A 63,480-nucleotide genomic window follows, 5' to 3' on the forward strand; every position below is an offset into this window, starting at 1 on the left:
CTATATTTTAATTATATGTAACACTGAATCGGATTCTTTTTACTTCTTGTTATTTATCACCTATCGTTTATGTTCTTGTTATTTATCACAGAGGGTATCCGCCTATAACATCGCGGCAAAAACGTCGTGGAGAAAACAACGCAAGACGAAAACATCGTGCTACAAAACATTGTAGGAGAAAACATCGCAAAGAGAAAACATCGCAGTCCTAAAACATCGTGGTACAAAACATCGTCGTCGAAAATAAAGCGGTTCAAAAACTTCGCAGTTTAAAAACATCGTCGTCGAAAATATCGTGGTAAAAAATAAAGTATCTACAAATCATCGCATGACGATAACATCGCAGACATGCTTTAATAACTGTAAATGAATATTCCCATAAAGATTTGTGAGCGCAAAATGTAAAGAAGGATAATTTTTACTTTCACATTTTTTATTAACTAATAAATTTTTTCTGAAAAAGTAAGAAGGAAACTTAAGCATAGAAAATTAAATGCAACTTATAGATTATACTTTTCATGAAAAATTACCAGTAAAAACTTTATAAAAATTGATTTATTAATGGCCTTTGTTAGTTAACTATGTCAGTTTAAAATTCTATTAATTGCTATAAGTTGCATTAATTTGCTATGCTTAAGTTTCCTTCTTACTTTTTCAGAAAAAATTTATTAGTTAATAAAAAATGTGAAAGTAAAAATTATCCTTCTTTCCATTTTGCGCTCACAAATCATTATGCGAATATCCATTTACAGTTATTAACGCATGTTTGCGAAAAGCATGTCTGCGATGTTATCGTCATGCGATGATTTGTAGATACTTTATTTTTTACCACGATATTTTCGACGACGATGTTTTTAAATTGCGAAGTTTTTGAACCGCTTTATTTTCGACGACGATGTTTTGTACCACGATGTTTTAGGACTGCGATGTTTTCTCTTTGCGATGTTCTCTCCCACGATGTTTTGTAGCACGACGTTTTCGCCTTGCGTTGTTTTCTCCGCGACGTTTTCGTCCGCGATGTTTTTGCCGCGATGTTTTCGGCTGTAACCATCACAGAGCCCGTGCAGACTTTTGTGATACTTGAGTATACCTTTGAGGTTCTCATGCCTAAAAGGATGAAGGCATCCCTCCTCTTAGGCATATAGCCTTAGTATGCTTTGCCATTATAAAATAAACCAAACCAAACCTAAGTGGTAATTCCACAACAGTTGAGCAGCAGGCTATAATAAAATATCTATCTATCAGCATGCAGAATAATCTTTTCACCCTAAACCGGTTACTGGTCACTTCCACTTGCTACGAAACGATTCACTCACTTAGGAAAGAACAAGAAATAATTTCAGCTTTATTCACGTAAAGGAATTTAAAAAAAAAAAAAAAAAAAAAATGTTTACTAAAGATGTGTGCGTGTCGTGAAAATTCGCGGTCAAAGATTTCGACTAAAACGTGCATACCAAATACGAAGCAGTATTGCATATGATTAGGAAGTGTGAAAAGATTTTATTTAGAACTCTATGAATTTGAACGGCTCTTGGATAGAAAAGAGTTTATTCAGAACCTTTTCTTTTTAAGAGCAGATCCACCAGCGGCCGAGCGGTAAAATCGCTGAACACTGGTAGTTTGGTCCGAGGTTCGAATACCGCGAACGGGCTGGCTGCATGGCCGTTTTCGTGGTTTTCCCCATGTGTAACGTGTATACGAGCCAGTTTCCCTTAGAAAGTCCTCCACGAAGGCATCCCTTCCCTTAGGCAGATATCCCTAGTGTGCTTTGCCGTATCCTCAATACACACTTTCTAAGAGCAGAGAAATGCGTTGTGATAATTTGCTTATATTATAAAACAATTGAAATCATCATATAGCTTTATTTATCAGACGTCCGGAAAAAAAAACTATTTTTTTTTTAATTTAATTTATTTTAATCAACGCAGCGTGGTAAGTCACGAAAGTGATTAAAATGAAATGGTAACTGCTGTGGTATAAAGTTAAATAGTATGAAATTAATTGAGGCGAAACAGTTAACGTTCTGAAACGCGATCTTTTGTAAAGATGTTTTTAATTACTACCGTAACGAGGACCTCGTGCGTATCGGGTTACCGTAATGACTTTAATTGCAGTCTGTTCGCTCAGATCGTAGCTTTAATGGCAAAAGGATAATGAATTTCAGGCTTGCTGTGTTCTTCGTTTACCATAATATTCCAGGGGGTGATGAAGCAGAAGCGAATTTCCAGCGTTCGCAAACGTATTTTTGAGAAAACGTCTGTTGATGACACAGATTTTCATGCAAATCATCATGAATGTTGTTATTCTTTTAAATGCAGTTAGGAATTCTAGAAAAAAGTCGGACTTAATTTTCTAGTGTTATTTTGGCATTTTTTTCTTTTTTTAAATATTGTTTTCATAGTATGGTTACTGGCAAATTTACCTGTACAGCTATGATTCTGTGAAATAAAACAGGTATAGTTCGACCGCCTAATCCGCGACCATGAACGCATGCGCGATTCGGACCGAAATTATTCTCAAATTAGTGTGGGACTGTCCTTCCCTCGAGCATATAATTTTTTTTTTTTTTTTTTTCCGGGAGACGAGAGGTTAGGTTAGGCTAAGTTAGGTTATTAACTATGGCAAAGCCTAGAGGGCTATCTGCGTAAGGGAAGAGATGCCTTCGTGGAGAACTTTGAAGGAAACTGGCTCGTATACACGTTACACATGGGGAAACCAAGAAAACACCCATGCAGCCAGCTCGTTTGCGGGATTCGAACCTCGGACCGAACTACCAGTGTTCAGCTACTTTACCACTCGACGCTGGTGAGCCTTTCGGAGAAGAGAAGACTTTCACGTCGCAGCAAGTAATAACGCCCCTTTTGGACCAGTCTATGTGTTTTGGCAGAATGCCAGGCAAAGTTGCGTTAAGACGGTCGAACTATAGCAAGCTGAAGCAAGGCTGCCACCTGTCAGTTCCCAAGGTGTATTAAACATTCTAGCCCTTCCTAACTGTTAGCCCTTTGACTACGACTTATTTTTTTACCCCGTTTTATATCCAAATGAACTAAATATGTCATAAATAAGGTAACTACCGTCCCAGGGGTAGTTTATGATGGGATACCATGTCCCACACGTAGCGATCGACTTACTATAAGCACACCTATTATTCTGGAAAACTTTGTTATATGAAATAGATTTTACGTCGTATGGTACAGGGTAAAGCATTCTTTGCATTACTCGACACTATACATTGGGCAACCCATATTTGTTCTTTTCCCCATGTTCATTTGTGTATAGCGAGCACAGAGGAGGAGGGTTCTTTTAACCCAGCAGTCATTTTTAAACTTTTAGTGGGATGTATAAGTCCCGTTAGTAGTCAGAGGGTTGAAGATGAAGTTTTGATCCCAGTTTTTATGAAGCGGTTCGAGGCTCTTCCATCTCTATTATCCTATTTCCAATCTCTCGAAAGGACTTTCGGCTCGTTATGTATTTTAAGTGCCCTCTTGTTACATAGACGCTATATGGCAAATATCCATGCTTTCTCTAGTATTCGAAACCGGTTCGTTGGTACACCAGTCAGCGTTAGCTTAAGACAGGCATATATGCAATACTTCTTGAGGGTAAAAGAAAAAAAAAAAAAAAAAGAAAAAAAAGAAATGGTGCTTCTCGGCCAATTCCAAAGACGTTTTCTTGCATGTATCGCTGTCAAGTAATATTTTTATACGTTATGCTATGCCAGTAATTTCATGAGACCGAAATTCCAGTGGGTTCGTGCACATATTGGGTTTTTCGGTAGTGCAAGAACCGGTGAAATAGCAAACCAGGTAGCTTCGGACTCGAACAAACATGTTTTTCTACGTCATCGGGTGACTTCATCACCTAGCAACTCATTGTGTTAGTATCGATAACAGAAAATTCGATAACAGCTGGCAAACTCATTGTATAAGCTTCCATATGAAAGCCAAATTGTCAGTTCATATAACAGGGACAGTATAATGAGTCTTAACTAAAATGAGGACTTAAAAGGCAGAAGAGTGTTCAGATACATCTCTAGAGCTACCGTGAAGCTGAACGGCGGAATAGCAGAATTAACACTGTTTCTCAATTTTGACATAAATTATTCAAACCGCTTCGGTCTTTATGGTAGTGATCAATGTTTATACGGGCCTCATATCACTATATCTTTGATTGAGCCTCCGGTAGAGGGGTTAGCGTCGCTGATTGCTATACACAGTCTCGCGCGTTGGAGGTAATAATGTTTTTCCTCTGTACAGTGTTGCCATTTCTGGCTTTGAAATTATTGAGTTTTACAGAATTTTAAATATATAATAAAACAAATTCGAAAATCAAAATTTGGACTTCCCAGTGCCCATGTTCGGTTCCAGGACTTCGTTGTTCAAAATCTGATGGTTGTAGGTACTGTTGTTTCTTCACAATGCGAGAAACATTCATGCAGATTCTTCATTATTTAGTTTCTTTAACTATAATACATGACGATAATATTTGGTGACAACAGTTTAAAACGTGAATCGACGCAAAATGCCGTTTTGAAATTAATAGCCCTTCTGGGCTAACCCCCTTTGGGCTAAAAAATAATGCATGGCAGCTTTTGATATAATTGTAACGCATGTTTAAATGTACTTGCTATTCTATTATAACAATTCTTGTTATTTTCTGTTGCGTAGAGTTAATTTTTTGTAAAAAGTAAAGCTATTAACTGGAATTTTATACATTGTTTTCATAAGATGACAACTCTTTGCTAAAATTTCCGTAGCTCACCAATGGTTATGAGAGTTTTGAAAGGGGAGAGCAAAAACTATAACTGAAAAAAGCTGTTTCTTATTCTTCTAGGAAAGTCTACTTTGGAATGTTTTCTTAACTCCTGGCTACGTTGAAAATTTCAGAGCCGAGAGAAGGGAAATGTGACATAAATTGCGCTAAGAAAAATATGAAATCTGACCTCTTGCTGACTAACTCCCAATGCTAGGTGACGTCACCAGTCAGGTGGCTACATGACCACGCCTTAGAGGGGTCTCGTGACCTTCGGCGACGCTGTTGCCACACGCAGCCTCTGTAATATTTCAAGCGACGCGTCGCACCGAAGAAAGAAAATAGAAAGGAAAGTGCCGGGAAAAATAATAAAAGATTAGAAATATGGAATCTTAAAAAAAGAGCGCGAACAACTAATGTCGGTTATTTGTTCGAGAGTGCACGTGTTTTCTGTCAACTTTTGGCGGCGCCTCGCTGGTAGTCGCTGGCGCCTTCAAATATCCAAGTAATCGTTCCCGTATTCAAAACAAATGAAATCTATAACAAAATCGATGGATTGTACATTCGTTATGATTCGTGTTTACATTTGCCCGAGTGCAGAGCCGTAGCGTGTATCATGTTCTCATCGGTGCTACTGAGCCGACCGATGCTTTTCGGCGGGGTTCGGTTATCTCGGCTTCGTTATCAGTCGGACTGAAGTGCAAAAATTGTTGGTACTTTAGCGTTCAGTTTAACTTATCTGAGGTAAACTATATATTCCTGAGGGATAATGTTTGTGTAAGAAAGTGAGATATATTTGTGTAGATTTTTTTTTCAGCGTTTCCAGAACATACTATTAACCCACAATCAGATATGATTAAAGTATACTTCACACTTTGCATTAAATGGGAAGGCTTTTGAGTGAAGTTAAGTTGATCTTTATATTTCTGTAAATTTAGAATTAATCTAGCGGAACAAAGAAAAGTATCTTTGATCCTTTTACGTTGCTCTACTAAAATAGCTTTCAGTTCAGCCTTTTTTTTTTTTTTTTTAGTCCAAAGGGGCAGAAGACCACTGACCAGGCATCCGGCCTAAGGTGCAACCAAACGGATTTTTGCCTGATCAACGGAGAAATCCACTAACCAGTAGCCACCCCAGCAATTGGAGAAGGGGCTTTTATTGATACTGAATCAATAAAAAAATATATTGGTCATAGCAAAATAGTGTGGCGCAGATTTTGGAGCTAACGCTGCGAAGGTACTAGGTTATTGTTACATTATTATCATTATTATTGCAAGCATAAAGCAAGGAAGTTGCTTATTACAGTGAAGCATAGGTTGTAAATACGTGATGCTATACGCTATGGAAGTTACACATTTGTGCATTAGATACACTGAGTCCTACAAATATACTAAATACACAGAGTCAAACAAATATATTAACTAAATCATGTTACTCGCATATAAAAGTTATAATATTTGCCTTATAAGAGTTGCTATGTAGACAAGTATAAATTACAAAACAATACGAATCACAGATTACGAGTTCAAATAATGCAGATATAACTATAATAGATTACGATACGGTTGATAATTACAATTATAGAAAAAAACAGCTAAATTAACCAGTTATTGTTATTACGTGATTATTAATGCAATATTGTGACTAGCGTACTTATAAGAGTTACTACAAAGATAAAAGCAAATTGGAAAACAATACAAATTGCAAAATAATATATACAGATTGCAAAAACAGGTGTTACAAATAAAATGACAAATAACTTGATAGGGTCCAAAGGGGCAATTTGCCCACAAGGACTATTAATTTCGTTTTCGCATTTTGCGTTGGTTCGCTATAAATTTCGTTTGGGCGTTTTCGTAGTTTTCCCCATGTTGGACGTATATATGAGCCATTTCCCTTCGAAAGTTCTCTACGAAGGCACCCCTCCCCTTACGCAGATAGCTCTGGAGTGCTTTGTCATAGCCAAAATGATAAAACTTACCATCAATTTATATATAAAAACCATGAAAAGGTTTATATATACAAATTAAATTTCACTAGGCCGTTTGCATTTGACGCTTACAAGTATTTCTTGCAAGTGACAAGACCTTCTATATAGCTAAGGCCGAAATCCATCCATTCAATTCCATTTTCTACTATATACTTACTTGTCGTAGCCTGCGTGGAATTGCAGGCTTTTTGCCAGTTGTCAGTTAGGGTGATCCTGAAAATAAAAGCATTTTTTGAAGAAGTCTAGAGGACAGAATATGAATTGACGATTGAACCTGTAACGTAGAGTCCAAAGTAAGGTCATTCATTGACTTATACCGCTCGTCTACCGAGCACTTTAAAATATATACAAATCCTTTGCATTTTAGTGTGCGGCAGCCCGAAATCCAACAACTGATAGGAAGTTCGGCTCTAAGTATCGGATGAGGTGTCCTTCGAGGTATTTAAAAGAAGTCCGTTAAAAACTGTACCAACCTGATACACCAGATCTGTTTCCAAAGCGACCTGATTAATAAACTGAGCGAACAATGGCAACACTGTACGAAAACGAAACAAAAAACATATTTATCTCCAGCGCGCGAGACTGTGTATCGGAAATTCTAAAGATAGGCTCATTTTAAAATTATTTTGTGACATTGCTGTTGAACTGAATTTTATGGTTTAAGTGCAAAGAACATTTAATAAATAAAGGTAACTCACGAAACGTTAAAAAACGCTCCTTTGGGCATAATGTAAAATCTGAAAGCTCTCAGATTTTTTTTATTTTACTTTTTATTAAATAACATTTCTTTGCACTTAAACCATAAAATTCAATTCAACAGCAATATACACAATCTCGCGCTGGAAATAATTTTTTTAACTATTTCTTGATCGGGACAAAGCATCTGTGGATTTTCAACAGATAAATTCATTCCTGCTTGAAAGATTGAAGATTTCTTGCTTTATAAGCAATTCAGCAATGATTAGTATTTTAAGATATATAATTATTTCTTACTAAATGCTCTTACATTAAAACTTCCCGAACCATGGAAGTGACTATTCACGGTTCAAAAGTATTTTGGTCGTCGATGGAATGGATAGTTTTGAAAAGATGACGTTTACATTTATTCTCACAGAAATATTGATCGCTTCCTGAAATAGTCAGAACTGAGAAGATTCACGGTATTAATTAATAATGATGTATTCTGTTGGTCATAAATTTGATTGCTTATAAGAACACTGTGTAATATTCTTCGTAGATCTTATTTAGATAGCTGTGATTTGAAATTATTCTTAATGTTGAATTTCCCGTTAAGTAGTAAAAGGAACTTGATGCCCGTAATATGGCTCTGAGATGAGAGAAAACAGTCATTTAAGCTTCGCGGCTGAACATTAATTGCCCATTGTTCATGCAATCTTTTAAGTGTATTCAATGGGAAAAAAATGGCATACGATATTCGTGAAACAGGAAGGGGAAAAAAAGGCGGACTATTTGAGATTTTTTTATGAAAAATCTTCAAGCAAACGTTAGGGAATGAAAAAATGTTGTAATTGGATAGCACTTTTAAGCGGCTTTCTTAGATAACAATCAGGCGGCGATATGTCGAAAACGAAAAATATTCCATAGGTTAGTAACTGCAGTGGAATTTTTTCTTTGTAAAAGTTCTTAATGATTTTTTGGTTACTTCTTATTAAGTAAATATACACAATAATAATAATGAAAAAAATAAAAAAAGACAAAAATCTGAAAGGTTTCAGATTTTAAATTACGTCCACATTGGCGTTTTTTTAACATTTTGTGTGTTACATTTATTTATTAAATATCATATTTTTCGCACTTAAACCATAAAGTTTTAAATGTATTAAAATGAGCATATTTTTAGAATTTCCGATACAGACACTCACGTGCTGGAGATAAAAATGTTTTTTCTGTACAACGTTGCCATGACTCGCTTTGAAATCTTTAATAAAAAATTCGTTAAAGTTTTACAAAATTTGAAGTCGATAATAAAACAAATTCCAAATTTGGTCTCCCACATGCCCATATTCGCAGTAGGATGACGTCATTTAAAATTCGATGGCTCTATGTACCGCTGTTTTATCACAATGCGAAAAGTTTACATACGTTTATGCACATTTATCATTATTTAATTTCATGAAATATAATGCATGACACTAACATTCAGTGGCAACAGATAGAAAAGTAAAACTGATGTTTATAGTAGTGAACAACGCAAAATCGCAAAACGAAAACAATAGTCTTTCAGGGACAAAGCCCTTTTGGACTAATAATAATGATAATATTAATAAAAAAATCTGAAAGTTTTCAGAATTTGTGTTACGCCCGAAGGGGCGGTTTTTTTTTTTTTTTTTTTTTTTTTTTTTTTTTTATGTTTTGTGTGTTACCTTTCTTTATTAAATATTATGTTCTTCGCACTTAAACCATAAAATGAAATTTAACAGCAATATGGCAAAAAAATTTTAAAATGAGCATATCTTTAGAATTTCCGATAGACAGTCTTCGCGCGTTGGACATAATTCCCCCTCCCCTGAACAGTGTTGCCATTTCTCGCTTTGATATCACTAAGTTTGTTAATCGAAAACTCATAAATGCTTCACAAAATACGAAATGGATAACAAAACAAATTCCAAATTTTGGACTTGCAGATGCGCATATATAGTGGAGGATTACATTAATCAAAATTTGATGGCTGTAGGTTGTTTTATCAAAACGCGAGAAACATATATACATATATGCAGATTCTACCTTGTTTAATTTCTTTAAATATAATACAGGATTCTAACATTTTGTGAGAACAATCTGAAAAGTGATACGTCGTTTATAGTGAAACACCACAAAATGCCAAAACGAAATTAATACCCCTTCTGAGCTAAAAGAACTTTATTTTGTGTTCGCATTTTAAAAAATATTATTTCATTTAAGGAGATACTTAAAATATGCATACTGTTAACGCTGTGTTCTACGTTCAGGCTTGAAAATGCTACTGTGGGAACATTTTTCAAGCAGAATGAGGGTATTTAATAAAGAAAATACTAAAAAATGTTTTTTTTAAACGAACTTAGGCATAAAACTATTACGGTCTGCAATCAACCCTATTTGCTGTACTTCATGAGGCTGACTCAGTCCACATTGCTTAATCCCATTTTGCATTGAAAACTTTAAATGTCGTTTCACTTTTCAAACTGTTGCCACCCAATATTATCACCCTGTGTTCTATTTAAAGATATTAAATAATGAACAAGCTTCATAAACGTATCTGTTTCTCGCAATGTGATGAAACAGCGGGACCTAGAGACATCCAATTTTGAATAACGTAATAAATTTTGCGATATTGCTGTTGAATTGAATTTTATGGTTTAAGTGCGAAGAACATGATATTTAATATAAATAAAGGTAACACACAAAAGATTAAAAAACAGCTTCTCCGGTCGTAATGTAAAATCTGAAACCTTTGGGATTTTTTGTGGAATATTTTTTTTAATTGTGCACCGAAAGTGTTTGCTGATCCAAATAACCAAATATTTAATTTAACCGTGGTAAAGTAATTCTACGGAATGATATACATTTTAAAAACAAGTTGAAAGAAATAATTAAAAATCATGCGTGTTTTTATGTGTCTCTTATTCCTTGTTGCATGCCAGATAAATAAGTGATCAGATTTTACGAGATTGTATGCCCCAATCATCGGATATCTTCACAGCCCCAGGCCCCGTTTCTGTGGACCCTTTATAAGCTTGCAGACACCTTCGCTTTCACAAAGCCAGCATCCTGATAGTAATTATTTTTTAATTTTCTTTTCGAGCATATCGGGTAAATGAGACCGGCTAATGATCTCCGAGAGTGGCGAAACAAAAAAGGATCCCCGGGTGAACAATGCCCCTCCTTCATATCAGCAATTTTTGAGCCTTACGGTGACCTCGGCGGGTCCCGGGTAGACGAATTCGATATGTTGCACCAGGATGCTGCTAGGATTTCGATCCTGTATTGTGGTGACCACGATGAACCACTTGCAAATAATTTGGCTTTTAAACGCAGTTTTAAGTGGAAAGTTCATTGCATGACGATTATGCCATCCGACTGCAAATACGAAAGACTGGTTTTCCACGCATGTGTCAGGAAGTACTTAAGTGCGGTAACTAGGAAAACCGCGTTTTCGTAGGAAAAACGTAGCTTAATTTTGAAGCAATGACAAATAAGTACTTATATGCATCTCCTTTTATTAGTTTAAAAAAAAAAAAAACTTGATAATGATGTTTGTACATTTGCCTATTAAATAAGCGAAATTTAATAAATAGCTTAAAAAAAATAAAGGTATTTAACCATTTTTCCGTTATGATTACAGCTTTCCTGTCTCACCTCTCGCTCAATCCAAAGAAAAAAGTTAGTATTTCTTGAATTACGTCCAAAGGGGAGTTTTTTTTTAGCATTTTGTCTGTTACCTTTATTTATTAAATATCACGTTCTTTGCACTTAAACAATAAAAATCAGTTCAAGAGCAATATCGCAAAATAGTTTTAAATTGAGCGTATGGTTAAGAATTTCCGTTACACAGTCTCGCGCGCTGGAGATGAAAATGTATTTTCTGTACAACGTTTGCCATGGCTCGCTTTGAAATCCTTGAGTTTGTTAATCAACAATTCGTTAAAGATTTACAAAATATGAAATCGATCATAAAACAGATTCTAAATTTCCAATTTGGGCCATATTCGCAGTAGGATTACGTCATTCAAAATTCGATGGCTCTAAGTACCGTTGTATTATTACAATGCGAGAAATATACATACATTTATGCAGATTTTTCATTATTTAATTTCTTCAAATATAACGCAGGACTTTAACATTGGGTGGTAATAGTCTGAAAAGTGAAGCGGGCATTTATAGTAAACCAACGCAAAATAGCAAAACGGAAACAAAAGTCCTTCAGGGACAAAGCCCCTTGGACTAAAAATCTGAAAGAAATCTGAAAGGCTTCAGATTTTAAATTACGTCCAAACGGGCATTTATTTAAGGTTTTGTGGGTTACCTTTATTTATTAAATATCGTGTTCTTCGCACTTAAACCATAAAATTCAATTCAACAACAATATTGCAAAATAATTTTAAAATAAGCGTATTTTTAGACTTTTCAATACACAGTCTGACGCCCAGGAAATAATTTTTTCCCCGATACAGTTTTGCCATAGCTCGCTTTGAAATCGTTTTGTTAATCAAAAACTCAATAAAACAAATTCCAGAGCCATCCAATTTTGAATAGCGTAGTCCTCTACCCAAATATGGACACCTGGGAAGCCTGAATTTTGAATTTGTTTTATTATACATTTCACTTTTTTTAAAACTTTATAACGAATTTGTGATTAACAAACTCAACGATTTCCAAGCGAGCAGTGGCAACACTGTACGGGAAAAAAACATTTTGATCGCCAGCACGCGAAACTGTGTAACGAAGATAGCCTGTTTTTATATATTTTTGGCTCAAAGGAATATTAGTACAAATGTTCTCGAAACATGTGAGCGTAATATAAAATCGGAGAGCTTGAAACTGCATCTTTTTATTTATTATTTACTAGCCGTTACGCGGCCATCTTTTGTTTGGCTTTTAAATGTACCGCGAAAATGCCTAAAGGGAACACAGAACATTAAATTTAAGAACTTAACAGAATTTTACTTTCTCTTTATTAAAAAAAAAAAAAAAAAAAAAAAATATCAATAAAAATGTATTACGTATAAAAAATTACAAATTGAAATAAGCAATATCTCTTTATACAAATGTTAATTAGCCTCATAAATAAATTACCCAACTTTCCGTTGCTTTCTCTCGATAAACGTTCAGTATCCAAGAGAAACATTAAATTAAAAACCTGAAAAATGAATATCTTAAAATACAGCGCAATTTCTGCGATAATGCTATTAGAGAATGTGGCGAAGAAGAAAAAGGTATCATGGAAGAAGAAAGAGAAGAAGGAAGATGGATGGACAAAACTGGTTTTCTCAATGATCCTCCAGATGGATTTGAAATCTGAGATCATTGTGAAAGCTGATTTTGTTGTGCCTTCACCTCGATTGTAGCGGCTAGAAACTACACGAAGAGTCATTGCGGAATATTTACAGTTAATTGAAGCAAGCTATCAAAAGTGTGCAAGAGTTAGTGCAAGGAAGGAAAATGGATTACCGTGAATTCTTACAATAAAATACAGAATTTCTACAATTACAGTATTACTTGGATTTAAAGGTTAGTATTTACACTTTTAAATATAGAAAGTTGTTTCTTCTTGTAATGTAATGTGAATAGTAAATTCAAATCCCTTTCTGAAATATAATCTTCGGAAATACATTATTTTAAGCACTAAAAGAAGACTAAAATTATTCATGATAAATGACAGAATTACGATTAGTAAATTATGTAGGGGGCTGGAGTTACAGTTGGGGATCTTACCATGATGATTAAAGATTACAGTTCATGATTTCACATGAACTACACTCATATATGCGTAATAGTGAAATAAGTGTTGGTTTTAACTTTTTCATTTGTCCTGCATACATCATCGTTTACGGTTTAAAGTTGTAACATCGTAAAATGTGCTAAAAAGGGTAAAGCAAAAGTAAATACAAATTTAGTACTTTTTCTTCAGAATTAGTATTTTTTCTCATGTAAGCTAGTTCAAATATTTATTAGATGATCATCCTGTCCTATACATTTTTTTAAATAAGCGTCTTGAATCACGTTTTACAATCGCAAGTTGCTAAGCCTATATACTGAATGCATGTTTTGTTCAAAGCAAGGGAAGACGATAAAAGTGCTTGATACAAAACATGTATTAAACATTAAATATGTTGTTGACACTAAGGTATTCTCCCCCTTTTCTTCATGCCTTCGTGGTGTAATGGTAGCACACTCGGCGCGTATTCGAGAGGTACAGGGTTCGAGTTCCGGCGAGGGCATTGCGGATTTCTTCGATTTCCTTGTTTCGAAAAATTCTAAAATGATTCTACAGTGGCGCCCGAACTAAAAAGTTGGTGGATGATGATTCTTCACCACCAGGATTTGGCAACTGGTTCCCCTAATCCCCAGTCGCCGTTTAAAGGGGAGAGTATATAAAGTATTTTCTCCCTCTTTCCAGTATGCCTTCGTCGTGTAACGGTTATCACACTCGGCGCGTATTCGAGAGATCCAAGTTCTACTCCCGGAGAGACCATTGTTCAATTTTCATGTCCTGCTTCAAAATAACCTAATGACTGTACAACACAATTGCCTTTTTAACAGATATTTAATATTCTTTCTAGAAAAAGTGTAGTTTTTTGTGTAAAAACTATAAGCAGCGAAGATAATTAGGAATGAAAATTTACGTCTAGGTATTACGTCTAGTATTCATGCGCAGTTTTACTACATTTTGCATTAAACTAAATAAATGCCATTGAGTTATTTTCTTTTTTTATTACTTAAACTCTTCATTTAACCGGCTTAACTGATAATGAGCTTCGCTTCAAAATTTTTCCATCTGCTGACCACCATGTGAGTTTGACTGTTATGAAAGACTTCTCAGCTCAGTCAATCTTAGCATGATTTTTCGGCAGAAAGAAACTGTGTCTATTTAAATTTAACAAACATTCGCTATTCGTAAAAAGCAAATTTAAAGTTAATAAATTGAGATTAAATTTAATGCAAACAAATAAATGATTATTGTTGCGAAGTATCATTTAAATTCTGAGAGCATATGTAAATAAAGTGCAAGTATCAATATCCGTGAACAAATATCAAATTCCAAAAATAATTTAATCCTAAAAAATTTATTTATAAAAATGCATAAGTGAATGATGGTTGAGCAGGCAGGAGACGGACTTATCAAGGGAAAGTTGCCTCCAAACCTAACTCTTCAATCATTCAATTCGTGTTTGGTCATCCAAGTAGACAAGGGTAAAAGTCAAAACCAAAAGTAATACCAAATGTGGTGAATTACTAAAAAGAAATTTAAACAAGTGAAATTTTGAGAAAGTAGCAATTAAAAGACTAGAATTAAAATTTAAAAAATTAATAAATAAGAGTAGAAAACCAAATTTTTAGAAAACCAAAGTAATTTAGAAACTCTTGCTTATAGAAACTTCCCCGACATGAATTATGTATATAAATCAAAAAGAAACTAGACATTATCTATAAAAATAATGCAAAAGCCAAGTAAATAGTAAGTTTTAAATGTAACTTACCAACTAATTTTGTTTTTGGGGAGTGGAGAAGCATTGCCAAACTAAGTGATGTTACGTAGTGTGTTCTGCAAACTTTAAATAGAGGGCGCTAATGTAAGGTTGAGTGTAAAGCTGCTATCTGTGATATTTATTCATGGATATTGATACTTGCACTCTATTCACATATGCTGTCAGAATTTAAATGATATTGTAGATTAGTTCGCAACAATATTCATTTATTTGTTTGCATTAAATTTCATTTAAATTTATTAACTTTAAATTTGCTTTTTACGAATAGAGAATGTTTGTTAAATTCAAATTTCATTCCTTGCAGCAATGGCGTAAGAGAATTATTTAAAATTAATTGTGTCTATTTAAAGATGTTTTTCAACCTTTACAACTGAGCTAAAATTTACAGATTGACAATGCAATTTTATGAACTGGATAGTTTTGTCCAGTGTAACAGTTACTATATCCAATTAATTTAACGAAACTGTTCACTTAATGAACATTTTTTGATCATTATTACTTAATCAATTACCAAATTGTTGACATCTCAATTCAATCTATCATAAAATTTTCTTATTTTTGTTAAATATTTCCCCTTCTGTCCAAAACAAAAATAGCCCGTAATAATATCAGTTCCAAACAAATTCAAAATGGCACATAGTAATAGAGTAAATCGTAAAGTAAAAAATATAGGTACTGTTCCTGTTATCGGGACCGGAGTCGTCGCCAAATGTTTCGCTAAACTTACCAAGAAATTGGTTCATATGAAGTCGTCAGTGTTTACTTCTAAAGTCGTTACATTGTGAACTTTTTAAAGAAAAAGTTAAAAGAATGCTTTTTGAAAATTGGCTACGAGAATGCAAATTCCAAAGATGTAACGGTCACTTGTGTTTTTAGTATTATTATTATTGTATTTACTATGGATTTGAAAATTTGGACTTGCCTAAAGATGAAATATCTTCCATACTATTTTTTCAAGAACGAGGAATTATTCAGTCTAAAAAATAGTGCACGAAAAACCACAAAATGAATCCCCCTGCTTTCTTTGGCAGGTTGTTTAATTTACGGTAAAAATTTCCAGTTTTACGAATATCTGTTGCTATTTTTTCCCTTGGAATTTTTTTCAACTTAAAACCGTATCGTATTTTATTTATCGTAATTTAAATATCTTGGCGATTATTTTTATTAGTTTTTCGCCAGATCATCAGCTTTTGGTGATATCTGAATCTGGTCCCGATAACAGAACAGTACCAGAATATACCAACAAAAACATTGGATTAAAATCTACGATCGCTATTCAAATCTGCATTTGTAAAGAGTACGATAAAACCCTTCGATAACTCTTCTGGTGGTTTTAATTCGGTAGATGGCATTCGTTTTTAATCATTTTATTTTTCACTTAACATACTCATTCCCTAATATAATTATTTGTGAAATCTTTGAGAAAAAGTATAGGTTAACGATGATAAAAATGGTTTAGAAAAATCTGATTATTATAGTAATTTTTGCTGCTGCTGTGTTATCAGGACCAGATTCAGATATCGCCAAAAGCTGACGATGTGGCAAAAAATTCGAAGCATAAAAATAATCGCCAAAATATTTAAATTACGATAAATAAAATGCGATACGGTTAAGTTGAAGAAAAGTTCAAGGGAGAGAATAACAACAGATGTTCTTAAAATTTGAAATTTTTAATGTAAATTAAACAACTTGCCAAAGAAAGCAGAGAAAAAATTCATTTTATAGTTTCTCGTGCACTTTGTTTCAAACTGAATAATTCTTCGTTCCTGGGGAAATTGTGTGAAAGATATTTCATCATTAGGCAAGTCCAAATTTTCAAAGCCATAGTAAATATAGCAAGTTGGTGTTAAAGTTAAGCGATTTACATATGAAAAAGAATTCAAAGAAATCTTAAAGGTTTCAGATTTGAAATTACGTCCAAAGGGACTTTTTTTAACATTTTATGTGTTTGTTACCTTTATTTATTAAGTTATCATGTTTTTCACATTTACCATAAAATTCAGTTCAAGAGAAATATCGCAAAATAATTTTAAAATGAGCATATCTTTAGAATTTTCTATACACAGTCTCACGCGCTGGAGATAATGTTCTTTTTCTGTACAACGTTGCCATTGCTCGCTGTAAAATCGAGTTTGTTAATCAAAAAATCGTTAAAGTTTTATAAAATATGAAATCGAAAATAAAACAAATTCCAAATTTCAAATGTGGGCTTCAACATGCCCATTTTAAGTATAAATGTTCAGTATTTAAAATTTGATGGCTCTGAGTACAGTTGTTATATCACAATGCGAGAAACATACATACATTCATGCATATTCTTCATTATTTAATTTCTTTAAATATAATACAGGGCGATAATATTTGGTGGTAACAATTTGAAAAGTGAAATCTTACTAGCAAGTAGAAATAATTTACCTGTTTCTAATCCTACTGTTAACAATCAAGAAAAATAATAATAATAATAATAATAATAATAATAATAATAATGGGTAAAAGTTTACAATTGGGTGCCCCTTGTTTTTTGGCGATTCTTTTTTGACGCCAAGATCGGCGCCAGGAAGGCACAATTTCAAGATGGCCGCTACACAAAACCAAAATAAGAAAAAGAATTGCAAAAACACTGTGTCCATGTACACATCGATCTGTTTTCACTTAAAAAACATCATAGAATTGCACAAACTAGGCATTGCGCACTGCCTTAAATTTGTCCATGTACACATCAATCTATTTTCATTTAAATAAAATCAGGAAGCTAAAACAAAGTTAAAACTATCATGGTAACCAGAAGTGAGGTTTCATTGCCAAAATTAAAAAAAAAAAAAAAAAAAAATTGTCGCTAATGGATTCTGTCGCTGATGGACCCAATTCTACACTAGAGCCAAATTATGGTTGGGCTTCGAGAAGGTATTAATTACCATGCATTTTTGAAATTTCTGAGTAAGTACCAGAGTGTAAGTGTTTTCGCCGTCTTAATTGCGTCTTTCTTAAAGTTGAGCCTGCCACTGATAATGACCACAGAATTCTAAGTCAATATTGTGTTGGGTGATTCGGTTGAACAGTATGTTGTAGATCGTCGACACACACACACACAAAAAAAAGGGCTAAAGTGCAGAATCGCCCACTTATTTGATTGGCGTTTGTTTGGCGCTTTTTACAAGAGTAAGAAGAATTGAATTTTTGTCAATTTTCTTTGACTTTTTAAGCGAAAATAGGTCAATGTGTACATGGATAAAGTCAATGCCACTTTTGTGCAATTCTGGGATGTGTTTTAAGTGAAAATAGGTCGATGTGTACATGGATACCGAGTATGTGCAATTCTTAAAATTTTCTTATTATGTTTGACCGAGTATAAGCATGACTTCCTTAACTTCTGTGCTTATGTATTGTGTATAGGTCGTTTTACTGCTGCTTTACTATGATATTTTGCTACTGATTTCAAACTGCTCTCAAATAGTATTGTTTGCTGGCATCCTGATTCCCCTTGATTTGGCTCCTTGTGGGTGAGCGTAAGTTATAGCTTGTTAGGGGCTCCCAAAAATTAAAATATAGTGCAAATAGTATTAAAATATAACAGACTTATAAAAGACCTCATATCTCACTGAAATAGCTTAGGGCTTTATCCAGTCTAAATCTGGTTTTGGTGTCGTTTATCTATTACCATACCTTTGCCATATTTTGCCTACTCTTCTCGTGCACATCACATGTTATGCAACTTATTTTACGTATTCAAAACTCATATATGGTCGAAAATCGTTTAATTTTATTACATTGGGTTAGCGCTTACGCGCGGGTACCCATCTTGAACACCACGTTCGCTTGAGCCGAAGTTAGCACATTCTTTGGTTGGAGTTTAGCAGCGCCCACACCCTTAGCGCGATGTTACATGGACAAAGTCAAGGGAGTGGACAATGCCAAGTTTGCGCAGTTCTCTGATTTAAAAGAAAACAGGTCGATGTATATATGGATACCGAGTTTGTGCGAAGTTGACGATTTTGAGAAACGCGCGAAGCAGTGGGTGATTCTGCGCTTTCCCAGTTTGTCGCCAAGGGTGTGGGCTCACCTAGGATTTTCCCCATTCATTTGTAGATCATGTATATTTTTATGCCATTTGATTTTGTGTGTGATATATGAGCTTGAATGAAGACAAAGTCATATACTGCAAATCTCAAACATCTCATTTGCTGAAAATTCTAACAACATTGTAGCTGATCGATATTTCTCCGTAAATCGAAAACAAATTCGAGAGATCAGAAAGCTGGGCGAAAATTTCGCCAACATCAGATTTATCCTTTTGGCGATGACGAAACAAATCAACATTATGAGCAGTTTCGTGGGCCCACCAGCGGCCGAGCGGTAAAGTCGCTGAACACTGGTAGTTCGGTCCGAGGTTCGAATCCCGCGAACACGCTGGCTGCATGGGCGTTTTCGTGGTTTTCCCCATGTGTAACGTGTATACGAGCCAGTTTCCCTTCGAAAGTCCTCCACGAAGGCATCCCTCCCCTTAGGCAGATAGCCCTCGAGGCTTTGCCATAATCACACACACACTGAGCAATTTCGAAAATCAAATAACTCATTTTCATAAAACAAGTACCTAACTCATCGTAATAAATATTTTTTTCATAAATATGCGAAATTTAAATTAAAGAAATAAAAACGTGAGTTATTTGGCGGTTTATGGCTTGTGTCTAAGAAATGGAAAAGTGGCTACGCAATTTTCAAGATTAGCTAATCCGTATACAAGACGGATCTGAACAAGGAGGCAAAACTTTACAAGGTGATAGAAGACACCTGTACGAGCAATATTCGTCATAGAATGTATCGTCGGAATACAAACGGTGAAAAGTTAAAAGATAGATTTTCACTGAAACGTTTAAAGAATTAACACAAGCATGAGAGGAGATACTTCAGGAAACATTTTATGAACAGGAATGTAATTGATGTGCATGTTTAAAGAAAGTGCTCAACAGACCTTTCGCCAGCTAGAGTATAGGCTTCACACTTGCGCGATAATAACTGACGCACATTTAGGAGGACACCAGGCATTTCCCGAGTATCACCGGAAACAACGGTGAACCTGAAGACTAGTTCCATATTTGTTTTAACGGGGAACATTCGTAGATTAGGCTCTTCAAATGGCCCCAAAGGAAAAAGTCCAAACACGAGAGATCCGGTGATCTTTATGGCCAAGCTATGGAACCATCTCCACCAATCCTTCGCCCTGGAAATTCGTGATTTGTATAAGCAGCCATCGTCTGGAAATCCACGGTAGAAAATGCCGTTGGGCGCGAGGACCGCCCCCTTTTATACCATTTTCAATGCCACCTAGTAGCTCGCCGTTTGCGTTCCGCCAGAATTTATATGACGAATATTGTTGCGTTCTATCACCCCGTCAAGTTTTGCCCCCTTGTTTACAATCACCTTTCCTGTATAAGCCAACTCTAATTTAGTTTTAGGAAAAATTCCAAAACTTTTCGGCTTATGCGCGAAAATGTACCGGATATGTATTGTAGCCTTTTATTTCATCTTTGACTGAATTGTTTGGTTTTCCAGGAATCAAAGAAGTACGGTGTTAGTTTTAAGGTGTTTGTTTCTTCCTCCTCCATCATAGTATAATTTGAAAGCACGTCCCTCTAGTAGACGAATCTGGAGTTCGAATCTCGACGAGGACATGGCGCAGTGTTCACGTTTCCTGCTTCGACACACCTAATGACTCTACGTGAGTTTTTACTTCCTTCTACAAAGTACAAGAAATATTATAATCGCGAAAATTTTCGGGTGTCATATTTCAACGAAAATATCCATTCTGACCGCTATCGGATGCAGTTAAACGATGTTTTGGCGTCACATCTGTACGTAAGGACCAGAATAAGACTCAAACGAGTTGCAAAAAGGATTGGTACTTTTTCGTTTTGCCGGCGCAAACGATAAAGTCGCCAATAATGGTACAACTGATGCCAAATGCTATATCTTCGCTGGTAACCTTTTACGCTTCATTTTCAAAACAAGTCGGAGCCATTTCTTATCAGATTGATTGTTTCTCTTTCAATACGGGCATACAATTACATAGAATACGAGTATTTACAAAGATAATTAAATTTTATACCCTAAGACCAATCGCGGTATTTAAGTCAATTAGGTTGCAATCACGCCGCTCACCCGAAGGCGAAAATATAGGAAAGGCAAAATTAAGGGTTAAATTCATCGATTCTGATGAGAATGCACTAGCGAAGTAAAGCACTGCGGTTTTACATAATTTCTGAGTAAGCTATTCGTACGAATTGAAATAATTCTTGCATTTGAACTGTATTCCAAATTAAGATTTAACTTGAAATTAATGTAGATATTAGAGAGAATTATATTTTTGTAGCGTAGTTTACGTAAGATGAGATCACTTGGGGTCACGTGATACGAACCGGCGAATCAGGATGTTGAACCATGAAAGCATAGTAAATTCTTAAATTAATGTCTTTTTACAAATTTATTGTCTTTATTTATTGCTTTTTACAAAATTTTAAATCATGTTTATGACTTCAAAATAAAAAATTCTTAGAACTAAACTTTTTTTTGTGTATACTGTATGCTGTCGCTAACTAAGTCTGCTTGGCAAGATTTGCGCCGGCGAAATGGAAAAGTACCAAAGGATTTAAAATGGATTCAGAAGAGAATTTTTTGTGACCTATGTACGTACGTGCGTATGTATGTATTTCGCATATTTCAAAAACCAGTAGCCTCAGAACGTTGAAATTTTGTATATAAGACTGCTATAACATGTAGCACCTCTTTTTCGTTGCAATCGGCCGCACAAATATAAATATACGTATATATCCACTCTGTTACTCATCTCCATGAGCTTTTATTTAATCTTTATATGCTGATAAATTGCTTATTTTTTGCTTTAAATATGATTGAATTATGTTATTCTTATCTTCCGGTTAAGGTTTTTATGCCTTTAGTTAATCTGCCCGCAACAGTTGTAGAATTATTAGCCATTTAAAAGTTGTTAAGCGCGGCTAAGCCTAATTTTGTTACTATAGCAGTCATATTTGTTTACATTTGAAACCTAGCAGAAGAGTGAATTAAGTCAGTTTCTGCACCTCCAGTATCTTTTTCCCGAGTGAGACCAAAAGCAAACTTTCAGTTTTGTGTGCCGAAAAATCTTGCTTCTTGCCTGCTGGCCGAATTGCTTGCTTTTGCGTAGAAACTCTAATTTTAATTGTATAATTTTTTAATTTGTTTTAAGTGTATTTGTTGTTTTATATATTTCAACATTTTTCAATTTTTAATAAAGATATTTTAAGGTTTTTATGTATTTTTGCGTTGCCCCTAAGTGAGAATTGAACTAATTAATTGAGAAAGATCTCTAATGAAATTCGAGGAAATAAGGTTAAATGAAATGCAGCAAAACTGCGTATAATTCAATATTCCGTACAAGGAGGTCATGTATCTTCATCAGATTTTGGATATGTATATGTAAATCAAAGGAACGCTAAGAAATATTCATGTATATCTAAATGTGATAACTGATATATTTCATAACCTCAAAACTCTTGCAATTTTTTGATTGCTGAAATCACAAGTATTGTTCACAGATAAATAAACAAGACCTTTTTTATCTAAATATTTTATTATGTTTCGTGAGCACCAGGCTTTCAGAAACAGTAAATAAAAATACAAAATATTTGCTACTTATAAAGTACCATAAAACTGTAGAAAAAAAATTGGCATCGACATATGAATTAAAGGACGACCTTTGCTCCACGAGGACGAGTTAAACTGTCCATGTGACAAACGTTCGTTTCGCTCAGGGTTCCAATCACAGCACAGCTGTTGCGAACCCTGAGATGATATAATCAGATTTCACAGTTTAAAAAAAAAAATTGCACCAGTGTTCTGTAGCATGATTAAATCGAGGTTCGTATTCAGTGTCTGGAGAAGCTATTCGTCATACCTTTTTTTTCTTTTCTGACAAATATTTAGAATGAAAAAAATGCCGACAGGCTCTTTATCGCTGGGAAATTACATTTATCCCATGGATTAATTATTTTAAATATTTCGAATGTTATTAATATCAAATTTTTATCGCAATATTTGCGGACGCATAATGTAATCAAAATATTAAAACATATCTACAAAACGTAAGCCTTTAAAATATATAATATTGCACTAACGTAGTAATTTAAATTTAAAGGAATGCAGGATGACGATTTTACGTTACCTTCATCTACAGAGATCATTCAAATTCCTTCTTCCGTTTGCCTATCCTTAGCCATACGTTTCGAAATAATTTCGAAGTGAAATGAAAAGAGAAGCACGTCGAGGGAAACATAAAATTAGTAACGCAACAATCTTAGTTTGGCGTAGATTTAATCAAAATCTCGATGAATTTCGAGGGCAACCAAGTAAGGTCCCTCTTCATCAGGAGTAACGAAATCTGCAAGACTGTTTGCAAGTGGATAATCTGTGGATCTATCTTAATCCGTGGATAATAGTCGGTTCTCAACCTTTTGACTAACTTGTATCATCTAAACAAAAATTGAAAACTTTAGAACCACCCTTACATTTTACAATGATTATGTTTCAATTTCTCAATATAAATATTTAAAAAATATATATATATTGCCAATTGAACAAACCTGTTAGTTATTTATATTAAATATGCGCACATAAAAAAAATGTTAGATTAAAAATTGGTGACCATTTTAATTTTCAAAATTTAAGTTATACTTTGATTCTAAAATTTAATGTGAAATTTGGGCCCATTTAAGAGAGATCAATTTCTTTGTGTCTGTTTTTATTTCACTTACTGTAGTTTTAACCGTAAATTAGGATCCACTTTTAATATTCTTTGGTATTTATTTTTCAAAGTTAACATGGAAGAAAATTCTTGTTTACACAAATAGGTTGTGTAAAAAGGCAATAAAAATTTAATGGCTTGATTTGAAATACCTTCAAATGTTTTCTTCGATTCAGCCAAACGTTAGCAAGTGTGTTATTTTTGAAATTTTCAGTTAAGAGTTCGATCACAGGAAATTTATGTCAATTGTTCTTTTTCTTCACGAGATTTCTGAATTTAATAGTTAAAAATACTTTGTTTCTTTGCGTACCAACCAGTTGAGAATCGTTGGTCTAGCAGATTTCTTTGCTCCTGACGAAGAAGGGCCTGTACCTGTTTACCCTTGATATCGATTGAAATCTTGACTAAATCTACGCCAAGCTCGATTGTTGCTTTATAGATTTTATTCGATTTCGAGGACAAGCAAATACAGGTACCTCTTCGTCAGGAGCAAAGAAATCTGCAAGACAGTTTTCAAGTGAGATCTTGACTAAATCTACGACACACTCACGATTGTTGCGTTACTGATTTTAAGTAGCTTGAAAATTTGTAGCTTCAGAAATAAATTTCAATCTTTAAATTACACAGTAGTATTTAACCTAGAACCCAAAGAAATTACTTGTGAATAATTTTTTTTTTTTTAATTCTAAGAAACTGAATATGAATGTTTTTCTTAATACGTCGTGAGAGATGTTGTTTCGCCTTAGTACTTTTAAGTTTATTGAATTTCGAAAGCGACTTCGACTTTAGTTTAAGATTTGCCAGTTTAATACTTATTATAATTCGAATTGCAAAGTTTAATTTAAAGAGAAAAAAAAATTACATAATATTCAACAGATTTCAAGCGTTTTGACTTAACCATGTATTAAATGTGGTTCTTACTTACATTTCCTTTCTCATTGCCGACACTTTCTTTGAACAAGTTGCAATTAGCAAAGCAATTTCGCAACAACCTAGAACGCGAGTTAAGATAGAGCTTAAAGCCTCTAAGTTACTAAGACCATGAGCAAAGAACGAGGCAAGCGTAGTCTGCACTGCGCTTAAACACCACCTGCTAGATTCTAATGGACTTGTAGCGGTTGCTACACGAAAAAATAACGTTTTAATGATGTAGTAACCGCTACATTATTTAAGTTATTTTTTTGTTTAAGAATAATTTTACGCTACTTTATTTAAAAGAGAACAATTTATTATTCACTTTTTAAACACGTTCTTTTTTAAACAACATCATTCTACGACTATTTTCGTTTCTACTGTTGCCACTCACAGTCTATATAAAGTTGTACAAAAAAAAAAAAAAAAAAAAAGATCATATATGATTCGTAGAGGTTGACCGGCGATGTTACAGGAAGTGTTAAAACAAACTGCTTTTCAGAAGAACTACTGGGAATTTTTGATCAGAAGGCTGAGTAAGCAGAATTTAGTTTTCGAAAACAAATTTTTTAAAAGCAATTTTAAGACAATTTTTTACGATAAAAACCTTAATTTTAGAATCCCTGACTACGGTTACTGTTAGTAAAAATGCTGAAATTTGACATTTTGTATACAATGAAATTCCATTTCTATGACCGTTAAATCGCTTTTCGTTCTTCAGAAGAAAGTGAAAGTTATTAGTGATTTTAAGCCTTATAATTTTTGCAATTTTTCCCACGAGCAATTTTTCATACTAGTGTAGAGTTATAGATATATAAGTATAAGCATAGAACAAACTTAAAATACTTAGTTCTGCTATTGGACACTTTGAAACTTATCGCATACTTTTTCCAAGAACTACAAAATTTCGGCTTCTCCAGAGCAGTTTGAATTGTACTTTCTTTAGCAAGAACAGAGTTTGGTCATCTTTAGAATTCAGTTAGATTACTCATAGAAGATCCTGATAAGATTTCAGTAAGTTTCGGTTTTTTCAATTATTGTTTCAAATTTCAAATAGGTTTTTAGCTGTTTAAGGCTGAGATTTAACTTTTATTATTTATAGAAATCTCTGTGTACAGTTTTTCGTTTTCGTGGTATTAAAAGTTGAGTTTAGCATAATCGGGGACCTCCCAATTTTTTAGTTTTGTTTAAATGACTGTTAGTTTTGCTCTTTATTTATACTTGCTTCTGAATTTCAGATAAGCATATATTGGTTTTAGACCCCCCTTTTTTTCCCAATGTACATAATGTATTTTTTTTTTCATTGTCATTTGGGCACAATGTTATGTTACATTCTTATTTTCAAAGTGTTTCGAAAATGTGTAGGGAAAATTCTGGTACATTTGAGATTCGAGTTTTCGGTTTTATATGAATTTTAAAGTATTTAATAAAAATTTGATGAAATCTTTTTATGGCTTTTGATCTCAAATGAACCAGGAGAAAGAAACATATTAATCGACTCTATGAAGCTTTAATTAATTTTCCCTTCATAAGTTTTGAATTGGAGTTTCAATGAAAAGGAGATTAATTTTATTTATATAATTTTGTATATTTTCCTTTTCGCATTGTTATTTTTCGAGTTTGTTTTTCTATGAATTCTTCCTTTAATTGGATTTGTTTTGAAATTGTGTTAAACCTCTTATACACGGTTACAAATATTATATTACAGAGGAATTTCCTTGCTTTTATTTCAATTTAATAATAAATTTAGATGCCAGGAAGGGTTTTAATTCTAATTTTTAGCCTATTTTTATATTCCTTTTTATACTTATAGTATAAGCATAGAGATGTAAGTATACTTTGCGTCGTATTAAAAATTAATAACTAAAGTCAGAGAGATGTGTGCAATAGCTAAAGTCGTAAAACAGGGTTTCTTCCCTAAAAGACTAAAAAACGCTTGAGGTATTGAATTTCATAAACAGTAAAATAAAGAGTCAGTCCCCCAGTTTTAATATCTTGTAATATTGTTCCGATTTCTTTCCAATTCTTTTGTAATCTATATATATATAAAGAAGAAAGTCTCTATGTTTGTCCTCTAATAACTGAGTCATTACTGTAGCTATCGTCGCCAAACTTTCTACGATTCTTTTCTGGGTCCTGGAAAAGGTCGACGTCCACGTTTTTCAAAAAAAAAAAAAAAAAAAAAAAAAAAAATCAGAGATATTAATTAAAAACTCGGAAAAACGATAATTTTCGCCCTCATTTTTTGCAGTGGCAACAGTCTCGCAAGCTATGAAAACTTCCTTTATTTCGAAAGTTGTTGCCACTGCTCCCTTTCAAATCCTAGAGTTTGTGAATAAAATATTTCTATGTTTTACGACGAACTAAAAATAGCATTGCCAAAGATTAAATAGATTATTATTATTCCCCATTCTAAAAATTCGTGAGAAGCCATTTCGACTATTCCCAACTTTGTGTGACTTTAATGAACCGAAATATTAATTAAAAACTCTGAAAGCGCTCATTTTTCCGAATGGCAACAGTCTCGCGCGTCGAAGATAAAAAAGCTTTATTTCGAAAAGTGTTACTACTGCTCGCTTTGAAATTTTAGAATTTGTTAATCAAAAATTTTTGTTTTACAAAATCTAATATGTATATATACTATATATATTGAAGAATGTCAGTTTGTGTGTTTATTTGTTTGTTCGCGTTTCTGATAAATTATGATCAACATTTTGCCACATTTAATCGACTAAAATTGAATATCGGTGAGATATTGGATGGAACTCGAGCTTTTACAACCATTAATCAGAAAGACGAAAATCATTAAAAACTGCGTGCCATTGTTGCCGATATAATGAGAGAGAATTAATTAGCTTATTTTTCTACCGAAATTTTTATGTGGGTTCCCTATCGCGTCAGACTGAAAAATGTATGACTATGAATCGTATTTTTTGCACCGTTACTAGAGAAGGATTCCAGCGGTATGGTTCCCACTGTTGTTAGATGCATTACTCTCAATCTAACGTAACTGACATCGGATACTTCCGCTACTAATTGTTATTTTTTGTTGAAAGTTCTTCTCCAGGGCACTAAGAATGAACCTCTTTTTCCATGTAATAGTTCTTTAAAAGCAAGTCCAATGTTCTTCACCTGCAGTACTGCTCACGAAAGAGGCTGTATTCACTGGATAAGGTCCTCCGAAATCGTCCACCAGAGGGGGCATAAGACCAGTGTATTGCCTAATGCTGGAGGGTGGGAGGTACTGGTCAAGCTCAGACTCATCCAAATTGTCCATCGCTTCTCGTGTGAGTTGGCCGACATCCACATAACTGAAATCGATTGGTTGCTCGTAGCTACTGCCATCTGGTGAATAACAAAAGAATGGTATTAGTTTCATGAATGAAAGTAGATACTTATCGTGATTCACATTAGGCGGATAAAAATAGAATAGAAGTTACAGACTTTTGATTGTTATTGACTTGTTAACGAAATGTACAAAGGCGTGTTGATAACAATGCAACCCTTTTAAAAGTGTATGCATTAATCTTGTTGCTAGGACAAAATAATATAAAGATATTTAGATTCAAACCACTCCTTTGAATGGATATGTATGCATATCGCTTTACGTGTTTTGTATTTTAATGTTATTGCAAGCAAAGAAAGTTCTTCAGCAGATCAGTTATCTGCAACAGAATCTTTGAATTGTGTGCAGTTGCATTAAAATATTCGCAAGTCATAAGAAAAGAAAACCAACATATCTATGCTGATTCAAGCTGGGGTTAAGATATTCGATGCAAAAACCTTTTGAGCTCCGAAGATGTTTTAACTTTTCAGGATAGTATAAAATCACGTTATTATATGTGTTTTCTGTTACTAATGTATAACAAACACACTGTATGAGTTTCCTAGCCATGATAAATAATCTAAAATTTAGAGATTATTAAAATGCTCGAACAATTAAATCGTTTGCTCGGATGTTTCTTTTGAAGCTTAATATTTTTAATTTATTTTTTATTTTATGATTACTCTTGTTTTAATATTTCTTAATTCTGGTGTGAAATTTTCAATGATTTCAAATAAAAAATTCAAACGTTTTTACATGTGAAATGTTAAATCGCATTTTGACTTGAACTAATTATTAAATAGATTATGTTTTCACCCAAAACATCTATAGTTTAAAGATGCGTAATTTTAATACAGCTAAGCGAAGCTCATTATTTATTTTTCTTAGGAATTTTACACTGCCCTCCGCAAGTTAAGGAACAGCATGTTTCTCAAAGCTCATCATTACAAAAATGTCAGTAACATTTAAATTCAGAATTCATATGCCTGACAGTAATGAAATTTAAGAAAATATATGCAAAAACAATAGCTACCACTTTTATTTTATAGAAGTGAATACTTATATAGGAGTTGGAGAAAAAATGCAAAAATTGTAATTTTTGTTCACGAGTGTTGATCTTCAATTGTTATTACAGTTTCGTGGACTATACCCATGAGAGTCTATCAATGTCCAGGAGAAGTCATTTGCCCGATTCGTTAAGGTGGCGGGCGATCGGATAGATGGAAATGGGGATGTCACAAGCTGATGCTGCTAGACGTCTCATTGTCTCTCGTAGTGTGGTCCACCGACTATGGAATCAGTTTGAATCCGAGGATTCCGTGTCTAGAAGAAATGTTCCAGGCCGACCTAGAGTTGCAACACCTGCGGGAGACCATTATTTAGCTCTTTTGGCCCTAAAGAGAGCACATTACTGTGCCTCAGCTCATGCCAGATCATTTAGTGGCAACAGGAACAAACATCTCAGCTACTACAGTGCGCAGACGCCTGCACAGTACATAACTGTATGCAAGACGATCAGTTGTTTGTGTCCCCTTGACCAGGAGGACACAGAGGTGCCCGTTTATGTTGGGCAAGAGAAAATGTCTCCTGGATCAGTAAACAACGGGCGTCTGTTCTCTTCACAGATGAATCCAGGTTCACATTGGAAAGTGATTCAGGCCGTCAGCTGATCTGGAGAAAAAAAGCAGATACAACCAATCCCACATCATGGAAAGACACAGTTACAGAGGTGGTGGGGTAATGGTCTGAGCTGGGATCTCTATCCGTGGTCATACTGACTTGTATGTGTTCCATGGAGGAACTTTGACCGGTGTGAGATATCGAGACAAGATTCTTGATCAGTATGTTCGCCCTCATGCCGCTGCTATTGGCCCTGGATTTCTTCTGATGGACGACAATGCGCGATCGCACCGAGCTCGGGTTGCTGAGAATATCTTAAGGGTTACGGTAGGGAGCGGATGGTATGGCCAGCTCAATCCCCAGACCTAAATCCAATAGAGCATCTTTGGGACCATCTTGGGAGACAGGTGGCTGCTTTAAGTCCTCCGTCAAGATCGTTAGGTGAGCTTGACAAGAGCAAACCAACATCACGTGCATGCAAGAACGGAATAATCCTTCATAGCATTAGCAATGCTAGCGACAAGCTGTTTATTCTAACTATTTCCTGACACTTCCTCAGTGACATTAGCACAATGTTTATGTGATAGCTAAAAGTCGAACATCTCTCTTTTCATGAATTATGTAACAACTTAATATATAATTAGCGGTTGATGATTTGAGGTAATCTGAAATTGGATCAATTATTATGACTAACTTTTCCCGAACTACATGAAGGTTGCATATTATTTTGAAAGGTGGTGTTTTTGGTGTATTGAGAATACGGCAAAGCACACTAGGGCTATCTGCCTAAGGGGAGGGATGCCTTCGTTGAGGACTTTCTAAGGGAAACTGGCTCGTATACACGTTACACACGGTGAAAACCACGAAAACGCCCATGCAGCCAGCCCGTTCGTGGGATTTGAACCTCAGACCGAACTACCAGTGTTCAGCGATTTTACCGCTCGACCGCTGGTGGGCTATTCTGAAAGGAAGAACCGCATAAAAACACAAGTTAACAGTAACTAAGCGGAAGATAAAATGATTTGCAAATAGACTTAAAACAGCATTTACAATTTATCTAAAAAGAGTAAGTTAAAGTAATGTTAATTGAAGATGCACATATAAAATGCTAATTATAAAGAGATATGTAGAGATTTTTTTATCTCTTAGAGAATCATTAGTTTCCCACAGTAAAAAGTTTTATAAAGGATACGACAAAACTTTTAAGAAAATCTTTGAGAAACGAATATTCGAAAAGGAAAAAATTTTAAACAAAATACAAATTTAAATTATATTTATATCATAATTCCGTTTTTTGAAACGGTACGAATTTTTCTTTGTACATCTATAAAAACAGAAGTCAGTGAAAATTATTAAAAATAAATGAACAAATTTTGATATCTATAAATATATCAAATGTCTAAATACGCTTTTTCATGTATCACACGTTGTGGTAGGACATATCCTGGCATGCCCGCAAAATCATTGAGCTACACTTTATAAACAGAATGTTTGATTAAAAATTATAGTTACCTGAAAGATAAAATAAAAAAAAAAAAAAAAAAAAAAAAGGACAGTTCTGTATCTCCCGTTCTACTGGGCCAATTGACAGAATTAAAATTGCGTTTTTCATGTCTCGAAAACGCGACTTAGTATATATATAGATTTATATATAGCGTCATTCTAACATAGGTATTTTGACACAAAATCGGACTTTTTCTGAAATAATATGCCACATTTTTTCTATATTGCGATTCTACGACTCAAATTATGTCTAAATATTAAATTTTGTAAAATTTGATGCGAAATTTACGGAGAAATTCAGAAATTCATCTTGACATATTATTTTCAGTTTTCGCCAAGAATAATTCACTTGGCAAACTTCTTAATTTATAGCAACCTATTTTCCTCTTTTTTTTTTTTCATTACAGACGAGCGGAGAAAAAGTCATCGTTCATACTTTCAAATAATTTTAACACACTGCGTATTATCGCTTAGCGTTATTATCGCTCAGATAAAAGATGCCAGATTTCAAAACGCTCTAACATGTAAATTCATGTATACCTTAAAAAATTTTGAATAAAAAACTCTAATTTTTTGCAGACGTGCCTAGAAATACAACTAATTTAAGTTGATGTTAAAAATTTTATAAGATATAATACAAAATGTTTTTCGAAAAATTTATAAAAAATATTTAAAAATAAATCATAAATTTAAAAAATAAATCATAAAAAATGTTCGAATTGCATTTGGACTAAGCCTAAATTTTGAATTCTGGAAGAAGGAATCAAGTAAGTTTAATAAGTAAGAGATATTAATAATAAATATATGTCAAATTCAATTAACACTGAGGAGCTAAAATTTTGAAAGCCGATTTTTTAAAAACTACTCCTACGATTTTTAAAAAATTTGGCAGTTTGGCATCATTCGAGTCGTAGAATCGAAATATGGAAAAAAAATTGGCATATCATTTCAGAAAAAGTCAGATTTTGTGTCAAAATACCTATATTAGAACAATGCTATATATAAAGCTAATACATATCCTAAGTCGTGCTTATGAAAAACGCAAGTTGGATTTCGTCAATCGGCCCAGTAGAACGAGAGATACAGAACCCCTGGTCTATGGCATATCGCCGATTTTGTCGCTAAATGGGCGATTAGCACCAAATCTGGCAACCCTGTCTTTCCTTGCCATTTTCTGAAGACCCTAACCTGCGGGGAAGCTGTCTTACCGCAACTGGGCATTTCATAAAAGTAGCATATGAGAAACAGTGTCATCTCCGAAGCCTGATGATGACACGGTGAGATGTTAAATGTCTCTGAGGTTATTAATTTTCAGAGAGCGTTTCGCAATTTTTAGTTTAGTTCTTATATGAAATTATTTTGTACAGATGCAGATCTCTGTGCAATCATTCAAGAAACACTGTTCAACTATTTTCGGTGTTCATCTGTCTGTCATAGGAACATCGTTTAATATTCGCATGCTGAGCTTCTGCTGCATTTAAAATGTACTGCTGAAATATTACATATTAAAACCAAAGAAACATACCAGGTTTCAGTCTCCTGTTGAGAGGTGAGACTTCTTCGAGAGGGGGACTGGATGGAGGGGTAGGTGGGCTGGAAGGAGCACCTCCTTCGTGTTCCGTCTTCACGGAATTGGAATCGGAATCGCTGTATTTGAGCGACCTGGAAATATGTTTTCAGTACACATATGAGTATCACATAACAACATATTAAACAAGCAGTGATCGAAAACTCAAATTATACACTGTCTCAAGCACGATCAGAAAACAGCTGACGGGCCTGATTTTTTTTTTTTTTTAATTAATGAAGAATATTTAAGACGAAATTTTAAATCTGTCATACTAAATATCTAGCAAACATATAATAAACAATAAAAACAGTAAAATCAAGGGGAAAGGGTAAAAATCATGTTGGAAAGGGGAAAAAAAATACAAAAGGAAAAAATGAAACTCTCGCTATATTTTGTTCAAATTTTCAATCGTTAATAATACTTTTTATTCATTCACTGAAGTTCAAATGCATTGTTTTAAACTTGTAGTGGATGACACTTGATGTTAATACAGTTTTTTCACATATTAAATTTTTTTTAATGTTTAATTTAAAAAAATTGTACTAAAAAATCTTTATTTAATTTGTTTTTAATTTTTCTTTATTGACCTAAGTAGGAATTAACTTTATTTTTTTTATATTACTTGTTTTGTAGCTGAAGTTCGGTTGTTGGTTTTATTTGTAATGCATAGTGACAGATAAATATAAAAAATTCACATAATTTATTCCAACTAATTCTAATGCGTTTAATTAATCATGCAATAGCTTAGTTTAAATTAAATTAAAAGCAAAGAAATTATGAAAATTTTCTAACTTTTCGGACAGAATTTCGAAGTCGAACAAATTTTGAGAATAAATAGTATCAACCAACTCTTATTTATTAAATTTTTCTTTGATACATAAATAAAAATCTGAAGTCATGTGGGCATAACATGACTTCCTTGTACGGAATATTAAACTATACACATTCTTTGCTGCACTTCATTTAAACTTATTTCCTCGAATTTCATGAGAGATAGATTTCTCATTCAATTAATTCAGTTCTCACTTCGCAGTAAAGCAAAAACACGTAAAATCATAAAGCACTTTCACTAGAAATTATAAAATACAGAAAGACATAAAACACCAAATGCAGTTAAATTTTTTTAAAAAAAAATACGATTAAAATTAGTGTTTTTAAGCAAAAACAAGCAATTCGACATCGCGCAAGAAGGCAGATTTTTCGGCGCACAAAACTGAACGTTTACTTTTGGTCCCACCCGGCAAAAAGACATGAAAGGTGCAGAAACTGAATTCACTATTCTACTGAGTTTCAAATATAAACAAATGGCGGTTCGTTAGGCTTAACTATCCGCTTAAATGTTTTTAATTGTTGATGATTCCAGAACTATATTGCATGCAGATTAACTAAATGCATAAAAACCTTAACCGGAACATAAAAAAACACATAATTCAATCACTTTTAAAGCCAAACATGCACAGTTTACCAACATATAAGGATAAACAACTAAGCTCACCAAGCCAGGTAGCAGACTGGGTATATATATATATATATGTGTGTATGTGTGTGTGATCCAACTGATTGCAACGAAAAAGGATTGCAACTGATTGCAACGAAGTCGCATATACAAAATTTCAACGTTCTACGGCTACTGGTTTTTGAGTCATGCGAGATACATACATACCAACCCACATAGCACAAAACATCCTCAGGATATCCTGATAGGATATTGTTTGCGGGATAAGCGCGCGTCTTCAGGACATCCCGCAGTATTCCCCGAACCTCCTAAACACATCCTCGCGAGTGCTTAATGTCACATCTCAGTATATCCTCAGGACATCCTAACTAAGTCCCAACGACAGCGTACGGGATGTTATCAAGATCTGAACTCCTACTTATTACATCCTCAGGACATCCCGGATATCCCACTAACCTCCTAAACACATCCTATATAGCTTCCATCGACAACGTATGGGATGTTATTAGTCCTACTTACTACATCCTCAGGACGTTAACGTACAGACGTCAAGGAAAAAAATCTGTTTTGAATCCATTTTAAATGCATTTTATAATCCTTTTTGCAAAAAAGAGGCCTTTCCGCCCGTACGTACAGATGTCATGCAAAACCATTGTTCAAATGGTTTCGAGAGCGATTGAAATATGATACCCGAAATTTTCGCGATTGCAATTCTTCCTTTAGAGGCGTCGAGATACTGGGAGGCAAGAGTGGCAATAACTTCGGTCTTTTTGTTCTTAGTTCTATTGTTTGTAACCTATTCATACTCATTACAGAAGGAATTTGATAACATTTCGAACTGTTTTAAGGAAAGATACAGAACTGCTAAATTATTATTCTGAGGAAAAATCTTTTAAGAAGATATTTTAAATGCATGAAAAATCATCCATCATTTACAGAACTTTTAAGAGACGACCTTTACTTCTCTTAGAGTTTTGAATAAAATGTTTTGGTAATGTTATACATGAATATAAGGAGTATAAGGACAATGTGAGATCGACTGAACACTTTTAGAGCAACCCCAGCGAAGAAATACTAAACTTAGAATAATTAATTCAAAACATTAACCAGAGTGAGAAAAAACTTCCAGTTACAAAATGAGGGAGTAACTTTTAATTATTATAAAATGAAACTTGTTTCAAGAGACATTAACAGAAGGATGGACAGACAAAAACTGATTTCTGGTGGTTAGTGCTCAATAGTAATAACAAAATGTAATAGTAATGTCATTGTAACATGGAAAATAGCTAAATGTACATAAGACAATCAAAAGGACAATCAAGACAGTGGGTCTGAATAAAACATTATACTGTAAGGTATTTTATCCCTCTTTTCTGCATGCTTTCGTAGTGTAACGGCGTATGCACACTCGACGCCTATTCGAGATTGTCCAGGTTTGAATCCCGGCAAGGGCATTGCTCATTGTTCATGTATCCTGCATATAAAAAGTCGTAATGACTTTACAGTGGCGCACGAACTAACAGATGGTGGATGTTGATTCTTCACCACCAGGATTTGGCGATTGGGTCCCCTAATCCCCAGTCGCCCTTTGAAAGGAATATTTTCTCCAACCTTTCAGAATGCCTTCATGGTGTTAGCACATTCGGCGCGTATTCGAGAGGTCCAGGTTCGAGTCCCTGCGAGGGCACTGCTCATTTTTCACGACTCCTACTTCCAAATAACCTAATGTCTCTACAATACAAATATCTGATTTATGTTCTGCTGAATGACATATGTCATCAAAATGCAAGAAACGTTGAAGAGGTGCGATTCAAACTCTTAAATTATCGTAAATTAAAGATGTCTGTGTCGTAACGGTTTGCTGTTCCTACTGCATGCAAGCAACCAGGTATAAAATTCCTCAGATGCCGCCTTCACGTTTAGTGTTAGTGTTTCGCCTGAGCCATGCCTCGATTGGCACCGTTCTTTTATTTTGAAATCGGAAATTTCGGAGCATCTCTTTTGGTTTCTGAATGAAATTTTCTAAATTCCGTATTTAGCGATCAGAACCGCTAAAAGCAGGTTGAATCAGCTATAGGTGGTTGCTTAGGTAATACGTTACTTCTACGGTAGCTAAGTTGTACCATTTTAAAGTTATAGCCTGTATACGGACTTTCCTAAGAACTTTCTCATTCGATAAAAGTATTTCTTGTACTCACCTGAAGACAATGGCTGTGTTGGCCTGACCAGCAGGCTGCTGAGGTTTCTCGTTGCCAGATTTAGATGTCTTTTTCCTCCTTGGTTGATATTTGTAGTCAGGATGCTCCCGTTTGTGGATCAGTCGTAACCTTTCTGCCTCTTCTACGAACGGCCGTTTGTCTTCTTCATTGAGCAACCTGAAACGTTAAGAAGATAATTTAAATTTCAGATAATATATACCATATTTACTTGAAAATAAGACCTTTTCGAATGTAACACTCGCCTTACATTTTTAGGATTTTAAGAAATAAAAATGTAAGCGAATATTTGATGAGAACGCGTCTCCGATTATAATTCATTAGAATGAAAGTTAAGCTGCCTAATTAACCAGTTAACTGTGGCGCCCTCGTTTAAGAGTGCGCACCGTTTTGTGTCGCTAGAATCGAGCCACGACGAGTATATTCGTCCATCACAGAGTAAGTTGCGCTGGTAAGATATTGGATGAAAAAGATGGGTTTATTTTATAAAATTGAAAATTTTATTACTAATACTGACTTAATTGGTTAACATAAGCATATATTACATACGTATTAAACTAAAAACGCCATAAATTAAATTAAATATTATACATAAAAAAGTAAGAGTTTAAATTCCTGCTGTGGAGTGATATTCAGCGAAACAGGCTACTATACACAATGGGACTTTGCAAATCGAACACCAGTAACGCGATTCCTTCCTGATCTTACGTTTGTAGCGATACGAACACCTTCGCGTAGGGTTGTTTTTTGTTTCGATGTTCCGGGTATATAATCCAGAACATGATTCCCGCCTAATTGGCTTATATTATGTCTAAATAGCCGAGTTTGTGTCGATTTATTTCTTTTTGAATTGGATACGTCGCAAAAGTGTCTTCAATAAATTTGAGCCAAAAGTTGATACGCGATAATGTTCCATTATTTTTTTTTATATAATATGAATACATTCAGACACATAATGTCTAAGAAATGGAGAAATATCTTTTGGTAGTAGTTTTTGAGTCGTTTTCTTGCTGTGGAGTACGCTATGATCATTCCATCGCTCCTATCCACTCCACCCATTTTTTTATTATGATCCATCACTAGCTCCGGTTTCTTTGTTATTATTTTTCTTTTTTCTGTTTCTATTGCGTTGTCAACATGTACAGTACTTACTAAATAAACATTCCTCTTATCTTTCCATTTCATTAAACGCATGACGAGTATACTCGTCAATACACAAAATCTTGCCGCTTCTCCATGACGAGTATACTCGTCAATCACAGTTAACTGTTTAAATTCAATATTTCAGCGTATAGTTCGACCGCCTTAAACGCAACCTGGGCTGGCATTCTGCCAAAACACAGAGACGTATTTAAAAGTTGCGTTATTACTTGCTGAGACGTGAAAGGTGACGTAAAAATCTTCTCTTCTTGTGATCTTAAAAGAGAATTTATATGCTGGAGGTAAAGAAAGTCTCCATCCTTTCACCCTATTTTAAAAATAATTCGGTCCGAAAGGCGCATTTGTGTTTGCACTCATGGTCGCTGATGAGGCGGTCAAACGATAGTACAGATAGAAAAACTAGGAAAGGTCAGGGTTATGTCGTTACTTATTTGCCTATAGGCATATCAGTGACTAGTCTATAGTGCAGGCAAATCTAAACTAGATTCACTCGGCTAGACGTGGGTAGTTGTGTTAGTTAGAGGTACTTTTGCAGTTTATATATATGGTAAATACATGTGGGGTTTATTCAACATTTAAACAATGTATGGCTTAATTATTATATTCTGTATGATATAACTAAGCCATTCTTCTTATTCTGCAATTTCATTCATCAAAATACCCGTTTATAAGACCGTACCAAATTTTAGAACAAAAATATAGCGAAAACAAAATTTAAAGATTTTTTACTTTACCCAGCGGGTCGTTTTTTTTTAACGTTCTGTGAGTTAAAGTTATTTATTAAATATCACGTTCTTCGCACTTAAACCATAAAATTCAACTCAACACCAATAACGCAAAATAATTTTTAAATGACCGTTATAAATTATTTCTTCCACTTTCCTAGAGTGCTATCGTGGTGTAGTGGTTCTGTACCCTGGGCCGGTATTCCAGAGGTCTGTGGTTAGATTCCCGGCGAAGGCGTTATTAATTTTTCATCTCTCCTGCTTCTAAAAAAGTACCTAATGTCTCTACAGTGTATCTTTAGAATTTCCGATGCACAGTCTCGCGCTCTGGAGATAATTTTTTTTTCCCGTACAGTGTTGCCATGGCTTGCTTTGAACTCGTCGAGTTTGTTAATCAAAAATTCTTTAATGTCTGACAAAATATGAAATGAATAATAAAACAAATTCCAAATTTGGTCTTCCACATGCCCATATTCGTAGGAGGATGACGTTATTCGAAATTGGATGTCTCTAGGTACCGTTGTTTTATCACAAAGCGAGAAACATGCATACATTTATGCAGATTCTTCGTTATTTAATTTCTTTAAATATAACATAGGGCGATAGTATTTTTGGTGGCAACAATTTGAAAAGTGAAAAAACATTTAAAGTTCTTAAAGCAAAATGCCAAAATGAAATTAATAGCCCTTCTGGGCTAACAAACACCCTTTGGGCTAATAAAGCTAAATACCATACCAAGACAAAAAAGATTTTCATGCATAGTCTTATATGACCATATTTAGAAGTATAATGCAAACATATATAATTTGTTACCTCATTTATTACCAATTTGTTACCTGTTTGTACTATTTCGCTACTTGGAAATCCTAAAACATCAGCTACTGTACAGCAATTTCAAATTCATTTATGCCATACTCAATATTGACGTTTGCTGATACTAACTGAATTTATTGGGTTGGTCCGCTGGAAATGCCCAACTCCTAGTTGTAGAGACATTAGACCATTTTGCAACAGCAGATGTGAAAAATGAGCAATGACCTCCCCGGGACTCGAACCTGGACCTTTCGAATACCCGCCGAGTGTGCTAGGCATGCTGGAAGACGGGAGAAAATATCATATACTTCCTTGGCAAGCCCAAGCCATAAGGCCTGCTCAATCCATAATTCCTCTGGCAAGTCCAAGCCTCTGGCGAGCTTAGGCTTGCCAGGAAGGTGGACCGCGTCATACCTACATACCATATACTCGCTATATGATATATTATATATTAATTTGATGGAACGTGGCTATCTCTCTGTTCTCCGTTGCTGTTTGACGGGGTAATAATTCTAATAATTCATTAGAATGAAAGTTAAGCTGCCTAATTAACCAGTTAATTGGGGCGCCCTCGTTTAAGAGTGCGCACCGTTTTGTGTCTCTAGAATCAATTGTGTCACTAGAATTTTTTTATGGTTTTAGATATAGATTTCTGTTATGACCTGATTGCTGGTAATGAAGAATCATCATTCACCACCTTTTAGTTCGGACGCCACTGTAGAGTCAGTACTTATTTTGATGCCGAAGACTTGAAAAATGAGCTATGCCTTCCCCGGGACTTAAACGTAGACCTGTCGAATACGCGCCGAGTGTACTAACCGTTATACCACGAAGGCATGTTGGAATAAGGGATATAGGTTTGGAAAGCAACCTCCAGCCGACAACCATTGATTCACTGAAGTCATGTTTGCTATGACATTGCATCACTCCAAGTCCGCAGGACGGCTTTGCTCTCAGGGTCATCAGTAGCTATAAACCTGTTGAACAGTAACTGTAACGCTGCTGAATAAATGATGAAGAACAACACAGCTGCCAGTGTTTTTATTCTTGTGTGAAAAAGCTGTACAGACTATCTGTATGAAAAAAGCTGTGCAGACTATCTGTATGAAAAAAGCTGTGCAGACTATCTGCACCTTAATAAAAAAATTTTAAGTTTTACAAAATCTATCAATCTATATATATATAAAGAAGAATGTTTGTGTGTATATTTGTTTGTTGTCCGCGTTATTGATTTCTGTCAAATTATGATCAATTTTTTGTTGCATCTAATCGACTGAAATTGAATATAGGTGAAATATTGGATGGAACTCGAGCTTTTACGACCCTTTGATAAGAAAGACGAAAATCATTCAAAACTGCGTGCCATTATTGCTGGTATAATGAGAGAGAATTAGTTTATTTTTCTATCGAAAATTTTTATGTGGGTTCCCTATCGCATCAAACTGAAATGTACGACTCTGAATCGTATTTTTTGCATCGTTCTCTCTGTTGTTAGATGCATTACTCTAAATCTAACTTAACTGGCATCGGGTATTTGGTTAGTGTGTTATAATTTTCAATGGACTTAACAGACGTCCCGGTTTGATCGAGTTTGTCTCAGGCTGAGAGTATGGTTTCGGCGTCCACGTCAATCTGTCCTTTTTGCCCGGTTATTAGTTAAAAATCAAAAAATATCAAATATCGTTGTTATCAACAATGAATGTCACAAAATAAAGTACAGATCTCGACTTAAAGATGAATATCTTGATGATTGCATAGGAGCAGGAATATTATCACACTTTCCTAATTATGAAGGAATGGTCTATGAAATGTAGCGGCAAATATCAAAAATTTTTGTCTGTACGATTAAGTAATTATTTTTCGTTCTTTGTTATCATCAGATGGGCCGAGGTATCTGCGAGTTTCTTAATGCAACGTAAACATTACTTCTAGTTTTTTATGGTTTTAGATATCGATTTCTTATCTATGCGAAATAATAATTTAAACATTATAATTTATGACTGAGTACACTCATGCTTAATTAACCGAAACAAATAAGCAGTATTTAGGTAATTTTAAGTGTATAATACTGCTGAATAAGATTAACAGGTATTGATCAAATAATGCAATGATAAATCACTAATATTGCCAATGCAAACAAATTTTAACTAGAAGATATCTGTGACTTCGTTAAATCATGCAATTGCAAAATAAAATTTTCTAACTTCTTCCAACATGCCTTCGTGGTGTAACGGTAGCACACTCGACGCGTATTCGAGAGGTCCAGTTCGAGTCTCGGCGAGGGCACTGCACATTTTTCACATCTCCTGCTTCAAAATAACCTATTGTCTCTACAGTGGCGCCAGAACTAAAAGGTCGCGGACAATAATATGAAACCACCAGGATTTGGCAATGGGGCCCCCTAATCCCCAGTCGCCCGTTAAAAAGGGGGAGTATGCAAGGTATTTTCTCCTTCTTTCCAGCATGCCTTCGTGGTGTAACGGTAGCACACTCGGCGCGTGTTCGAGAGTCCCAGGTTCGAGTCTCGGCGAGGAGATTGTTTGTTTTTCATGCACTCTTGCTTCGAAAAAATCCTAATGAAGCTACAGTCTGTTCGAAGAAGGTATCTAATACTGTTATGTTGTGTTGGAGTTGAGTTTTTTGAGGCATCAGTATTCTGCTTAGTTAAATTTATTGCCAGTAAATCTTTAAATCCACGTCCCTGCTATCATCCAAAGTTATTTCCATTTACACAATTGTATTAATATTAACAAAATTAAACCCAAGAACAGTTCATGAGTTCTTTTTTTAGTCTAAAGGAGCTTTTTTCCCGAAGGACTATTGTTTTCGTTTTGCGATTTTGCCTCGATTCACTACAAACGGCGAATCACTTTTCAAACTGTTGCCACAAAGTATTATCGTTCTGTGTTATATTTAAAAAAACTAAATAATGAAAAATCTTCAAAAATGTATGCATATTGCTCGCCTTGTGATAAAACAACGGTACCTACAGCCATCGAATTTTGAATGACGTCATACTCCTACGAATATGGACATGTGGAAGACCAAATTTGAAATTTGGATTTTCTCTTATTATTGATTTCCTATTTTGTAAAACTTTGACGAATTTTTGATTAACAAACTCGAGGATTTCAAAGCGAGCCATGGCAACGTTGTACAGAAAAAACATTTTAATCTCCAACGCGTGAGTCTGTATCGGAAATTCTAAATATATGCTCATTTTAAAACTATTTTGCGATACTGATGTTGAACTGAATTTTATGGTTTAAGTGCGAAGAACGTGATATTTAATAAATAAATGTAACACACGAAACGTTAAAAGATGCCCCTTTGGACGTAATTTAAAGTCTGAAACATTTCAGATTTTGTTTTTCTTTATTATTATTATTATTATTATTATTATTGTATGTAAATGCAATGAACTCTACCTAAAACGACCTCTTGTGGTTACGGATTATTTCTATTTTCTGTGAAGCTAATCATCTTAGGTCGGTGTCGATTATTATCAGTGATGTCGATCAGAACCGATTTGCACGATTTCTTTATTCCATTTAATTAAGTGTATTAATTAGAGGTGTATTACTTTGCTGTATTAATTAAAGGTAAACTTTAGGTGTATTAATTAAAGGAAAATTCTGAAACACAAGAGGGATGTATGGGTTTATTTATAAAATTCTTTATTAAGTGCAAAACTAAATAGCGAATTGCTTCGCAATAAAGAAAAAAAAAAAAAAAAAAATCTGAAATGTTTCAGATTTTAAATTACGTCCAAAGGGGCGTTTTTTAACATTTTGTGTGTTACCTTTCTTTATTAAATATCATGTTCCTCGCACTTAAACCATAAGATCCAGTGCAACAGCAATATCGCAAAATAGTTTTAAAACGAGCATATCTTTAGAATTTCCGATACAGAGACTCACGCGCTGGAGATAAAAATGTTTTTTCTGCACAACGTTGCCATTGCTCGCTTTGAAATCCTTGAGTTTGTTAATCAAAAATTCGTCAAAGTTTTAAAAAATAAGAAATCGATCATAAAACAAATTTCAAATTTCAAATTTGGTCTTCCACATGCTCATATTCGTTGGAGGATTACGTTATTCAAAATTCGATGACTCTATGTACCGTTATTTTATGACAATGTGAGAAATATACATACATTTACGCAGATTTTCATTATTTAATTTCTTCAAATATAATGCAGGACTCTAACATTTTATGGCAACAGTTTGAAAAGTGAACCGACATTTATGAGTCCGACGCAAAATGCCAAAACGAAACTAATAGTCCTTCGGGGTTCAAATCCCTTTGGACTAATAATAATAATAATATAATTGGAAAATATTTTATATAATGATGAATTTTCTGAAATATGGTACGTGAATAATGTTTTAAAATAAGGAAAATAGCTTCTTATATGGAAACAGATTTTTCACTAAAATCTTTCGTCGTAAATTTAGTTTAACTTCTGCTTATTAAATATTCATGCTATGAATGAGCCTTCTTTATTTTTTAATGATTCAGCGTTTTATTAATTATTAACTATTCTAAAATAATTTTTAAAAAATAAAACAATCTGAAAGTTTTTATATTTTATACTACCCCCATAGGGGTTCCCATTTACACACACGTTTTGAGAGCATTTGAGCCAACGCCCTATTGGGCTAAAATATTTAAGAACAGCATACCTTTAGAATTTCCGATAAACAGGCTCTCGAAATGGAGATAAAAATGTGCCGTATTCGAGAGGTCTAGGTTCGAGTCCCGGTGAGGGCATAGCTGATTTTTCACGTCTTTCGCACTAAAATAACCTAAGGACTGTACAATGTAAACTATATTAGGATTAAACATCATGATTGTTACAACTAAACTACAACGTTCTTTACTTTTCGTCGTTCAAAAATAGGTGTTCTTTATTAAAGAAAAGTTTTTTTTCCTCTTTTCAAAATACTAAATAAATCGACTTCTGGGGCTAAAACTTCTTATTTAAAAATATGAAATTAATCTTGATAATGCATCAGTATCAATATAAAAGAATTCGGGCGCGAAAAAAAACCTAATAAAGCATAAAATTTGCCTGCCAATTTCTCAAATATAATCGCAAAAAAATTAAACGCAAAACATTTAAGCAAAATTACGGATTGATGATGGGGGGGGGATACCACTCCCTGTTGTTATTGTACGTAATCTTCGTTACGAAACAGTCAAAGAAAGTTATTTTAAAACGGTTTTCGATACCGTGAGATGGGAAGTTACAATAGATAAGGTGCAGCTCTTGGCTGATAAGTAACATGACCTCTTAAATCAAAAGCATGCGGATGGATAAGGCTTATGTATATCATCATGGCACATCATTCTTCAAACCATGCTTTACACTTGATAGATTTGTGTGCAAAAAGCAAATATTTCTGATTTTTTATTGAAAAGTTACAGTAGTATAAATAGTAAATTATTCCAGAAGAAACTTTTCTCAAAATTTTTTCCGTTGATGCAATCTCTGTAATTCATTGATAATTAAACATATTTATTAAGTGTTTTTAATGTGTTCAGAAAGAAATTTATCAATCAATCACTTTAGTCAGAAATACTGGAAGTTTTCATTACTACAAGATTTATTGTGCTGCTAAAAAAATTAGACTGGTATGCCTCATAAAATATTGTTACGAATTTTGTATTTGTATTGTTAATTTTAGTAGAATTATAATTAAAATTGTTGTATTTCCCCGTGCAATACAACACTAGACAAATTTTAAGAGAAAGCTATGCCGGAAAAGTAAAACTACAGGGGCACGCGCATTTAACATTAAGTAAATGAGTAATTTGTATTGAAATTGAGTAAATGGAATTGATCGTAATGTTAGCTGTAATTTTAATTCCACCTTTGTATTGTTTTCCAGTAATTGAGAAGCAGAAAGTACTAGAAAAAAACCTCAAAGCGCCATTTCCGTATAAAATCTGCTTATTTTGATCGCTTCTACCTGTCTTTACGTTTTTGTCAGATATTTTAGAACCGCTCTGTGTAGGATTGGAATGATTCTACTTGCGTAATTTAAGTTAATAATCCGGTTAATCTTTGGATAATAGTAACTTGGCGATTTTTTGGCGAAAATTTGGCGACCAACTCTGTTACAGCAACCTGCTAGTTTTGTTTTGGACGCCATTTTGTTTTCACGAAGTAAAGACGTTTTTTTTTTTTTTTTTTTTTTTTTTTTTAACTCAACATTTTTTCCAACAATCTGCTAGCCGAATTACGCTTATGCTAGAACTTTTATGGAACAAAAGTGCTTAATCATGACGAAGATTAGGTGCGAAATTGGGAGAAAGTGCAGAATCGCCCAATGCTCGCCGCGTTTTTAAGAATTGCACATACACGGTATCATCCATGTACACGTCGACCTATTTTCACTTAAAAAAACATCCCAGAATTGCACAAAAATGGCATTGCGCACACTCTTGACTTTATCCACGTACACTGCTAAAGTCCTAGCTAGTAACCTTTATCGCCTTACCAAAATGTCGCCAAACTACCTGTTACCATATTCCAAAGATTAGCCAATAATCCTTCTAATAATGTAAGCCATAAAGCACAGACAGCAATGGTGACATCAGTATTCAGATTATGGAGATAATTTATTATGGAGGCACCTAATAGGTGGGCCACCTTTGCCATCCAAGTTACCACTCAGTAAACCTTCTTTGTAAACTCAGAATCACAATACATAAAACATTGCTAAAATCCTCTTTCAGCACAGTAAAAGTCTTGACAGGGTCTCTTTAATAACCACAGGTCACAAAAACCCATCTTCCGAAATAACTTTATAAATTTCGCTATAAATATTCCATAGAGATTTTTGGCTAGGCCTGGGGACAATAGAATGCTCCAGCAACTGAGCACAAATGCTGATAGTCATATAACAGGCGGTAAAGCATCTCAACTGGTGGTAAAGTAAGTATGAAGGCGACGGATAGTTACAACCATGCGTTCCCCAGAATTCGAATGCGGGCCCTTTGGTATCGCAGTCGGCTTCCCTAAATCATTATACCGTCTGGACAGCACTGTTAAGTAATGCATGTATTGCTTTTAAATTGCCCAGTTTGTTAAGGAATTACGTATTTATTAAATTCGAAGCTTTAAATTGAAAATGTTATATTTTGCTGAATGGTAGCACCTTCAAAACTGCATGCGCAGAAGTCGCACGGACGATAACTTAAACACCTTATCTTCGCATTCTCAAAGGTGAATGGATGCTGTATCCTTGTGAGGGTAATGTAACATACCACAGCATACAGGAATGGGCTGACGCTCTAGCAAAGCTGGCTACGAAACGTCACTGAATAACGTAATCCTCCACCGAGTATGGGCATCTGGAAGCCCGAATTTGGAATTTGTTTTATTATAGATTTCATATTTTGTAAATCTTTAACGAATTTTTGATTAACAAACTCAATGGTTTCAACGAGCAATGGAAATACTGTACGGGGGGGAAGGCATATCGTGAGAATCTAACACTCTAGTTTTGTATACGAATCATGAAACTTTTGAAATAAAATGGAAAAGGCGTGAACACATCATTTGATGAAAAATTGTGCCGTGATGTAAAGAAATGTTTTCCTTACTAAAACAGTAAAATGGCACCTACCAAAAACCAGAATAATAACGGTTCGTTATCGTGACCAATGCACTTGTAAAGCTTTTAATTTCTATTTTGTAATAATATTTTAATGAACATCGGAGAAAAGTAGCAATAGCAAAAATAGGGATAAATTTTTACATACAGCACAGATAAATGTACAGATTTTTACATATAAAACAGGTAAATTTTTACATTTATGCTAAAATAATACATTTGTTGTATATCCAAAAGGTTATTAGTCCAAAGGAGCTTTGTCCCTGAGGGACTATTGCTTTCGTTTTATGTGTAGTATTTTACACTATAGAGAAATTTTCTTCTACTTTTTCAACCATGTTACAATTTTTTAGTGTTGTCATGACATGGATATCAACATCTGACATTTGTGATTCAATATAATCTTTTGTTGCATTGGAAAATCAAAAATTTACGATTTTGCGCTGAAAATTTGAAAAGCTGTATCACTTTTCAAACTGTTGCCACCCAATATTATCGCCCTGTATTATATTTAAAGAAATTAAATGATGAAGAATCTGCATAAATGTATGTTTCTCGCTTAGTGATAAAAACAACGGTACCTAGAGCTATCCAATTTTGAATGACGTAATCCTACTGCGAATATAGGCATCTGGAAGCCCAAATTTGAAATCTATTTTATTATCGATTTCATATTTTGTAAAACTTCAAACTAATTTTTGATTAACAAACTCAAGGATTTCCAAACGAGCCATGGAAACTTTGTACAGAAAAAAACATTTTTATCTCCAGCGTGTGAGACTGTGTATCGAAAATTCTAAAGATAGGCTCAATTTAAAATTATTTTGCTATATTGCTCTTGAACTTAATTTTATGGTTTAAGTGCGAAGAACATGATATTTAATAAATAAATATAACACACAAAACATTTTAAAAAATGCCCCTTTGGACGTAATTTAAAATCTGAAACTTTTGAGATTTTGATAAAAAATTAAAATCAGAAGGAATATAAAAATTATAGATACTATATTCTGTTTCATTTTACTCATTTATGTGCGTTATTTGTAACTAACAATAATTGAACACTTTAGTTTCTCTAATTGCATATTTTGGAGGAAAGCATAATTTTCTTTAAAAAGGAAAAGTTAGTCATTATTAATTACGTTTAGTTAGTTCACTTGGTTTGTTGCCATTCTGGGAAAAATTTTGATTTTCCAATGCAAAAAAAGATTATATTGAATCGCAAATGTCAGATGTTGATATCCATGTTACGAAAACACTAATAAATTGTAATATGGTTGAAAAACTGAGAATGACGTAAATAATGTCTCTATAGTATAAAATACTACACATTCTCATTGTTGATCATCAAATGTTGCCGCTCGCTATAAAAGTTCTAAAATGTGCTTGAAATTCTCGTTTTCAATGGTTTGCCGCTTCTAAATATGAATCACCACAGTATCAAAATGCTTACATTAAATCGTTTTAATAACAGAATCATACCTCGTATTGTGAAAGAATCTAAATACTTTCATGTTTTAAGAAAAAGGGAGACATGAAAGTTCTTACATAATTTGGTCTACACGTAATGGGAAGTGCATGCTATAACCACAGACTTGCGATGCTTCCATTCCCCCCCTTCTTCAGAGGCGGATTTAAAGGGTCGTGCAAAAAATCGCGAGCTGTCCCGCATTCCGAGAGGCCTTCTTATCTCATTAATTAAAAAGAAATCTAAAAGCTTTCAGATTTCATATTACGCTCAAAGGGGCGTTTTTTAACGCTTCGTGTGTTACCTTTATTTATTAAATATCATATCCTTCGTCCTTAAACCATAAAATTCAATTCAACAGCAATACCACAAAATATTTAAAGAGCATATCTTTAGAATTTCCGACACACAATCTCGCGCGCTGGAGATGAAAATGATTTTTTTCCCCATACAGTGTTGCCATGGCTCACTTTGAAATCTTTGAGTTTCTTAATCAAAAACTCATAAATGCTTTACAAAATAGAATTAGATAATAAAATAAGTTCCAAATTTGGGCTTTCAGATGCCCATATTCGGGTGGAGACGGACGTTATTCAAAATTGAATGGCTCTAGGTACCGTCGTTTTATCACAATGCGAGAAACATACATACATGTATGCAGATTCTTCATTATTTAATTTTTTTAAGTATAATACAGGTCTCTAATATTTGGTGGCAACAATTTAAAAAGTGATTTGCCGTTTATAGTGAACCAACGCAAAAGGCCAAAACGAAATTAATAGCCCTTCTGGACAAATTACTCCTTTGGGCTAAAAAAATTATTAACCATACCCTGTTTCATAATGTGTGTAGCTGTTTACTTCATAAATCTGACACTGGTATATTCAGTCATTGTTTCCATATCATTGCTTATAGTATTCTATTTCAATAATACAAGAAAGTAGTTTTATCGTATCATCCCAAATTCGTAACATCCCAAATGTAATAGTAAATTTTAATTTCTATTTTCAAAGCGTTGAAAAGGGAATGCTTATATTTAAGCTTTAATAAAGTTTCTGGATGTATTACGTGAAAAGGAATCGCCGTGTGTATTAATAATTTTATACTTTTCACTAATAAATCAGCTAGAACTCAGCAGATCTTTCTATCAAGAATTAAAATTAATGTAAACATTTATCAAAATAACAAAAAATACAAAATTACTATTGCCTAAAAAGAAAAATGCACTGATTGAAACAGTACATGAAACCGTGCACTTGAAAAATACCACACATGCTTCAAAATGGCACTGTAAGGAAGAATACACATGAGAAGCATAAAGGCAAATATTTATTGTACTTCCAGTATTTCAAGAGAACATATTTTGATTTAGTTGGAAATTTGTTCCTCGCGGAGGCAATGAACTGTCATAAACAAGCCAAGGCGAAAAGCTATTTCTAAACTACACTCAGGACAGTTAAATTAAATAATAATAATAATAATAAATCTGAAAGCTTTCAGATTTTTGTATTACGCCAGTTGCGTTTTTTTTTCATTTTTTGTGTGTTACCTTTATTTATTAAATATCATGCTCTTCACATTTAAATCATAAAATTCAATTCAACAGCAATATCGCAAAATAATTTAAAAAGAGCATATCTTTAGAATTTCCGATACACAGTCTCGCGCGCTGAAGATAAAATTTTTTTTTTCGTAGTGTTGCCACTGTTCCCTTTGAAATCGTCAAGTTTGTTAATTAAAAAATCTGTTAAAGTTTTACAAACTGTGAAACAGATAAAAGAAAAAACTCCAAATTCCAAATCTGGGCTTTCAGATGCCCATATTCGGAGGAGGATTACGTTATATAAAAATTGGATGGCTCTAGGTACCGTTGTTTTATCACAGTGCGAGAAACATGCATACATTTATGCAGATTCTTCATTAATTAATTTCTTTGAATATAATACAGGGCGATAATATTTGGTGGCAATAATTTGAAAAGTGATTCAAAGTTTTCGATGCAAAATGCCAAAACGAAATTAATAACCCTTTTGGAATAATAAACGAATGTTAATAATTTTTAATATAGTAAAATGCATTCTTTTAAACTTGATTTAGTGCTTTTTAAATATTAATTTATAAATTGATCACATTCGAATAGCTATTAAAATAATAAATATTTCTCCATGTTCATATTTTTAATTCCAGTAGTTAATGCTCGAGTAAAAATCATATTACATCTTTATTTTAGTTAGAAAGTAATGAGAATTGTGGCAATACTAACTGTTATTAAATTTCTTATTATACGAAATTCTAATTATTGTCTTTTAATTTTCAAAGTAAACCCACGCAAACATATCACTAAATAATATTTTTTGTTCAAAATAGTATGAATAAAGTATATAATACACAAATACTTAGCTTACCTCCAAAGTTTCCCCAAAGTTTTACTCAACTCTGCGTTATGTAAATGAGGGTACTGGTCAGCCAGCTTTCGTCTGGCCGCTTGAGCCCACACCATGAAAGCATTCATAGGTCGTTTGACGTACGGTTTTCTTCTGTCGCCACCCGCTCCGTTTCCTTGACCACTTCGTACTGGTGCCGGTACCACGCTCCAGTCATATCCGCGTAGTACTCTGCTGACCGCTGCCCGGATGGAAGCCGGATACGGCCCGGAGTCCAGTCCATTCGTATCGTCCGACTCCTCGGCGCTTATCCGCGGATCCATCTGACGGTTTCTGTAACTCCTCAACGGAGATCTCGCTATCGGAGTGGATTGCAACAGCTCTTCTTGCGAGAGAAAAGAGAACTGAAGTTCGTCTGTTCGGATGGCGGGGTTTATGGTGGATGAGAGAGAACCTCTGCCAATGGTCGGATGGCAGGCGATCCCGGGCGAGGGAATCTGCGAAATGTTTTGATTTGTTGATCACCCAGATGGGGCCCCTCTACCACCCTCACTCTAACTTCTCAACAAGATAGACGCGTTGACTCTTTTTGCCTTCTTCATCCTTTTTTTATAACCTTCGTTTATTTCTTAAAAAAAGGGGGGGAGAACATTTTCTGAGCTCTTGCAGAAGTGCACCTCTTTGGATTTTCTGGATTAATTTACAATTTAAATTTTTGTTGGTGATTTGGAATTGATTACCTCGTGCTGTGCGTGTCACGCCTCATTTGTTAATGACTTCTTTTGCCTTGAAATTTTATTCATCAAATAATTGTAAGCCATTAGGAAAGCAAAAAAGTACCAAAAGGTCATCGTTACGTAAAATGTCGAGAAGTGTCATGCGAATGTAGTTTTTTGATGATTAAATGACAGAGAAATTAATTAATTTTAATTCTTAATCCAAGATGACACAGAAAAAATTCCCGGGGCATGAAAGTGCGGAAGAGGATGCCAGTATCTAATTGATAGCTGATTTATGCCATTAGTGATATCATTACAGTTATCAAAAGATGTTTTAAAAAATTGATATTGTTGACTTTTTACAATGTCTGTTGTTCATTTTAAATGTCGATGTAGAGCATAAATAAAAATGTTTTAATAATTGGAAGCATAATATAAAAGTGTGTATACCACGTGATGAGATAAAATTTTATATATTATTATGGCTATAAAATCTACATTATAGAAATATGTTTCCAAATCTCTGCATTGAATTGTAGAGACATTAGGTATTTTTGGAAACAGGCAAGATGAAAAATATGCAACGCCTTCGCCGAGAATCGAACCGCAGTCCTCTCAAACGCGCTGAGCGTGCAGACCACTACACCACGAAGGCACGCTATGAAGGCGGAAAGAAATACCTTATAAGCTATACACCGTCATTTTTTTTTCCATTTTATTTCCTTATCTTATTATTCAAAAATTTTGATTGTTATGTTCTTTCAGATGAAAGGAATTCTTCGAAGGTATCTATTATTTTTACTTGACATATAAAATCCTGTCCGGGCAAAATATAATTCATAACCATATCATGGCTGGAAAATGATGGACCAGAAGAAGTGAGAGAATCTAGAAGCAGGCCTTGGAATTGTTGCCACTGCTCCTTTCATAGCGAATTACTCAAAGTACGCTTTTTAATGTGTCGTTTAAATTTAAGCTCTCTGCATTGATTAACGGAGAAGAGGAAGTGTGGAATTTAACAGCAATTTGTGTCTATTGCAGGAAATAAGAACCTTTAATGTTATCATCCACGCGTCCTCCATAACATATAATAGTATTACGAAATGCCTAATTGCGGTAACATAGCTTCCCCGCAAAGCGGATTCAGGGTTGCTAGAAAGTGATAAAGAAAGTCAGGGTTACCAGATTTGGCACGAAATCTCCTATTTGGCGACAAAATTGGCAAGACGGAGCGAGAACATTCTAGAGCGAATTCTTACCGATTTTTCCACAGAATGTTCTGGAAAGCAGGTCGAAAGCTATATAAACCCTGCTGTACGTGAAGTATCAGAGTATCGTGAAGAATCTCTTGAGAGTATTGTTGTATTCAGTAGTAGGAGTGTTTTGAGTTCAGAAATTTTGCTTAATTTATAGCAAAATAATTGCTATAAATTAAAATATTGTAGGGACATTAGCTATTTTTTTTTCTTTGGAAGCAGGCAAGATGAAAAATGAGCAATCGCCTTCACCGGGAATCGAACCACGGACATCTGGAATACCGACCCAGCGTGAACTGCCACCACACCACGAAGGCACGCCAAGAAGATGGGAGAAACACCTTATAATATGAAGGATGTTTACACACGTTTAGGACAAATTCGGGTTCGTTTAAGTAATATTTAAAATGTAAAGAGTACTTTTTTAAATGTTCGATCGGACAGTGTTTTTTTCCACCTTGCACTATAAGTGAGTATCGTGATCCATGATAGTATAAGGTATTTCTCCCGCCTTCTTAGCAAGCCTTCGTGGTGCACACTCGGCGCGTATCGAAAGGTCCATGGTTGGAATCCCGACAAGGGCATAGCGCATTTTTCATCTTTCTTGCTGAGTAATATATCTCTACAACAGAAGGGATTTTCGGAAAGTTTCCAAGGGTTTTAATTTCCTTTTCTCTTCCAGAATCTGTCAATCGTGGTGAGTTTTCGCTTTGAAGAACTCTTTTCGAGAGACCAAAGTCACAATACTCCATAGGTGAAACATTAGGGGAAGGAACACTTTGAAAAGACATACTATCAATACTTGCATCAGTCTTCATTTATTCAAGGAATGCAGTGGTATTTTCCGACGTATAACTTGTTACTTTATTTTGATGACGTTTCACTCTTTGAAAATAGTTGGGATAAAAAATAGGATTTCTGTAAATATTGAACTTAAAACTTTCTCGTGATAGCGTACCGAGTTTATTTTAACGTTTCCCCCCACTATTCTTATTTTTAATTTCCCACTGTAAGAATATACAGAGACAGTCATAAACCCTTTATTGAAAATTTCTTTGCATTTCACAGCAGCGGCTAAGTGAGTAACGCCAGCGAATATTTCTGGGTCAATGCAGACTCGCGCCTTGGGTTTTTTAGATAGATATTTTAATTGTTTTCCGAATATAATTTATGAACACAGCCAGGTTTCTTTAGAAAATCTTTCTCGAAGGCATTTCTTTTCTCAGACGAGATAATGCTCGAGTGCTTTGCTGTAATCCATAGCAAACAAACAAGCTTTCTTTCTTCAAGAAGAAAGAATCTCACTTTTGAATTACTTTTAAATGTGTTTCAAAATGAGTTTCTCTCTTTTTTTTTTTTTTTTTTTAAATTTTAAGACATAAAATATATATATTTATTACAGATGCCTATATTATTTTAAGTAATAATATTTCCAAAGAAAAATTATTTCAGTCTCTCTCTTTTTTTTTACTCCATCTCGGCTATCCGGCCTAGCGCTTTCTATGCTGTTGCGGCCGTCTACTTGTCTGTTTCTCTTATCACTCCCCTTTAGGCCACCGGGCTCAAGAAATTTATTAATTGCCAGGCCTTATCGTTAGGATTAAAACTGATAATGAGCCCCAGTTCATGGCCACTTTTCTGCAACAAAAGGAGAATTTTTCTTTACCCTAGACACACGAAGTTTTAGTATTCAACAGCTGAAACCCACACATTCGAAAAAGAAAAAAAAAAAAAAAAATCTGAAATTTTTCACATTTTATATTACGACCAAAAGGGCTTTTTTAACTTTTTGTGTGTTACCTTTTTTTAATAAAATATCATCTTTTTCGAGCTTAAACCATAAAATTCGATTCAACAGCAATATCGCAAAATAATTTCAAAAGAGCATATCTTTAGAATTTCCGATACACAGTCTCGCACGCTAGAGATAATGCTTTTCTGGTACAGTGTTGCCATTGCTCGCTTTGAAATCGTCGGTTATGTCGATAAAAAATTCGTTAAAGCTTTACAAAATACGAAATAGATACAAGAAATTCCAAATTTAGGCTTCCAGATGCCTCTATTCGAGTGGAGAATTACGTTATTAAAAATTGGATGACTCCAGGTACCGTTGTTTTATCACAATGCGAGAAACATACATACATTTATGCAGATTCTTCATTATTTAATTTCTTTAAATGTAATACAGGGCGATAATATCGGGTGGCAACAGTTTGAAAAGTGAAACGGACATTCGGAGTGATTCGACGCAAAATCGCAAAATGAAAACAATAGTCCCTCAGGGAGATAGCCCCTTTGAGCTAAAAATAGGGAACAAAATCTAAACTAAGTAATTCCAGTTTTTGAAAAAAATATTATTAACTTTTACAAAAAATGGTATGATAGAGGCAAATGTGTTATAACAGTTTTATGTAATAATATATACCTCATAAACTTGTTCAAACAATTTTAAAACTTTGAATACATGAAAATAACACCAAACACAAAATCAAAAATACGTAAATGCAAATGATGTCCACACCGTACACATCAGCTCACGATAATGGCCGTTACACCACTAGTGGTGCCACCACATTGAAACTTTCAAAACTATATAAAATTTGTGTTTTGATTTGATTTACATGATTAACTATGAGTATGTTGCATATGGCAACTACATGCATTTAAGGTTTATTAATCAGAGATTAACGAGAGCATCTCTTTCCCACAGTTTAAAGAAGAAAATATTATTTCTGGACATTGCAGTTCTTTTCATCTAATATGTAAAAATCAGAGTTTCGTTCAAATCATTACGAAAGCTTGACGTTAAAAAAAAAAAAAAAAAAAAAAAAAGGAAATTGAAATAACTACTGAGCTTGTAGGAGACGCAGCAGCAAGTGTAATATATATACCTGTTTTTCCACTAGAATCACTCACTCACCTCGAGACTTACGGATCCAGCGATTAAATTAACATCTTTCCTGTCACTGTGAAGTGATTAAATATTCACGTTGAGTTCAGAAACTTCCTGCTCTTTTTTATCCCCCTCCAGTTTTAGCAAGAAGACTTCGCAGAAGTTCAACACTTCATACACTGCGTGATGCCAGTCTGCGATATAGATTTTAAATAGTTTTTCCTGCTGCTTTAAATGCAACTCTGCGGGTAAGTCAAAGATCCATAAGACGGGAAGAGGAAAAGTTTTCTTTCATTCTCCGCACTTGCATCGGTCTATATAAATCTCCCAATAATAAGTTCAATTTTTAAATACCGTAATTACCGGAATATTTCTCCTCTTCGCCTGGTTTCCCTTTAGGTTTTTTCAGTATATAATTTAGAAACTTCTAATTCATGGTGAAATTAAGAAACTTTATTCACAAATAGCGAAGTATTTGTGTAAGTAAAAGGAATATTGCCGAAATGGATAACTTCTTTGAAATACATAGTATAATTATTAGTCCAAAGGGTCTTTGTCCCTGAGGGACTATTATTTTCGTTTTACGATTTTGCGTGGTATCACTCTGAATGTCCGTTTTACTTTCCAAACTGTTGCCACCGAAGATAATCGCCCTGTGTTATATTAAAAGAAATTAAATGATGAAGAATCTGCATAAATGTATGTACGTTCCTCGCATTGTGATAAAACAACGGTACCTAGAGCCATCAAAATTTGAATGACGGAATCCTGCTGCGAATATGGGCATGTGGAAGCCCAAATTTGAAATTTGGAATTTGTTTTGTTATTGATTTCCTATTTTGTAAAACTTTAACGAATTTTTAATTAACAAACTCAAGGATTTCAAAGCGAGCAATAACAACGTAGTAAAAAAAATCTGATAGGTTTTAGATTTTAAATTACGTTTAAAGGGGCGTTTTTTTTTAACATTTTGTCTGTTACCTTTATTTATTATGTAAGGATCCTAAGTTTTACTAACGTTTATTTTATTTTTAAACTGTACTATCACTTCTTATTTTCTACTTCTGGCCAGAATTAAACTCGTTTATGCAAATTGTCTTGCTAACCCCCAAGTACTTAAGTTGTGGCTTTTTGCCAAGAGTTAGGGGAGAGAAGGAGTTTTAAGGCCAGTTTACATCTGTCAAAGCTGCTCGTAGCGAGCCGCTCGTCCGGGCGTTTCGAACCGAGTGAACGGACCTGTACTCTGATAGATTGTTAAAGAATATGCATTGAACATACATAGATGTTCTTAGGCTGCAGTGCTTGAAGTCTGCGAAGCAGTTTCAAACGAATTAATTTCTGCTCGGGTACGTGATTGCGTAGCTTGCCGCGATGAATTAGGAGTATCAAATGAACTATTAAATGAATTTCGGACGAGAATGTCCAAAGTTACAAAAACGTTATTGCATATCAGATACAAGAATTTAAAAGAAACTCAGTTTGAGAGAAGTTATTTAGTCAACTGTGGTTACTGAAAGTCAAATTAACAAAGTTTTTCTACAATATACAACTGTTTACTTACACCTAATTAATCATTTACAAAATAATGTAAAAGTAATAATATGTTTTATTGTTTATTAATAGAAAGAATATATTTATTCATCCAGAATCCACAGAATCAGTAGCTCTCTGTGCATGAATTAATTATGCAGAGTTCTGACTGGAACTGTGTTATTTTTAGAAAAGAATGCAAAATTAACACATGGAATATTTATTCAAAGCTACCATTAACACGACAGAAGTAAACTGTATGATATCTACCTAATTATTCAGAAAATCTTAAATAAATAAGAAGTAGCAATGTAAGGATCTTAAGTTTTACTAACGTTTATTTTATTTTAAATCTTTACTATCACTTCTTATTTTCTACTTCCGGCCAGAATTATAAGCGTTAAGGTTTTTATGCAAAGTTTGTCTGGCGAACGCCAAGTATTTAAGTTGTGGCTTTTTGCCAAGCGAGAGAGAGATAGCAGTGAGTCGAAGCAGGCCGCTTACCTTAGAAGTTACGCAGTTGCTTGTTGCCTTCCAGGCCAGAGGTTTTAATCCTCTTGATAAATTTTAAACGTATTGTAGTGTTCGCAGCTCTCTGTACTACATACGCTTCCTGTTAATATAAGGCCAATCTTCCACGCTTATTATTCTAAAGTTAAATTAGAGTTTAGTTTTATTTTTATACTTTTACGTTTTGACCCCAAGTAGCGGGTCGGTGTATTCCGAAGTACGAAAGTCATTGTAAATAGAGAAAATAAAGGGTTTTGTATACCCTTCTTGTGTATCCTGTCTACTTCCCACAGTTTTGAACATAGCTTTAGTAAGCTCTCTGTTCCGAGTCAGGTCCTTGCATGTTCCCGAAGAAGGTAAGAAGGAACATTGATCCTGATAGCAAAAAACTCGGGAGCATTACATATATTACCACAGGTAAAAGAATATATATATTATGACATAGTTCCAAGAGGAAGATATTTATCGCAAATTGTTACTTTTGGATCCTACTGAAATTGTGTTTCTGGACAACACACAAAGTTATATCAACAAAATTAATAATGGGTAAATATAGTGATTATACTTTACTTATAAAATGCTAAAACGGATAGTTTAAGAAGATTAGAATTCATCTAGCATAATTTGTTTAAACCTTAATACACCTTCAGTACTTGCACTCACACATCCAAGCTGAACATGTTTCACATCCAAGCTGAATTGTAACGAATTATAGCCCAGAATGTTTTTATACAAAGCAAGAAATTTAAATATCCCCAATAAAACAGATCTACATATCTTTTTCATAATTTTTTTTTATAGTTTATCATATATTTATTGCATCCTCATGTAGGGATGCTTGTAGAAAAATGAATATAAGCTCACATAATTATAGAAGTAAAGAGCGTCATAAGATGCGTATGCATTAAAAAATGCCATGGTTTGGCTATCGCTTAATCTCGGATTATAGAACTCACTGTCACGACGTCCCTGCGGACGCTGCTCGGAGTAACTGCCCGGAGAGATTTTTCAACAGGTTCAAAGTAGAAACGGAAGCGCTGACTCATCTCCCCTACGTTTGTACTCCGTCGAAGTGAGCGTTTACATTGTCAAAGTAATCGTAAGGAGCGACTCGCTCCGAGCCTGGTGTAAACTGACCTTTAGGAAATAAGCCGCTTGCCACTGCAGTTTTACGAGTTTTCACTCGGTTGATGGTTGCCTTTAAGGCCAGAGGTTTAGCCCTCTTGATATTTGAAAACGTATTGCAGCTCGGTGTACTACATACGTACCCTTTTAAATAAAGGCCAGTGCTAGTGCTAGGCATTTGTGTACTAATTCAATGTTAGCTTTTAGTTAGTAGTTTTATATTTTTACGTTCAGACCACAAGTGGTTGGTGTCTGTATCCCGAAGTTCGGGAGTACTTGTAAAAGTATAGAAAATAAAGGGTTTCGTATACACTTCCTGCTTGTGTCGTCTGTTACACACAAATCTTGAACATAGCTTGAGTAAGCTCCCTGTTCGTAATCAGGACGCGTCATGTTTCCAAAGCAAATCAAGAGAAACACAAGTCCTGACAATTAAATATCACGACGTTCTTCGCACTTAAGCCATGAAATTCAGTTCAAGAGCAATATTGCGAAATAATTTTAAACTCAGCATATCTTTAGAATTTCCGAGACAGAGTCTCGCGCGCTGGAGATAGAAATGATTGTTCTGTACAACGTTGCATGGCTCGCTTTGAAATCCTTGAGTTTGTTAATCGAAAATTCGTTAAAGTTTTACAAAATATGAAATCGATAATAAAACAAATTCCAAATTTGGGCTTTCAATGCCTTATTCGCAGTAGGATTATGCCAGTCAAAATTGAATATCTCAAGGCACCTTAATTTTATCACAGTGCGGGAGATATACATACATTTCTGCAGATTTTTCATTATTTAATTTCTTCAAATAACTCTCTACCATTTCAAATAACTCTGTAACAGGACTCAAGTAACATTTGGTGGCAACACTTTGAAAAGTGAAACGGACAGTTATGGTGAACCAACGCAAAATCGCAAAGCGAAAACAATAGTCCTTCTGGGACAAAGCCCCTTTAGACCAAAAACAAATTTATCTCCAGCTCCTGAGACTGTGTATTGAAAATTCTCAAGATAGGCTCAATTTAAAAGTATTTTACGATATTGCTGTTGAACTGAATTTTATGGTTTAAGTGCGAAGAACATGACATTTAATAAATAAAGGTAACACACAAAATATTTTTTTTAAAAAAAAAAGCTCCTTCGGACGTAATTTAAAATCTGAATCCTTTCAGATTTTTTTAAAATTAGTATTAGTGTTTCTTTAAGTCTGCATTTTAACGTGCTTAAACCGTCTGTTCAGAATGGTATACACAGCCCGAGTTTTCGAGGTTTAAAATTGGTAGAGAAAGGGGGGAATACGCGAGTAATTACAGTGTATATGTATATACGTAAGATAAAAAATATGTACATCAAAATTATAATTTAAACTAACGATAACCTCTTACTTGTCTCTATTCTAAAAATTTTAATACTTACGTCATCTGCGTTGCGCAGGCATGCAATATGGATTCATCTAGAAATGATGCAATCTAGACGAATTACAGGTTTGTTGTTGTTGTTGCTTATAGTCACTTGTCTGACGTAGTCAGCCCAAGCCCACGAAATTTCTCATGGCAAGAAGCGCTTGATTACGTCTGTCGTTGGCAACAGAACTGAGCACCTAACAGGTGACAGTGCGATTTGGTTCAGTTCCGCCCCCAGTTTTGATAGAGAGCACCCCGGGCGGCAGGACGGGTTCGAGGGTCTCCCACCACTCTCCCCTTCCACCAAACCACACGAGAGAGCTTTCGGCTCGCCGCATATTTAGCGTGCCGCCATATAACCATGCCTTCTCCAGAATTCGAACTCGTACCTTCGGCACGGCAGTCAGCTACGCTAACCACTGTACCGGTTAGTCGGCATTACAATTTTTAGAACAGAGAGGGAGAAGTAAGGGGTTACTCTTATTTTAAATTATAATTTTGATTTACATATTTTTTATCCTTACATATTGACGATATATATATTTTATCCTTACTATATTGTTGATATATATTGATATATATATTTTATCCTTACATATTGATATTGAGTTATTTCGGAACCTCAACTCCAAAAACTGAAACTTTTCTAACTTAAACCGAAACTGTTCTCTTAACAGACTCCCAGATTGGATAAATGGGCAGTTAACTTGTAGCTCTGTTGCCGATCGGACGCTACTATTTCATTTCAGTTGTGCTTTGTCGTACTGCTAACCACTCCTTTATTTAAAATGTGCTACTCTATATAAAATTGTGGTGTGCATATTGCGCCCATGATCATGTGTAATGAAAAATATAGTTTCGATAATTAGTTAGTGTCCAGCAATAAAAATCATGCTCAGTTCGACTATGTTTGTCTGCAAGTCTCTCCTTCGAGTGTCTATATCACCCATGAGCTGTATATGGCTGATAACAATCATCTTATCGGCTCTACGAGGATTTATTTAAAAATCTGATCTGTACACCACGTGACTTTCCTTGTACGCACTTTTTCCCGCATTTTATTTAAACTTATTTCATTAGAGATAGGGGGCCCACCAGCGACCAAGTCGCTGAACACTGGTAGTTCGGTCCGAGGTTCGGCAGATAGCCCTCGAGGCTTAGCCATAATCACAGACACACACACACATTAGAGATAGATTTCTCACTCAATTAATTCAGTTCTCTCACTTCGCGACAAGGCAAAAATACAAAGAAACACAAAATATCTAGATTCAAAATCGAAAAATATAGAAAAACATAGAACACTAAATACAGTTAAAACAATTAAAAATAATTTTTTTACAATTAAAATTAGTTTCTACGCAAAAACAAGCAGTGCTGCCAGCGGGCAAGAAGGCATATTTTTCGGTGCAAAAATATGCCTTCTAAAGTTTACTTTTGGCTTCACTCCGGCAAAAAGACACAGAAGGCTTAAAAACTGACTTAATTTGTTTTGGACGCTATGCTGAGTCAATATCTAGGATAATTTAATAACTTAAATTTTTGCAATTCCAGAACGTATTAAGCATAATTTAATTTGCAATAATAAAAGAAGACGTTACTTTTTTGTTACGAAGCTTAGTTTCTCTATTGTAAAGTTTACTTCCCAGTTGTAGACACAATACCAATGATTGCATTTAAATATCAAAGGACCTTAAGCAACTTGCTCACTAACCACCATGAAATAGATGAAACGGCAGAATAACGTTGTAAGACACCAGTTTACAGCAATTACGTAGATTCTCATCACCAGCACATAATTACTGGCAACCTGAATATCATGCAAAACCATCAACTAAAAACACTAATGAGTTATGGTACAAAATTTAGACCAGTCAGAAACATAACTAAAAATTACTGTTACAATACTTTCGAAAACAACATCAACGAATTTAAAGCAAGCTATCAACTGAATTTACCCATAGATACCTTCTTAAAATGGAAATATAAAATTCTTCAACGCATATTCACCGAAATCAGTCATCTCAAGTTTAAAAGTACACTGAATTGGTCGCAACTTACATCAGATATTAAAAAATTAAAACAGCTTTTTACTATTACAAAAATAGATAAAGCAAATAATAACTTTAGCATTATATGAAAACAATTCTACGCTGAAATTATTCATAAAGAACTTCTCAACGCAACTACTTATCAATCAGCCAACCTTACAGAAACATCTATAATAAACAGGATTAAAACTTTTCATAAAAAACTCAATATTACTTTCAATACCAACTATAAGAGATTTACTAACCTTTATGCAATTCCTAAATTCCATAAAACACCATTAAAATTCAGATTTAAAGCTAATGGAACTAATAATTACAAGAAAAATGTAGACTACTATTTTTCAATTCAACTTAATAAAATCTGTAAATTTATTTTCAACGATTGTAACACTAATCATAACTATTGCTGGATCATCCATAATAACACTCCTGTCATTAATGCCATTCAAACAATTAACATCCAAATCATTAACTGCTATGACTTTGAAAACTTATATACCTTACTTCCTCTAGAAGAAATCTATACCAGTCTACTTGATCTGCCTAAACTCTTCCCTGATATGCTCACAATTATGACTCTTAACAAATGGTAAACCTACCTAAAATGCACACTTTTTCAAAACTACATCAGGTTTCAAAATCAACTTTTTAAAAAAGTCAGAGGTTTGCCAATGGGCTTACATTCCAGCACCTCGATCTGCAATATCTTTTTATTTATCAAAGAATTTAACTTCCAAAAAAATCTACAACCACAAGAGTTAAATTACTACAAGGACACATACAGATATATTGATGACCTTATTACAATTAATAATTTTGGTAAAATTGAACATTCCGAGATTTATCCAAATTGTCTTAAACTTAATAAAACTAATAATTCACAAAATAGCATAGACTATCTAGATCTTCAGATCATTAACTTTTTGACAAAACAAGAAACTTCAATTTCAGTACTAACAAATTAATAAATTGGAATTCCAACATATCCAAAAAAGTAATTAACAATACAATAATAAATCAAATACAACGAATTAAAATTATCTGCACAGATACAATAGATTTACAACCCGAAATTTTGCTCCTTATTAAAATAACAACTATTTGGTCTAAAATATTTTTTGCGCAATATGCTGCAAAATTAAATATATATATGTATGTATGTATTTAAGTAACTTGAATGTAAATTGTTAAAATTGTTTAACGGGGACTGGAATTAAATCACGAATGAGAATTTTAAAAGGAATAAATTAAAAGCAGAAAATAAATGCAGATTGCAACCAAAAAAGGAAGGTGGACATCTACATATTATAGCAGACCTATATACAAAATTTCAACGTTCTGAGGCTATTCGGTTTTGAGTAATGCGAGATACATGCATATGTACGTACAGACGCCACGAAGAAATCTCTTTTGAATCCATTTTAAATCAGTTTTATAATTCATTTGTGTAAAAAGAGTCCTTTATTCTATCCTTA

The 63,480-nt window shown here is 34.2% G+C and overlaps 1 protein-coding gene across 1 annotated transcript; it reads right to left on the bottom strand.

Annotated features, from left to right (window-relative positions):
* Positions 1-22,720: 22,720 nt before the first annotated feature.
* Positions 22,721-50,984, bottom strand: LOC118186287 (transcription factor SOX-9-like). The gene is made up of 4 exons (XM_035356375.2): positions 50,543-50,984; positions 36,328-36,504; positions 32,629-32,765; positions 22,721-28,000 (listed from the first exon to the last, which is right to left on the bottom strand). Exons 1-4 carry the CDS (start codon positions 50,842-50,844, stop codon positions 27,762-27,764), a joined length of 855 nt encoding a protein of 284 aa, XP_035212266.1. The 5' UTR covers positions 50,845-50,984; the 3' UTR covers positions 22,721-27,761.
* Between the last annotated feature and the right edge of the window lie 12,496 nt (positions 50,985-63,480).

The sequence above is a fragment of the Stegodyphus dumicola genome, chromosome 5, assembly GCF_044657685.1.
Source record: "Stegodyphus dumicola isolate Sdum_Otavi_A_Nest chromosome 5, ASM4465768v1".
NCBI classification, from domain to species: Eukaryota; Metazoa; Arthropoda; class Arachnida; order Araneae; family Eresidae; genus Stegodyphus; species Stegodyphus dumicola.

What these genes read in the sequence shown, in the direction of transcription:
- LOC118186287 (XM_035356375.2), bottom strand. Translation starts at nt 50,844, where the DNA reads ATGGATCCGCGGATAAGCGCCGAGGAGTCGGACGATACGAATGGACTG. An exon ending in ACTTTGGGGAAACTTTGGAG is followed by an intron (nt 36,505 to 50,542) that starts GTAAGCTAAGTA and finishes TTAACGTTTCAG; the next exon opens with GTTGCTCAATGAAGAAGACA. An exon ending in AACACAGCCATTGTCTTCAG is followed by an intron (nt 32,766 to 36,327) that starts GTGAGTACAAGA and finishes ACATATTTCCAG; the next exon opens with GTCGCTCAAATACAGCGATT.